The sequence below is a fragment of the Myodes glareolus genome, chromosome 13 (assembly GCF_982192425.1).
Source record: "Myodes glareolus chromosome 13, mMyoGla1.1, whole genome shotgun sequence".
NCBI classification, from domain to species: domain Eukaryota; kingdom Metazoa; phylum Chordata; class Mammalia; order Rodentia; family Cricetidae; genus Myodes; species Myodes glareolus.
This window is the reverse complement of record NC_142038.1, coordinates 26,699,306-26,770,741: the sequence shown is the minus strand read 5'-3', so window position 1 is coordinate 26,770,741 and position 71,436 is coordinate 26,699,306. Positions and strand designations below refer to the sequence as shown.

At 47.1% G+C, this 71,436-nt stretch overlaps 1 protein-coding gene and 1 pseudogene across 2 annotated transcripts; both read right to left on the bottom strand.

The window, feature by feature from the left end:
* Window positions 1-9,187: 9,187 nt before the first annotated feature.
* LOC146891718 (U6 spliceosomal RNA) lies at window positions 9,188-9,285 on the bottom strand (annotated as a pseudogene).
* Window positions 9,286-37,721: 28,436 nt separating this feature from the next.
* Window positions 37,722-66,141, bottom strand: Arhgef37 (Rho guanine nucleotide exchange factor 37). Of its 2 annotated transcripts, none has more exons than XM_048419275.3 (12): window positions 65,956-66,141; window positions 64,882-65,023; window positions 61,537-61,684; window positions 53,641-53,840; window positions 51,957-52,087; window positions 51,396-51,500; window positions 50,341-50,451; window positions 48,901-49,230; window positions 46,615-46,743; window positions 44,150-44,345; window positions 42,481-42,641; window positions 37,722-40,935 (listed from the first exon to the last, which is right to left on the bottom strand). In XM_048419275.3, the coding sequence occupies exons 1-12, from the start codon at window positions 66,139-66,141 to the stop codon at window positions 40,726-40,728; spliced, it is 2,049 nt and encodes a 682-aa protein (XP_048275232.3). In that variant the 3' UTR covers window positions 37,722-40,725. The 2 variants fall into 2 exon arrangements, with proteins under 2 accessions (XP_048275232.3, XP_048275236.3); XM_048419279.3 differs by having other exon boundaries at window positions 64,882-65,005.
* Window positions 66,142-71,436: the final 5,295 nt, after the last annotated feature.

Genomic DNA, 71,436 nt, shown 5'->3' with positions numbered 1-71,436 from the left:
CGTGGAGGGCAACAAGCAAAGCAAAGTCTGGCGACCCTGGAATCACACAGCCCCCGGAATCCCTGTCCCAGGCCTGAAAAACAGGGAAAGGACTGAATTGCCTTTGAGCTTGTAGCAGTCTTTGGAAGGCACAGAGCTTCTGCAGCAGGCAGGGCACAGTCCGGCCAATTCTCAATCTTCAAGGACGCAGGACGTCCGCTGACGCTCAAGGCACAGGGAACCTGCGCTGCACCCCTATCTTCTTGACTTATTGACTCTGTGTTCCTGACTACACTGCAGGTTCTCTGAGGCCAGTGAGGTCTTCTCACTGTTACCAATGACAGTGGGCTCACTGCTGAGGACTTTCCCTAACACCCTCACTCCACCCCGCCCCCACCCTTGCTGGAACTCACTCTGTAGATCAGGCCAGCCTCAAATTCACTGAGATCTGCCTGCCTCTGTCTCACATGTGCTGGGATTGGACGTGTGCCCACCACTGCCTGGCCTACAGGCCAACCTTATGGAAAAATTTTCTTGATTAAGATTCCCTCTTCCTAACCAGGCGGTGGTAGCATACGCCTTTAATCCCAGCACTCAGGAGGCAGAGGCAGGTGGATCTCTGTGAGTTTGAGGTCAGCCTGGACTATAGAGCAAGCTCCAGGATAGTCAGGGCTACACAGAGAAAAAAAAAACAAAACAAACAGTAACAAAAAAACTAACTCCAATTCCTTCCCAAAAAGCCCCTAGCAACCTCCCTGTCTTAACAATCTTGACTACTCTTAAGTACCTCATGAAGGTGAAATTACATGGTTTTGTCTTTTTGGGGATTTGTTTACTTTACTTATATAATGTCCTCTAGGGTGAGAGCCAGCTTCCTTTTCAAGGCTGACTATTATTTCATCCCAAGTGATAAACCATGCTTTGCTTATCCTTTTGCCCAGTTAGTTAGCGTCTCCCTTTGAGCTACTAAGCCTGGTGCTGCGGGGAGCCGAGCGCCGTGTACAACCATCTCTTAGGCTGCTGTGTAGTCTTTGCAGTAACTGTCCAGAAGGGGGAGTGCTGGAGTCGATGGTAATTCTATTTGTAATTTTTGCAGGAAGTGCCCTCAATTTTCCACAGGGGCTAAGCTTTTTCATATTTCTACCGGTTTCTCCACACCCTCACTGACACCTGGGTTTTGTTTTTTTACTTTTTTGGTTTCAATAGCTACCCTGGTGTGTGAGGTAGCATTTCGTTGTCGGTTGTTTTTTAAGGTGGGAGAGTGATGTTGGGAGAGGGGCTCGCTATGGAACTCAGGCCTGGAACTGAGCTCTTACCTCTGCCTTGGGTTCTAAGGCTACAGGCTGTGCCACCACGGCTAGCTTTGTAGTTTTGCTTTTCTTTCTTTTTTTTTTTCCTTTCTTTTTCTTTTGGTTTTTCAAGACTGAGTTTCTCTGTGTAACAACCCTAGCTGTCCTGGAACTCTCTCTGTAGACCAGGCTGGCCTCAAACTCACAGAGATCCACCTGTCTCTACCACCTGAGTGCTGGGACTAAAGGTGTGTGCCACTACCACCCTGCTTGTAGTTTTGTTTTTCATTTCTCTAATAAGTGATGGAGGTGAACATCTCTTGATGTATTTATTGCTCATTTGAATATATTATTTGGCAAACTATCAAACACTGTGTTCGTTTTAATATTAGGTTGCCTTGTTGTTTTTGATACTCTATATATCTTGGTTAGTATCTTATCAGATACATGATTCGTAACTATTTTCTCTCATTCTGTGGGATTGTATATATATATATATATATATATATATATATACACACATATATACATATGTGTGTATGTATAGAAATGTATATATGTATGTATACAGATATGTGTGTGTGTATATAAATATACATATTGAGATGGGGTTCCTCTGTGAAACAGCCTTGGCTGTCTTAGAACTCGTCCTGTAGACCAGGCTGGCCTCGAACTCACAGAGATCCACCTGTCTCTGCCTCCTGAGTGTTTAAAGGCATGCACTGCCACCGCCCGGCGGGATTGTAGTTTTATTCTTTTTTCCATCTGGATGGTTGATTTTTTTTTAAAACAGGGTTTCTCTGTGTAACCAGCCCAGTCAGGCTGTAGTTTTATTCTTATCTTCCTTTTTTTCTTTCCAGTTGAGTCTCAGCAAACAGCTGTGGCCTGGAGCTTACTATGCAGCTGGACTAAACTGACCTCAGACTTGCCCCAGTCCTCCACCTCTACTTCCTAGATGTTGGAACTACAGATGTAAGCCACAGTGCCGGGCTTGTTACTTTATCAATAGTGTCTTTGTTTTGTTTTGTGTTTTGAGCAGTTTGGGTTTGATTTTTGAGGCAAAGTTAAAGTTTATTTGCAAAAGATGTTAATATCGATTTAATTGCATCTGTTGAGAAGAGTCTTTTGGTGCACAAAATTTTTAAATTTCCTTAAGTTCAACCTGTTGTGTTTTTTGTTTGTTTGGTTTTTATTTTAGTTTATTTTATTTTTTTTGTTGCCTGTGCCTGTAGTATCATAGCCAAGATACTAAGCTTGATTTACAAATAACAAACTGATTTTGGTCAGCTGAGAGAAGGATGTACCTTCATGGTTCAGATGCACCCCCTCCTCCCAGCACTCAGACACAGCCACATATGGAGCCACAGCTACACAGAGATCTACTGGCACACACAGAGACACATGCAGAGACTCGAACACAGACACTCAGAGACATTCAGGAGATACAAACACACACATAGCACGTGGACACATCCCACAGGAGTGCAAATGATCAACCCAAGCCTCCAAGCGCCCACCCTGAGTGCTAGCCAAGTTCACTAGCCATGTGCCCTTTCGGGACAACCTTGGGCCAAAGCCCTTGACTAGCCTGACTCAGCTTCTGCTTCCCTCCTCACCTTCCAATCAACAGCTCAAGGGGCCACAGAGTAATCTTTATGGCTGTCATATTGGCTGAATTGCAGTACAAATAAGACCGTTCCTAAATAATTCCCAAACCGCTCAGATATGAAGGCTATCATGGGCCAAGACTGGCATCGACTGGGGAGCCCAGCGAGGAAAGATTGCCAGAGGCCTTTGCTACTGCCTCTGTGGCTCTGCTGGTCTGGAACCAGCTCCAAGTCAAATACATGTGCAAAGAGGGCACCCAGTATTCCCTCAGTGGACCAGCCCAGCAGCCTTGCTGCCTCCACCAGGCAGATAAGGAAGAAAGGCAAAGAGAAGCTAGGAGCCTCGTGGGAACACCAACTAGAGTCAAGGATTAACCCCGCCAGGCCAATCCCTAACTCCTGACTTCTTACAGGCTCCAAAGTACTGAACCTCTGCCAAAGAGGGTTTTTATGAGATTCTAGAGGAAAACTATTCTGTAGGGTACACTTCCATTCTAACCAGAGTGTGGGGTTCTGGGGGAAGGTCAGCTGTCCATCACCCTCCTGCCTTAGGTTCATTTGCTTTTCAAAAAAATTTAAATTGAGCTAGACAGTGCTGACACAGGCCTTTAATCCAAGCATTTAGGAGGCAGAGGTGACAGATGGATCTCTGTGAGTTTGGGGCCAGCCTGATCTACAGAGTGAGTTCTAGGACAATCAGGACTGTTACACAGAGAAACCCTATCTCGAAATGCAAATTGAATCAAAAAAAATTGATGTGTGTGTGTGTGTGTGTGTGTGTGTGTGTGTGTATGTGTGTATAAGTCAACTTGTACTTTCAGAGTTGTTGCTCTCCTTTCACTCTGGGGTACCACAGATCTAACCCAGGTCATCACGCTTGCTACCCTTACCCGCTGAGCTATTTCGCCAGTCCCAACATTGTCTTTCTGCCATTGTTGTGTGTTATTTGCTTTGTACCTTGGAAGTCTCAGGAAATAACATGAAACGTTAACTCTGAACTGGGGTTGTAGTTCAGTGGCAGAGTGTCTAGTATGGGTTCAAGTCCCAGAAACACACACACACACACACACACACACACACATACACACAGAAGTTGGCTCTTTATAAAATATGGTTCCTTGAACATTTAGTTAACTTGTGTTGTGATGGGATAAGAGAAGTCTAAGTTTGTGTTTGTTCTTAAGTCAAAAGAGAAATATGGCTCAGATGCTATAAGTGACAGAGTCCATCCAATTCCTACACAGCAGGAAGAAAAAGCAATTCATAAAATTGTTTCAAGTAAGTAAAAAATAGTGTTAACAAACCCCACCTTTTTGGTGTGAAAAAGCATTTATATTGTAAGCCCCTGAGGATGTAAGTCTGGGTGGGGGTAGAGTTTTACGGTGAAGCAATTACCTGAGCACACACACGCGAAATGCAGGCCCTCCTGCTGGAAATGATCAGAAGCCCCTACAAAGTCTCACCCCATCCCATCCACCTGCCAATCTTTTGCTTTTACCCCTTACCGTCTTGCCCAATTGGGATGGACAGCAGTGTGCCATCTAGTGGTCATAAAAATCACTATAGGTAACTGCACCTACACCTGCTCCAGGCTTTTAGGTTTTCATACCTTTCTTTTTTCTCTTTCCTTCTTTTTCTGAGACAGGGTCTCACTATGTAGACAATGCTGGCCTACACACATTCACACACACACACACAAACGCACACGCACACACACACTTGCACACACACACTCCAAATAAATAAATAAATGTAATTTTTATAAGAGCTTTGATTTTCTTTTTTTCTTTATTTTATTTTATTAGTTTTTTGAGACAGAGTTTTTCTGTGTAACAGCACTAGCTGTCCTGGAACTAGCTCTTGCAGACCAGGTTGGCCTCGAACACACAGATATCTGCCTGCCTCTACCTCCCGAGGGCTGGGATTAAAGGCATGTGCCACCACTGCCCGAGTAGTTTTCATTTTTAATGCTGTGAGAGCCATTCCTTCTCAAAAGAAAAATGGATACTTTAGTTTTCCTAGGGAAACCATGACCTATCTTGTTAGTATTCAGGCATCTGTACTGGCCTGCCCTTGGGGTTCTGATAGCATATGATGTCTAGCTGGGGAACTGTCCCCCCATTATGTGGTGACTTCATTTAAGTTTCTTTTTATATATACATATTTAAGAAAGCGTCTGCATTAGTAGGTTTCTATTTGGCTTTTTGAAAGGCCTTTAGTGTTATTTGTGCCTCCCCATTGTTCTTCCTTTACCCTACCTTGCTGTTCCCCCTCCATTTAATCCTCCTTTTCTACTTTCCTCTTTATTGCTTTATACACTTTATACACTGTATACACTTTATACACTGTATACACTGTATACACTTTATACACTGTATACACTTTATACACTATATACACTGTATACACTATATACACTTCCTAGGAGAAGTCCCTCCTCCTCCCTGGTCCCTCGCTGTCTAATGTCTTTGAGTAGTCTAGATCATACATGTATATCTAAAGCTTAAAAGTTAATGTCCATCTATACATGAAAGCATGTGGGGCTGTAGACATGGCCCAAAGAGTAAGTGCATTGCTGTTCTTGCAGAGGACCCAGGTTCAATTCCCCGCACTCCCATGATGGTTTACAATCATCCATACCTCCGTTTCCCAGAGACCCTATTCTTCATCTGATTCCCGTAAACATGAAGCATGTATGCTGTGTATATACTTGCATGCAGGCAAAATACACACAGAGAAAATAAGATGCAAAAATAATAAATTTTTTTAAAAAGAGGAAACATGCAATGTTTATTTCCAGGTCTAGGTTTCCTCACTCAAGATGATTGTTTCTAGCTCTATCCATTTTCCTGCTAATTTCATTTCATTCTTAACAGCTGAATAATATCCCATTGTGTAAGTGTACCCAATTTTCACTGCTCATTCGCAGTTGATGGACATCCAGGTGCCTTTCCAGTTTCTGATTGTTCTGAATAGAGCAGCAGTGAACACGGTTGGGCAAAGTGTCTCTGTTGTAGGATGCAGGGTTCACTGGGTATGTGCCCAAGAGTGATATTGGGGGAATTCTGTGGTAAATTGATTTTCAGCTTTTTGAGGAAGTCCACACAATGAGGCCAGGAGCCTGAGACGAGAGAGATCATGAGCCCTGGGGAAAATCTGCTACTGCTGTTCTGCGAAATGAATGCAGCAACCAAATGACTCCTAGTGACATACTGCTACACCATAGATTGGCCCCTCATGCAGCCCTCAACAGAGAAGCTTTCTTTTACAGTGAACGGCAATTAACAGGGAGACCCACAATTGGACAATGTCCAAAGAGTGAAGGATTTTGGAGCACTCAGCCCTAAACGAGGTGTTCTTATCAAAGCCCTCCCCTCAGGGTTCAGGGATGTATGTGGAAGAGAAAGCGGAAAGATTCTAAGAGTCAGACAAGGTAGATGCACACAGGAGCTCACCGAGACTGTGTCGTGGGCACAAGGCCTGCGAGGGCTCACGTCAGAAAATCCCACACAAAGAAGGGGAAATGGGCACGGAGCCCCATCCCAAGCCAGGAAGCTGTTTGATATTTGTGCCTGCTGGGAGACGGAAAGCCGGTTCTCTTCAGTGAAGGTGTATCAACCACTCCCGGGCAGACCCCAAGCCCAGGAGTAGCTGAACAACAAACACAAAACAAATCCCACGTTGTGTGTGTGTGTATGTGTGTGTGTGTGTGTGTGTATGTGTGTGTGTGTGTGTTTAAAAGAATAAAAGAACATGGAATTGGTTAGGTAGGAGAATCTGGGATGAGTTAGGGGAGAGGAGAGTGTATAATCAAAATATATTGTACAAAATTATTTTAAAAATTTTTTAAAAATTGCTAGGTAGTGGTGGTGTGCACCTTTAATCCCAGCACTCAGGAGGCAGAAGCAGGCAGATCTCTGAGTGTGAGGCCAGCCTGGTCTACAGAGTGAGTTCCAGGATAGCTAAGGCTACACAAAGAAACCCTGTCTTGAAAAAAAAAAAGCGAAAACAAAAAATGAAAGAGAGAGAGAAAAAATGAAGCAATCTTACAGAATCTGAATCTCTCTCAGACCCTGGCTTACAGACCTTACCTCTTAGAGTTCACAAGCCACCCCTGAAGAGTGGAACAAAGTTTTTAAACCTGTTTTCCCCTCATGCCGGAGCTGCTCGTTCATGTCTTATGTTGCAGCCATTCTTCAGCCAGGGCAGAACTCCAGCTCTATCAAGAAGACATCTGGATGAACCAAAGTCTTTCTTAGGGCCAATGTCCTTGATGAAGAGACACTGGCTCCTGTCTGGGTGAGGTCCTGGGGGCTCCTGCCTCAGTGTCCTTTGAGGCATTCATTTAACCAAGAGGCTTCTCAGACCTACTAAGGCCATGTTTGGCAAGGGAAGGTTCTGGGTTGGGCCCCTGTGCTCAAGTGATCCAGGAACCTATTCAGGCCAGAAGCACGGTTTCAGGGGTTGGAGCAAGTCTCTGGGGTCAGTGCCCTCTCATGGTCCTCTTTGTTCTGGTGTGACTTGGCTGTTTGATGTCAACCTTCCTAAGCTATTGCTTCCCATTGCTTCAAGATGAGAATAATAATCATAAAACCTGCAGAAGGGGTTATTGAGACCAAAGGAGATTATCCGTGAGTGTGTTTGGCACAGTCTGTTATACAGGAAATGTTCAATAAAGGCTAAAGGCCAAAATTGGCACCCAACTGTATTTCAATCACGAAGGGTGACGAGTGTGTGTGTGTGTGTGTGTATATATATTATATGTGTGTGTGTGAGAGAGAGAGATGGCAGGCCTAAAGAATCAAGGGTTAGAATTCAGAGGAATGGGTTGTTCAGTTGGTCAGACATCTCACCTAGGGGGGGAAATGAGCAGGCGAGAGAAGCCTCCAGACAGGTAACAGCCCAGGAAGAGCCGCAGAGGACCTAAGTGCAAAGTCCAGAGGGTAGGAAGCAAGATTCATGTAGTCAGAGTTGAGAGCCAAGCGGCAGCCATTACTTTTACTAATGCTAACCAGACTAAGCAAAGAGAGCATCTGGTGTTCCTTCCACTGAGGGGCTAGAGCTCAGTCAGGACTTCAAGCACAGCAGAACCGGTTTAAACAGGACCATCAGGATCTGGTCTCTCACTCCCAGAGCCTCTTGCTATATTCCAAGGCTAGATTGCTCTGCACAGGAGCAAAACCTCCTACAATCATCCCAGGCCCCTCTTGTGAGAACACTAGCAAAAGTCCTGGGGCTGCCATTCGTGGACACACGTGCCTGCCTCTGAACCGGTCACAGTGGACCAGGGGGATGGAATAATCTGGTTGGCCTAATTTTGTATCCAGGATTGGCTCAGTTTCATCCATGCTGCTTGAACTGGGGAAGAATTCAGAGAGGTGGTGGCACCCACCTTTAGTCCCGGCACTCGGGAGGCAGAGGTAGGTGGATCTCTGAGTTCCAGGCCAGCCTGAACTACAAAGTGAATTCCAGGACAGTCAGGGTTTCTCTGTCTCGAAAAAAACCAAATAATAATAATAATAATAATAATAATAATAATAATAATAATAATTCAGGGCACCCAACTGCATTTCAGTCACAAAGGGCAATGAGTGTGATTATGTGTATGTGTGCATGGGGCGGGGCAGGTCTGAATAATTTCGGGGTAAGAGGGATGAGAGCAAACAAAAGAGATATCCTCAATCATCCATGTGTGACACTGGCTGTCTCTAAAGCCAGGCTGTCCCTGGCATGTAATTCTGCTACAGCCACCACGGCTTGGTCCGTAGGTAGGGGATTCTGGATTCCCAGTGGGAAGCCTTCCCTCAGCTGCAGAGACTAAGGACCCCACAGGTGGTGCTTACTGACAGGCCATCCGACAGCAGTTAGAGTCGGCATCCAACTGGACTCCTCTGCTGTCCTTCAGGAAGCTGTGAAGGACAAACCAAAGAGGGAATTTATGGGGGATGGGCTCTGGAGGAGGCTGAAAAGCTAGGACTGCTTAGACAAGGCTCTGCAGAACAGCAACTTCAGCCATGGGCTGAGGCAGCGCTGTGGGTAATGATGCTGCTCTACCATTCTGGGCCTAATTTCTTCCAGGTTGGTCTAGCACACCAGACACACTCTTCCCTAAGTGTGTGTTCCTCCGACGCATGTCTTCTTCTTAACACACATTCTTTGTTCCTCCCCACTCACTGTTACTGTGGCAGGCCGCAGTGGGCCATGCTTTGTACTAGGGGCTATCTTGGGCCTAGCAGAGTCTACAACCTGACTGAGCAAAGGCCTCTAAAAGTGCCATAGTCACTGGACGAATGCTGCCTCCTCCTCCTTCTTTAAGATACAGAGCGCTTCACAAATTTGTGCCATCCTTGTTCAGGAACCTTGCTAACCTTTGCATTGCTCCAATTTTGTTACATGTGCTACCAAAGCAAGAAATATTCTTGTTGGTTTTAACGAACGCATTTTTGTTGTGGTGGTATAAGTGGGCTTTTTTTTCTCCTTCTTCCCCTTCTTCTTCTTGTTTTGTCTTGCTTGTTTATTTGTTTGTTTGTTTTCGAGACAGGGTTTCTCTGTGTAACAATCCTAGCTGTTCTGGAACTCATTTTGAATACTAGGCTGGCCTCAAACTCTCAGAGATCCGCCTGCTTCTGCCTCCGAAGTGCTGGGATTAATCGCATGCATCTGTCACCCCCTGGCTTGTGTTTTAAGGCAGTCCAGCTGATTTGGAATTTTTTTTGTCACCACTTCCCCAGTGCTTGGATGACAGGCATGTGTCTCCATACCAGGCGTTGATACATCTTTATTTACTTATTTATTTAGTAGATTTTTGAGATGCAGTTTCTCTGTATAACAACCTTGGCTATCCTAAAACTCACTTTGTAGATCAGGCTGGCCTTGAACTCACAGAGATCCATCTGCCTCTGGCTCCCGAAAGCTGGGATTAAAGGTGTGCGCCACCACCGCCCAGCCGTCCATCTTTATTTCTAGTCACACACACTACGCGTAAGTGATTCTCCTTATAAAACACCAACAATGGATGGGACTCTCAAATGGCGGAGCCAGCAGAGGAACCTGCCACTAAGCCTGATGATCCAAGTTCAACCCCGAGAACCCACATGGTGGAAGGAGGAGAGAACTGATTCCTGCTGTCCACAAACAAACACAAATAAATGTTAAATTTCAAAGACGATTTCAGCAACACATACATATACACATAGATAATTGAAACCACTTGGTGTCCTCCTTCTCAGCTAGTGATACATATATGTCACTGGACTTGATGACTTTAATCCCAGCCCTTGGATGACAGGCAGGTCTCAGTGAGTTTAAGATCATCCTGGTCAATACAGTGAGTTCCAAGCCAGCCAGAGTTACATAATAAGACCCTGTCTCAAAACAAACAAAAACATACATGCTAGTATGTATACATATTATATATATATATATATATATATATATATATATATATATTCCAAATATGGAAGCATACAGGGAGATATGTCAGAGAAAATGTCAGCTGCGTTGACATTTTCTATTGTTGCTGGGTTTTAAGGCTGACATCCTGCCACCCAAACTGTCTTTAAATGCACCATCTATCAAGCCTAACCTTGAACTGCTGATCATTCTGCTTTCTGCTTCGAAATGCTGGGAGTACTTTATTACGCCCACGTTCATCATGTGTTGACTTCTTTTAATTGGTCCCAAAGGGTGCAGAGCAAGCTAGCTCTCCTCAGCCTCTGCCTCTAGGAACTCAAACCCCTGCCAGCCCCGTTCACTGGACAAAAACACTTCAGTGTTTCTTTTCATAGTTACTGGTCCAGGACTCAACAAGCCTTGTCTATAGTGGGCCTAGTTGTGAGTCTTTTAGGCTTTGCAGACTCATAGTCTCTAGCTACTAATCAAGTCTATCAGTAAGAGAACACATAAAAATAAGTATAGCTATATGTCAATGAAACTTTACTCGTAGACACGAATCTAATTTTGAGTACCATGACTCTTCACAGTGCCTGTTAGGTAAGAGCCCTACTACCAAGATGTATCTTCCATCTGAATGCTTTTGATTGTTTATCAACTACTGAAAACTCTAAATCTCATCCTTATTGATGGCTGGACCATGACAAGCAACAAGCTGCACTTGACATGGGAGCAGTTAATGTCTAGTCTTTGTTAGTGTCTAGTCTACGCATTAAACACAAACGAGCTAATAGGGTGCGCAGACACTTGCACGGCTCAGTGTTTTCCTGTGCGTGACACGAGGAAGCCATTGTACCCTTGCTTTTCCTGCAGTGTGATATGTTGTGGAGACCGTGTGTTACCCGTTCCCACAGACCCCCTCCCTTCAGTCTCTGGAAGTCGGTTTCACCATAATTTCCTTAGATCAACACTGATGGACGAGCACTAAGACCATCGTCTTTTGCTACTGTAGAATATGTCGTTGTAAAACTCTGCATCTATTTGGGTCTTTTCGGAGACATAGACAGCACATCATATCACTTACCTACTTTAGGCATAAAACTCAGGGTAAGTGTGTTTACAGATCTGGTCCCTTATCTGCCAAATTCCATACCCCTTAGGTATTGGCCACCCCCATCCTTCCAGCTCTAGTCCACCATGGCTCTGCTTTCTGTGTCTGTTGTTCGGGGCACTCATATAGAGGGAAGCATGCCAAGGATTTTGTTAGTGGCTTCCTTCCCTTAGGAGGGTTGTCAAGATTTCCGTGTTCCACGTGTCAACTTTTCATTTCTTTTTAAGCTGTATGAATGAACAAGATTCCACTTGGTGGCTATGCAGTTATTTTATCTATCCGCTCAACCATTTGTGGACATTTAGGTTGTTTCCTACTTTGGATTATTATAGCAATGTTGCTATGATTATTCATGTATGAATTTGTGTTCTTATTTGTGCTTGTTATAGCTCTCGGAGTGGAATTAGTAGGTTGTATGGTGATTATTTTTATAATTTTGTTTTGTTTAAAATAAGGTCTCATATAGCCTTTATGCTGGCTTCCAGCTCAGTAGATGGCCTTGAACTCCTGACTTTTCTGCCTCCACCTCCTCAGTGTTGGGATTTCACCAATTACACGCCACATACGTAGCAATTCTGTGCTTAGCTGTTTGAAGGACTTCCGGGCTGCTTTCCTAAGTGGCTTCACTATTCCACCTTCTCATTTAAAATACATAAGCTTCTGGTTTCTATCTACCACCCATCAACACTGTCCTCATCCTCATCTATCTTTTCTTTCTCTAGAACCATCATGGTAGATACAAAGTTTCTCACTGTGTGTGGGGGGAGGGAGGGATAACCAAATATATTCTGAGGTCTGCTTTTTTCACTTGTAGCCCTTGGAAAGTTTTCTGAATCATTACACACATCTCCTGGTGACTGGCTGCTGGCTGTCCCCAACCTGTACAAACGCCACCAGCACACCAATGAGTAGTCTTGTTTTGCCTCTTGTACACAGAGAAAGCATTTTGATTTCTTTTAAATTTTTGATTATATTTATTCACTTATGCATTTATTTACTTGCATACATGTGTGCAGATCAGAGGACAGTATTCTGGAGTCAGCTCTCCTTCCACTCTGTAGGTTCCAGAGATCAAACTCCAGTCTTCAGACTTAGCAGCAAGCACCTTTTCCCACTAAGCCCTCTGGTTTGATCCAGGGGAAGCATTTTTTGAAGATAGTTTTTGGAGTTGCTTGATTAAGAGGTACATTTGTACATTTGTTGGGACTGAAGAGATGTCTCAGTGGTTGAGAGCATTGGCTGCTCTTCCAAAGAACCTGGGTTTGATTCCCAGCACCCCACGGCAACCACAATCGTCTGTAACTCCAGTTCCAGGGGTTCTGACACCCTCTTCTGGCCTCTGTGAGCACCAGGCACACACACTGTGCCTGGATATACATGTAGGCAAAATACCCATACACACAAAATAATAAAGTAAATTTTAAAAGAAGTACATTTGTCAATTAATTTTGAAGATACTAAAATTTGCTCTGAGACAGCTGTACAGACCCATAGTCCTGCAGCAGGGGGTGAGTATGCCAACCCAGGACAGCAACCCTTTCACTGGTGCCCCAAGCTTCTCATGTCACCTACCATGTGAGGCATGAACAAGGTTGTCCTCCCGTGTGTGGCTCTCCTCCTTAAGGCTAGGGGGGCCACCCCGTCACCTGTGTCTTCCTTGCTCACTAGCACCAAGCCCTGCTGGAGGGAACAGATCAAAAGTTGGTGAAATCAACACAGTTGGCTTTTGCAACCTCCATGGGGGAGATGCAGAATTCTAGATTCTTCTCAGTCCTCTGAGATTAATGTGAATGTTACACCTTCTGTAGAAGTTGTATTGTTTCCTAAGGCTTGAAAACAACTCAGGGATCCCGAGCACTTATTCTTCAGCAACCAGCATGACCGGAATAGGTGCAGGGGTTGGAGCACAGGATATAGGGTGTAGCGAGCAGGCCTTAGGGTCCCAAAAAGCAAGTTATTCCGCTAGGACCTCCCCCACGCCATCATTGTGCAGCTGAAAAAGAAGTTGGGAGACTGTTAGCGTGATTCCATTATATGGAATGAGAGACTGAGGACCTAGCACTCAGGTAACTTACTGCAAGTCCCAAGACTAAGTGGTGACCTGGTTCTGATTTAGGTCGGTGCTCCTTCCCCAAACCCGAGACATCAGAGGGTTTGCCTGCAAACTTCTCCCCAAGGTCTCCTACCCCTGCTAGAAATGAGACCTTTCACAGAAGGTCACATGAGAAAGGAATAAAAGCCTCAATGTATGTGTGTGTGTGTATGTATATATGTATGAATGTGCACACACACATGCACTTTTTTTATGTGTATAAATGTGTTTCACTTGCATGTATACATTGTACCTCATGCACGTAAAAATCTAATTTTTAACCCAGATAGCACTGAATTGAAATCCCTGCTCAGCCACCCAGGTTTACTTTACCATTCGACCTCCAGTGTTTTCCTCTTTGAATTTTCTCTTACTTCCTTCCTGGTTCTGTTTCTACTTAATCATCCCCGAGTTACACGCCTGTTTACATGACTTACCTACCCAGTTATAGTCTTTTTTAATATTACCAACCTCACACTTTGTATATTTCCTAAAAATTACTTAAATCATATTTATGTCAGTTTATTACACATTTCACAGAGTTGTGTCTGATTTAAATGAAATAAATACAAAACCAACTTTGGAACCATGTCTCCCCCCCCGCCCCCCCGCCAAGGTTTCCCTGTCTTGGGTGAACCAACACCTAGGGTGTACAGATTAATTTGTTGCAAGAAAGAAGTCCCAGGTTCAAAATCCACAGTCACAGACTTGCCACTACCCCCAGCTTCACACTTCATTTGACTTGGTGTGAGTGGCATCTCCCAAGTCACTCTTCCCGGGCCACTCTTGGCAGAAGGCCTGCCCATATTCTTCTTCATCAGCGTGTTAGGGATTGAGGAGGACAAGATTTGCTTTCAGTGGGGCTTCTCGGGGGATCATCTGGGAGAAATTCAGGGGGTTTTTGTTTGTTTTTCAAGACAGGGTTTTTCTGTAGCTTTGGGACCTGTCCTGGAACTAGCTCTTGTAGACCAGGCTGGCCTCAAACTCACAGAGATCCGCCTGCCTCTGTCTCCCAAGTGCTGGGATTAAAGGTGTGCGCCACCACCGCCTGGCTGAAATTCAGATTATTTAAATAAATGTATTAAGTGTGTGTGTGTGTGTGTGTGTGTGTGAGAGAGAGAGAGAGAGAGAGAGAGAGAGAGAGAGAGAGAGAGAGAGAATGTGTGGTTGGTTCAGGTAGGCCAGAACAGAACAAGACAATTGAATCCCCAATGCTTGAATCACAGGCAGCTGTGAGTTACCCAACACGGGTGGCAAGAATCAAAATGGGATCCTCCAGAAGAGCAACAAGGTTCTTAACAACTGAGCAATTGCTTCTGGGACTGAAATCATTTTTCTAAATGGATCTCCTTCCTGCTTACCCTGAAAGAATCGATTGGAAGTTTTGTATGACAGTGTACACCTGTAATGCTGGTACTCAGGAGGTTGAGGTAGAAGAATCTCAAGTTCAAGGCCAGTCTGGGCTATGTAGCAAGCTCTTGTCTAAACACTCGTCTTGTTTGGGGGCAGGGTCCTGGCATCATGAGTACTCCCCAGCGAGGGACCGCAGTCTAGATAACAGCCCTGTTTCTGCAGAGAGTTTAGGCTTCAGTGGGAATTTGAACTCTCACTGGGCTGGGCCTATGTGTTTGCACTGCTCGAGAACATACTTGGGGGACTTCTTCTGAGCCTGAAGGGACTTCTGTGCCCCCCCATCATGGTCTCCACCTCTGGCAACAATTCTAGCCATCACCTTTGAAATTCCCTGTATGCCGACTCCAGGGGCAAAAGAGGGCTTGCCACCAGAATCCACTGTTAGGTACCCTGTGTATTCTCTGAGTGCATGAGGTTCGCTGACTGCCATGGGGGGAACATGACCAAGGGAGATCTGAGTCCCGGCAAGAAGAGATCTGAGTCCTCCCGGCTCCCTTTATTCCTGGCACCCAGCCACTTGGAAGGCAAAACTTCTCAGCGTCCTGAGCCAATACCCACCCCCACTTTTGTCCAAGCTCATTTTGGGTGGGTATGTGTCATGCGTAGTCAACAGATAGATCCCAGCTGACCGTGTAGGATCTAATGTGCCTCCTGGGCCTCAGACTGTGACTCCAGCTCATTCCCTGGATGTTTCTTTCATCAGGCCCAAGGTTGAACAGTCGATCCCTGGAGGTCACTTTGTCCCATCCCCTCCCCATGTGAGTAGGACATTGGGGGCCCTAGGACCAAGGACTTGCCCTGAGTCACACATACAAAGTCAACTAAGGTATCAGGCCCTTGGTTGTGTCAATAACTACACCCAAACCAGGGGGTGATAATAGGCAGCAGGCAGTGCCATAGGGCCAGCCAAGGTTCCTCAAGGACACGGAGCAAGCCACTTGGCAGACCTCGTTGCCTTTCTCTCACCGTCTCAGATTCTCTGGCTGTATCGGCAACTGGAATGGAACCTGGGGCAATGATGAGCAACATGCGAACCATGACGTCCCCCAGGAACCTACCAACCCAGTGGTCACTGCCAACATTTAGGAAGCGCATTACATTAGCCCTGCTTTTGCTTTGTTTTGACTGTGAAATTTTATGTAGGGCAAGGTACATGTTTCATCTTGGGTGCCTAAACTGTTTTCCTGGGGAAAGACAGAAGCAAGTACTGGAAGGAAGAGAAGGCTAGGATTTCTCCCCTGGGAGACTGCCAGACACAGTCTCGATACAAGCTCCAGAAACTAAGGAATAGTAGAAGACCAGGGGAATTTTCCAACATTGGTGAGAGACTGGGAGATAAGGCTTGGTCAGCAATCTTAAGGACGTAGGGAAGCAGGAGAAACAGACGTGACCTGCAGCCGTAAGTCAGGATGATTTATACAGCTCTCCAGAAGGGCTGGCACCACAAAGTCACCGGCTGGAAACCATTCCCTTCTCACTGCCAGACTCAAAGTTATGGGAAAGAGCATTTGAGATTACATTGTTATCAACTGACTACCAAGAGGTGGAAGAGAAGGGTCAGACCCCTGTGATTACAACTGAAGGAAGCTAGTAATGTAGTACAGGAGCTAGAATGACCCATTCTGGCGCAGCGGGGAGCGATCATTTCCCTCCGTGGAATGGGTATCCTTGGGAGGAGGAAGGCAAGTGTACGACTCAAATCAAAAGCTCTGACCCTGCAGCCCAGGAAAGGTCAGAGCTGGGGAACCTGCTGCTTGCAGGTACAGCCTGCTCCTGACCCTGGAGTTTGTCCTGACCTTGCTTCCTCTGCATGCTGCTGGGAGGTCTGGGGAGGCACAGACTTGATTTTGAGTGTGTATGTGTCAGTAAAGAGCTGAAACATTCAGTGTCAATGTTCAGCTCTGTGTGGCCACGAAGTGAGCATAGCTATATGGGAAAGCTTTATTTTTTTTTTCACAAAATATGCTGAGAAACAAATGCAAGATAGCCAAGTACACTATGTTGACCAATAAAGCACTAGGCTCCATCCCCAGTCTCTCTCTCTCTCTCTCTCTCTCTCTCTCTCTCACACACACACACACACACACACACTATCCTTAGGGTATAGGGACTTCATCTAGGCTGGACCCTCACGTGGACTGGACTATTTCCAGGCTCCTGCCACCAAACAACCAAGCTATGTCTTTTCAGCAGGGCCCTCATGTGGCAGAACCCAGAACTGCAGCCCCAAAGATCAGTTTATTTTCCTCTGGATATGGAAATTGAACTGCACAATCACCCCAGAGTTGCCCTGGGTGGGGGGGGATCCCAAGTTGGGGAAAGAATTCTCAGGAGTGGTGGGAGAGAGCTTAAGTCATGCAACTTAAGCCTTAAAGATTTGTGTGACATAGCATCCTTGGTGTAAAAGACCCGTCAGCATCCATCCCTTGGGTACCAATCTCTTGTCTCCAGTCTATCCAGCTGCCCTGGAGTCGATCTCATAGCTTTCTGCTGTGCTTGACTACTAGAACAAGAACTGTATAGTCCATGTTCTGCTCTCTTCCATATAAGATGCCCCTGTCAATTCCTGGTCAAGAACACTTCAGGAACACATTTATTGAAGGGACGAGAGGAAATGGACACCCGCATGGTGTCCTTCAGGGGAAGAATGGAAGCTGTGCAACCCCCAGGCAAGAGCTTCTCACTCATGTGAAGCTTGTTGACCCTCAGCACAGATGTAAGCGTGGAAACTACTGGGGTTCAAGTTACGATCTGCCACTGAGTGACTTTGGGAAGATCATTTAATATATACGAGCCTTTGTCACTGCGGTGTCCCTGGGCACGTCCTGCTCTGGGATTCAGGAGTCTTTGGGAGTTTTGTTTTGTTTTAAAATTTACATTTATTTATTTATCCATTTATTTGTGTGTGTGTGTGTGAGAGTGTGTGTGTGTGTGTGTGTGTGTGTGTATGTATGTGTGTGTGAAGGATCGGTGGTATGCATGGGCCAAAAGACAACTTTCTGGACTTGGGAGTCAGTTCTCTTTTTGGTCCAGGTGGGTTTCAGGAATTGGCCTCCCGATGTCGGCCTTGGCAACAAGCACCTTTACCTGCTGAACCACCACACCAGCCCCACCCCTTTTGTCATGGTGATCGGGTTTTGATCTTTTGCTGGTAGAAACCAGGGTCCCACGAGTGCTAGGCTACTCCGGGCTATTGCCCTAGCCCCCAGAATAGGGTGTTACAATCCTTGCTCCCACTTGGTCATTAACTTGACGCTACCGGATCAAGATTCTGGAACCCTCTGAGCCCCCTCGTCCCTTCTCAGGTAAGTGATCTCTGAATTGCTCACCTGAGGACCTTGATCATTGGTTTGAATGACATTAAGGTTGTAGGAGTCTATAAAAGAAAAATAGCAATAAATCAAGCAGGAAGGTTTCTGGCTGCAGTAATGGCTTGTTTTTGCTTTTGCAGAGTTAGGGATCAAAGTCATCGGGTTCTGGTTCCGAAGAACAATTCATCTCTAAGATAGCATCTTCCTGCGCAGTTCAGGCTGGTGTCGACCTGTGACCATCCTGTCAGTTTCCTGACTTCCGGGATTATTGGCATAAGCCACCATGCCTGGTTGAGAAACAGCTCTCAAACGACCTCTACGTGAGTGTGTCTGAGTATGTGTGCCTGAGTGTGTGTACATAGGTGTACACAAGACTGCAACTCTCAACCTTTTAGTGCCTCTGGGTCTGTCTCTTCTTCTTTTTTTTTTTTCTTTTGATTTTTCGAGACAGGGTTTCTCTGTAGTTTTTGGTGCCTGTCCTGGAACTAGCTCTTGTAGACCAGGTTGGCCTCGAACTCACAGGGATTCGCCTGCCTCTGCCTCCCGAGTGCTGGGATTAAAGGCGTGCACCACCACCACCCGGCTTTGGGTCTGTCTCTTCTTTTGCCCTCTGCTTGCTCTTATTCCCTCCCTACTGTCCTTCCCCAACCAGGCCAGAGCTGAAATACTTTCACAGACATCTGGGGCCCGTTGAGTCTTCCCTCACTTAGTGGCTCTAGGTGACAAGGTTGGACCAAGGCAAAGCAACCTCTGGACTCTGCTGGGGCTCTGGCTCTAGACTCGGAACACTGAGCATTTATGTTGCTTACAAGTCCCAGGGCTCTGATCTACTTTGCTTTCTATTGCTGTGCTAAACACCACGATCAAAATCAGCTTGGTTTACAGGTTCCAGTCCATCATCAAGTGAAACCATGGCAGGAGCCTGAAGGCCAGAACTGAAGCAGAGGCCAGGGAGGAGTGCTGCTTACTGGCTTGCTCCTCCCGGCTTGATCAGTTTGCTTTCTTACACACTCCAGGACCACCTTTCCACAGGTGGCACCACCCACAGTGAGCTGGGCCCTCCACATTTATCAGTAATTAAGGAAATGCCCTGCAGGCTTACCTATAGGTCAATCTAATGGAGGCATTTTATCAATTAAGAGGCCTTCTTACCAGCTAACTCTGACTTGTGTCAAAGAAAAACAAAACCAACAAACAACAACATCCCTCATACACACACACACACACACACACACACACACACACACACGCACACACACACAACAGAACAAGTCCCTAGGCTATTGCCCTCAGTTCCTGGAGTAGGCAAGGAAGTTCTGCCAGCTCTTGGTGGACAGATATAGTCAAGGAAGACCAGGCAGTGCTGAGTCCAGCCTCCTGCCTGCCTGCCTGCCTAGCTAGCCCTCTTGACTCTGCAGGCCAAGGGCTAGACCCCGCCTCTCCCCGTGTACCTTACACAAGTCCTTAACTTCCTCAACTCATTGCTGGGAAATGGAGGCGATAAAGGAAAGTGTCAGAATCTGGGACAGCACGGGGCAGGGCTGTCCACACACCACACACGCACAGCATGTGAGTGGAGAATGCCTTTTAGTCTGTAATTCCAGGAACTCAGAAGGCTGAAGCAAAGGGATTGCACAGGTGAGGCTGGTCTAAGTGACACAGCAAGACCGCGCGAGACACAAACAAATGGACCGAAAAGCAGCCACATTTGGTTCATGTTTGTAAACAGCTGGAAGGGAGTCAGGAGAAGATCTTCTCGTACTGTGCAACCCGAAGGCCGCAACCAGACCTGCGGTAGCACACGACACACGAGCGCACAAACGTGTTGCCATGACAGCAATGGGAGCAGCCATGGAAGACTGTGTCTAGCCACTCTCAGTGTTTAAAATCCTACCTGTCCCTTTACAGAAAATGGGTGCCAGCCCTTGTTTACAGGTTTATGGGTACAGACGACTCCGTTTCAGAGTCCTGAACTGTCACCAATTTTGTGATGTTGGGAAGGTCACTTAATCTGTATACACTTCAGTCCCATCTATCAATAGCATTGGAGAACTGGCTCAGCAGTTAAGAGCACTTCCTTGTTGCTCTTGCGGCAGACCCAGGTTCGATTCCTGGCACCTACACAGTGGCTCACAACAGTCTATAATTCTAGTCCTAAGAGATAAAGGGTCCTCTCCTGACCTGCATGGATACTAATCACACATGGTACACATACATATATGCAAGCAAAACACCCGTAAAATACATGAATATAAAAAAACAGTAGAAGTGGCAAGTTGAAGGGCTCCATGAGATGTTTCAGGGCTGACTATGTCCGGGGATGGAAATCACTGACGAGCTCTGTCCATCATGCTATATTCGTAAACAAACAAGATTAGGAAGAATTAACTATTTCCTTTGTGTTTTAACGTTAGCTGGAAAGAAGGAGTGACCCTGTACCTGTCCTGAGCAAACTTTAATTGTCAAACACGCAAGTGAAGACCCCAGAGAAAGACAGACAAAGCCACGAGGGTGTGCAAATGAAGAGAGCAATTGTTTGTGGGTGAAATGTTGTCCCCAGGGGGCCTTGGTGGGGCCATGGCACTGCTGTCCAGGTAACAGAGTAGAGGGGCGATCCTGAGAGGGCCCTGTGTGACCTGGCCTGTGGCTTGTTTGGATGCCATTCAGTAACAGTAATAGTCAAAATGATGAAAGAAATGCTGTGTTCTTGTCTCCTCTTTGGCCACCACACAGCTTCCCAAGAAAGGAGTTTTGACTCCTGGCATCCTAAAGGAAGACAAATGTGGGGACGGTTCTCCCCAGAAAGATGAAAACACCTGAAATGACCATGGAGATTTAATAGCAACATGTTTGATGTTTGTTTAAATGCAAAGCAGTCGGTGGTTTGGGCTGTGTTAATGGAAATGGGTCTGTGCATGGGTTGCAGGACGGCCGAGCAGGTAAAAGCTCTTATCACTCAAGCCTGATACCCTGAGTTCGGGCTGCAGAACCCAGTTCACTCTCACATGCACAGGCTGGTAAATTAGAGTGAAATTAATAAGAAGGGGGTGTGAAGAGGTGGAGGAGATCTGTCCCATCATGGTGGCCAGCCTGCGTCCTGTTCTAGGCCATCTGAGAGGAACATGGATCTACTGAACGGCACCTCCATTGCAAGACACATTAGTTTTTTCCCAAACCCGTATCATCCCAGTTAATAAATACAAACTGCTCCCAGTCTTCCAGGAGCTATGCAGAATATCCTCAGACATACACAATATCCTCAGATATGCAGCGTATCCTCAGCCCTGCAGAAATATCCTCACCTACTCTCCTCTGGCCTAAGTGTCCCTGGAGGATGGGTCCTGCTGCAGGCCAAGAATCCAACCTTATCAGCAGCTCTGGAAACGTGAATGGATTCCTCTGGGCAGTTAAGAGCCTGTTTAGCAAGTCCCAGGCACACCCGGCCTCAGGAAAGACTACATTCTCAATGATCTCAAAGATCAGGTGGCCCATTAAGGGCTGCCCTGCCTCACTTTCCAACCTTCTCACTCATTACACCCCTCACACATCCATGCCTCTGCCACAAAAAAAGCATCATCAAAGTCACCTACTGTCTCTGTTGCATTTTTTGTTACAAGGACAGCGCACCAAAGGAGATTGATAGTCAAAGAGACTTGTGACTCATGTGACTGAAATGTTCTGTGTTTTCTGGCATCAGGCTCAGCCGGACCCAGTAGCACTGTAGGCTGGTTTTTCTTTGCTTTATGTCAACAAGCCACTTAGGAGTGAGTACATATTGTATTTGTCTTTGTGGGTCTGGGTTACCTCACTCAATATGATGTTTTCTAGATCCATCCATTTGCCTGCAAATTTCAGGATGTCATTTTTTTCTTCTGTGTAGTACTCCATTGTGCAAATGTACCAAATCTTTGGTCAAGGGGCATTTAGGCTGTTTCCACGGATGCCAGCCCCGACTACTATACCCAGCACTCCCACCAGCAATGGAGGAGTGTACCCTTTACCCCACATCCTCTCCAGCATGAGTTGTCATCAGTGTTTTTGATCTTGGCTCTTCTTATAGGTGTAGGATGGATTCTCAGGGGTTTTTTGATTTGTATTTCTCTGATGGCTAAGGATGTTGAGCATGTCCTTAAGTGTCTTTCAGCCATTTTAGATTCATCTGTTGAGAGTTCTCTGTTTAGGTCTGTACTCCATTTTTTATTGGATTATTTGTTTATTTGATGTCAAGTTTCTTGAGTTCTTTGTATATTTTGGAGATGAATCCTCTGTCTGATGTAGGGTTAGTGAAGATCTTTTCCCATTCTGTAGGCTGCCATTTTGTCTTGTTGATCATGTTCTTTGCTTAACAGAAGCTTCTCAGTTTCAGGGGATCCCATTTATTAATTGTTTCTCTCAGTGTCTGTGCTACTGGGGTTATATTTAGGAAGTGGTCTCCTGTGCCAATGTATTCAAATGTACCTCCCACTTTCTCTTCTATGAGGTTCAGTGTGGTTGGTTTTATGATGAAATCTTTGATCCATAGGACTTGAGTTTCATGCATGGCAATAGATATGGATCTATTTTCATTCTTTTACATGCTGATGTCCAGTTATGCCAGCACCATTTGTTGACTATGCTTTATTTTTTCCGTTTTATATTTTTTGCTTCTTTGTAAAAAATCAGGTGTTCATAGGTGTGTGGATTGATATTCAGGTCTTTGATTGGTTTCATTGTTTCCACTGAGAAGTCAAATATAATTTTGATAGGTCTGCCTTTATATGTTACTTGGCTGTTTCCCTTTGAAGCTCTTAATATTCTGTATGTTTAGTGTTTTGATTATTATATGGAGAAGGGGACTTTTTTTGTAAGCTTCTTGTATCTTCATATGCATATCTTTCTTTAGGTTGGGAAAGTTTTCTTCTATGATTTTGTGGAATATATTTTCTGTGCTTTTGAGTTGGACTTCTTCTATCCTTATTATTCTTAGATTTGGTCTTTTCATGGTGTCCCATATTTCCTGGATATTTTGTGTTAAGCTTTCATTAGATTTAATGTTTTCTTTGACCAATGAGTCTATTTCCTCTATTGTATCTTCAGCGCTTAAGATTCTCTCTTCCATCTCTTGTATTCTGCTGTTTATTTGTGATTCCTGATCATTTTCTCCTATTTTCCATTTCTAGAATTCCCTCAGTTTGTGTTTCTTTTATTGTCTTAATTTTGGTTTTCAAGTCTTGAATCATTTCTTTCATCTGTTTGGTTGCTTTTTCTTGGTTTTCTTTAAGGGATTTCTTAATTTCTTCCAATTTTTTGTTTGTCTTTTCCTCCATTTCTTTGAGGGAATTTTTCGTTTCCTCTTTATGGGCCCCAAACATTCTCCTAAATTTATTTTTAGGTCATTTATTCTGCCTCATCTATATTGGAGTGATCAAGTCTTGCTGTTATAGAGCTACTAGTTTTTGTTGGTGTCGTGTTGCTCTTTGTGGTGTTGAGTGTGTTCTTATCTTGGTCTACCCATCTTTTTCCTCTGATTGGTGTAGTTGGGGCTGTGTCTCTGGTGATCAACCTTCCAGGTACCAGTGGATCCAAGGTTCAGATGGTTGTTCCTCGTGGTGTAGTCAGGGCCATGGTTCCAGTCATCCCAGAGGTCACTTAACATTCCTAGAGGTTGCTTGGCACTCCTGGGTCACTCTGTAATCCTGTGGTCATTCAGGCCTGTTCCTGCTGAGGTAGCTGACTCTGGTGGCTGCCTACTCTGGCAGAGGTTGCTGGCTCAGGTCTGTTCTTGTGGAGGTCCCTGGCTTGGGAACAGTCCTGCAGAGGTCTCTGACTCAGGCCTGCTCTGGCAGAGGTCTCTGGCTCAGTTCTTGAGAAACCCTGTCTTGAAAAACAAACAAACAAACAAAACCCAAGTTGTTGTAACAATTTGCTTAGAGAAGGTCTATATGGGCTCGTGGTTTTAGAGGTATCAGTCTATGCTCAATTGGCCTCCTTGCTTTGTGTCTGTGATGACATGCCATGATAGGAGCATGTGACACAGCAAACAACTCACCCTGGGAAGTAAAAGAGACAAGAGGAAGGGACTGGGGTCACACAGTCTCCTTGAAGGCCATTCCCTGATGACTTCAAGATGTCTCAGTGGTTTCCACTTCCTAAAACTTTCTTCGTCTCCCAGGTAGTACTTTCAAAACATTGGCTACAGCATCCTTTGCTCTTCCTAGGAAATCTTCTACAAGAGCCACTAAACCGAATAAACACCTCTAGAACCACAAGGCAAAGACCCAGAAGATGGAGCAGAGCCTTAGGAATGACAGACACTCCCAGCAATGCTGGTCCCCTTCCTTCTTGAAGATCCCTGCTTTATTTAAGTATTTGTTTTGTCTTGTTTTAAACTTTCTATTATTGTGTTTATTTATTTGTGTGGGTGGATGAGTAAGTGTGCCCACAGGGGTGGATGAGTAAATGGGCGAGTACCACAGCTTATATGTGGAAGTCAGAGGAACTCTTGTGGAAATCAGCTCTCTCCCTCCACCACGTGGGATGGAGGGATCAAATTCAAGTCCTCAAACTTGATGGCAAGCCCCTTCACCTACTGAGCCTTCTCACTGGCCCATGTTCGGGGCATTTAATCAGTCCCAGCCTGGAGCAAAACTTTTCAGGATTTCCTGCAAAATTTGCTTGAGAAATACAAGACTCTCGACTTCATCTAAAGAACTTGAAATTCATTAGGACTGAGGTGACAACCAAAGGATCTGAAGGGAAAACAACAACAACAACACAAACAACAAAAAAAAAACCAGAATTTACTGTCAAGATTAAAGTAAGGCTGGATCCAGCCAGCTTGTAGCATGCAGCCTGTCTCTCTGTATCTGTCAACAGCCCCTCCCTCTTGTCCTGATTCACTCTGTGTTGGCTCCCTTCTCAGCAGGCTGTTCCAAGCTGATAGGCATCAGTTTAGGACTTCTGATGAAAGAGGGCATTTCTCTCTCTCTCTCTCTCTCTCTCTCTCTCTCTCTCTCTCTCTCTCTCTCTTCTGTTATTAGAACTTCTACTGCTACAGATTGGCTCTGGCCCTGGACTGTCACCTTCCTTTTGATTGGTCATGTCAAGGACACACTTATCCCCTCAAATTTCAGGGAACCAGTCAGGGTCTCGCCTGAAACCATGTGAATTTAGGGGTTTAGGAATGCCTCCCAAAGGAAACACAGAAGTTCTCCTCAGAGAAGAAGCAATGGGTGCTAAGCAGGCGAAAAGTGCTCCAAGTCTCACAATATCTAGTTGATAGCTATCCTTGCCAGTTAATTCTGATCCATAGGCAAGATAGGGAATTAAGACATAGTGCAGCCATGGAATCTCTTTTCCCTAGCAAATTTTCAACGGGAGCAGATAAAGCAAACAGTGGTCTCTAATGTGCTAGAACAGCACACCCATCACCTCCCAAGGCACTTGGGTCTCCCTTAATCTCCTCTCGAGAGCCTCTGGGGTTGGTCCCCTTTTGTTCCCATCCTGCCTAAGAAGCCTATAGCAGAGGAGTAAACCAGGACAGAAGGAGCTGAGGACTGACTCAGAGGCACCGCAGACACTCCCGTCGGTTGGTTGCTTCTGGCTTTGAAAGCCTCATCTGGCCTCTGGCCAAATAACATTGCGGGCTTTGCAGAGCACTGGGCCCTGGGGCTGCGTGGGCATTGATGACGCTCTAGTCTGCCAGTGACGGAGGAGATGTCAGGAGCGCTGCATCTGCTGGAGCCCAAGGAGATGCTACAGGGACGGGCTGGCTGGGGAGACTTGGTGGAGGATGAAGTCAATTTCACACTTTATTAGTCAGCTCAGGGCCGATTGAGGCCGTTCTGAAATGAGGCTGAGGCCCCGACTCTCTCACTCTCTCCTCCCTTGCTAGCCAGAAAGGCCTCTGCGGCCTGACAGTCTTCTTGGTGAAGGAGAGGTAGTATTTCCACTCAAGACCCCCAACAGTCAGCCATGAACTCGAGATCCTTCTTACTCTGCAAGAGGTGCCGAAGCAGGAAGAGGCCCAAGAGCCAAGAGAAGACAAATGAGGCCGGGTGGGGGCTTGGGCCGTAGTACTCGGTCACTCAGTAGCTCATTCCAACCTTAGTGCAATGGATGTGTTTGGGAGCCTTAGGCTCTGATGGTGCATGGTGGTAAATGCTGACAGTGGGGCCTTTGTTCGTTTACTCAGCAGCGTTTCACCAAGTACCCGCCATGTACCAGATAAGATGCCAGGCACCAGGGCTGCAGCCTGAGCAGACAGACGACAAACACCCTTGTCCTTGTGGAGCTAGCTCAGTAGGAGAGATCCTAAAGGAAAATTTCACCACGAAAGGAGAAGAGCCCCATAGACAGGCACATCAGAAGAACGGCAAGGAGAGCTTTCTGGAGGAAGTGATGACTGCTGAGATTTGAAAGGAGCTCAAAGTGGGAAAGCGGGGATACAGATGTTTTCCTCAGATGCAAGAGCAGGTAGTGAAGAGGCCAGAGACATCAGTGGTGTGGGAGAATTATCTGTATTCTGTCAATCATGTATTTTAATAAAATGCTGATTGGCCAGGCAGGAAGTATAGGTGGGTCAACCAGACAGGAAGTAGAAGCGGGGCCATGAGAAGAGGAGAAGGCTAGGAAGGAGGAAGCCCATTCCTCCATTCCTGCCCAGACCACAGAGAAGCAAGATGTAACCTGCCCTGCTGAAAAAGGTACTGAGCCACATGGCTAACACAGACAAGAATTATGGGTTACCGTAAGATGTAAGAATTAGTTAATAAGTAGACTGAGCTAATGGGCCAATCGGTTTATAATCTTATGGAATCCTGTGTGTGATTTTTTGGGGGGCTTGCCAGCTGTGGGGTACCGGGCGGGACAGAAACCCCAACAAGCCAGCCTTTGTTACACATCAGTGTAGACAATTCTGCTCAGTCACAGAACACAGGTCGAGGAAGGAATGAAAACAGGAGCCAGAGCATACGGCCACGGTCAAGAGTCCTGAAAACTATTTATGAACAGTAAATCTGCATATCCGGGGCAGCCCTAGCGGTGGTCCTCTGAAGACTAGAAGGTAGGCAGATGGACTGGAAGTGGGAAATACATGCAGGCCATGTGGGAGCTAACGTGAGTCCTCACGAAACCCAACCTTAGCGAGCAGGGAGGGAAAAGGTCGGTACTTTGGCGTGCTATCAGAGGGATGTCATGCTCTGGGGAGTCTCTCTAAGGGTACAGTGGACAGACTGGAGTCAGATGAAGGTGTGCTCAAATCCTGCACCATTCTTAACTACTAGATGGCCTTCAACACGGCTCTGGCCTCTAGGACTCCTTCACGGTTTGGAACTCTTCATACTCATCACGTGAGACAACAGTGCATTGAAAACTGTGGCAACCCATACGTAAGGGATGTGAGGATGCCAGGAAAGACACTGGTCAAAGGTCAAAGTTCCGCCCACAGGAAAGGCTTCCCATGCAACCATCTACTTTCTAGCCTCATCACAGCCAACACAACCACAGAGCAGAGTCGAGATCCTGGTTCTGGGCCCCTTTCCATGACTTTCTGGTCACTTGGTTGCCTCAATTTTTCAAATGTTTTCTCTTCTTTTTTTTTTTTAGATTCTATTTATTTATTATGTATGCAACATTCTGCCTCCATGTACACCTGCATGCCAGAGGAGGGTGCCAGATCCCATTACAGATGGTTGTGAGACACCATATGGTTGCTGGGAATTGAACTCAGGACCTCTGGAAGAGCAGCCAGTAATCTTAACCTCTGAACCATCTCTCCAGCCCCTGTTTCCTCTTCTTTAAAAGGGAGCTAGCGATCCTTACATGACACTGATGTCAAGGAGACTGGGTTGTGTATGAAGTGCTCAGTACAACGCTTGTATATGGCAGGTGTGAAATCCACACTAACAATCCTAGTTAACACGCTCCCACACCGTCTTCACACACCAAAGTCTGCTGGGTGCAAGAGATGAACCAAAAATCATAGTGTCTGTTAATATTTTAAGGGAGAAAGAGAGAATCATCACATTCCAAGTCTAGCTACTTTAAAGAACTCATTCTGAAATCATGTAGTGGGTTAGGGGAACTTAGATTTGACCTATGATCTGGCTCCAAGCCCACATGCCATCCTGCCTTTTGAGGCTCTTGGTCCTGAACCGACTAGGGATCTGGTCCTTCTGCTGAGGTGACTTCATCCGACTGCCATGAAGACTTCCTTGGTTACTCACTCTGTAGACCAGGCTGGCCTTGAACTCAGAGATCCACCTGCCTCTGCCTCCCAGTGTGCTGGGATTCGAGGCATGCACGACAACGGCCTGGATCTCCTTAGTTCAAGCAACAGCGAGTTCATGGAGAAGCCAAGAGCCCTGGCAACGACAATCTGACTCCCAAGGCTCAGTTCTAGCTCTGCTACTTAGCGTCTCTGGCACCATGGCACGCTGTTTAAAGTCCCCAGCCGTCAGCTCTTCCTCTAGAGGGAATATGGCGGTAGCGTCCTGAGCATCACTGTGAGGTAACAGCATAAATGAGCTGTGTATCCAAAGCACTTGGCTCAGCTCCTGGAATGCACAGATGCTCAAGAAATGCAGGAGATGGTTTTTAATCAGCAAGACAATGTATTGATACCTGGAAAACAAACCATAGGAAAGCCAGGGGTATAGCTGACTTAGAGGACGTCAGAGTCCGACGGGAACTCTGCTTTCCCTCTCATTCTCTCGCCTTTCTTGTCTCATGCCAACTTCTTTCCCTTGGGAGCACGATCTCAAGACATGGCCCCATGGGCCTTGAGGGGGTTGTCATTTGAAATACAAGGCACCTAGTTAGGTTTGAATGTCAGATAATTGATGGATAATTTTTCAGTACAAGCCTATATGCCAGATTATTTGAATTTGGAATTGAATAAAAGATAATGCACCTACTTCCAGGGAAATTGTCTTTTTTAATTTTTCAGATTTATATGTTTATTATATATTTATGCCTGCACATCAGAAGAGGGCACCAGATCTCATTATAGATGATTGTAAGCACCATGTGGTTGCTGGGAATTGATCTCAGGATCTCTGGAAGAATAGCCAATGCTCTTAACTTCTGAACCTCTCCAACCCTGGGGATCTGTCTTCTAACAGAGGAACCACAAACAAACAAGTGACAACTACTAGCAAATTTTTTTAAAAGTCTTTTTCTGTATTAATAGTTTGTGGGTGGAGAGGGGAGACATTTGGACTGAGTGATCAGCCTGACCACCAGACATCTGTTACTTTTCCTATCCCTAGAAAAAGTGCTCCAGGGTCACAGCATTCTCCAGGTCACTGCTCCTCCACCCAACTCAGGATCATTCTATGTAGGAGGAGTGTGTGAGGGAACGGGACAGCTAATGCAAAGGTCCTGAGTCAGAGCTGGGCTTGGAGGGATCAAGGCCACATAAGGGTGAGCAAGAAGACAATGGTACACGAGGGATGACACTGTGGGCTGATCCTGTCACCCTCCCACGACAGAGAAAAGAGTCTGGATTGTGTTCCGCTTAAGCAGAGAGGCATCCTCTAATTCTCCTTTTTGAAGAAATCAACCTGGCCGCTCTCTGAGAAGTGGGTCGTAGGCGAAGGACATGACTAGGCAAAGGCCATCAGGGACCACTCCACAGGTCCAAGGAGAAGATGTTGGGGAAAGGACCAGAGAGGGTGCAGGTGGAAGGGATGCGGAGTGATCTCTGGAGCTCTTGAAGGTAGAGCCGAAAGCACTCACGGAGGAATTGAGTATAGAGAACGGGATGGAGAGAAACCAGGAGCACGGCCCCTGTTAGTGGCACCGACAGCTTCCTGAGGAGAAGACTGTGCGACCTGAGGAGAAGACTGTGCGACCTGAGGAGAAGACTGTGCGACCTGAGGAGAAGACTGTGCGACCTGAGGAGAAGACTGTGCGACTTGGGGGCCCTGGTGCAGTGAGGAGCCGCGGGCTGCGTTCCCGCCCGGATCCCAGCTAGCTTACCCCTGAAATAATTACATGGAAACTGTATTCATTTTAACACTGCGTGGCCCATTAGTTCTAGCTTCTTATTGACTAACTCTCACATCTTGACTAACCCATATCTAATAATCGTTATGTCACCACGAGGTCATAGTTTACCAGCATGAGTCTAGACAGCATCCGTCTTGGGAAGGGAATCATGGCATCTGCCTCATTGCCTTCTTCCCAGCATCCTGTTCTATCTACTCCACCCACCTAAGGGCTGGCCTATCAAAAAGGCCAAGGCAGTCTCTTTATTAACCAATGAAAGTAACACATAGACAGATGACCCTCCTACATCACCCTTGTATGGGAAAAGCATCTCCAAATGTTCTAACTTTCAGAGGGCTAAAGAAGTATGACGCCCTCTGAGTGGAGCAAGTGAAAGAATTATAATTCAGTATTCAACCTTAGTGAATAAGTATTAGAGGCATATTTCAGTAAGTTATGAAAAATATCTTCACAATATGAACTATAGAAATACATCCAGACATGGTGATTTTGACTGTGGCTCTCATGAGGATGGGGCGGGGCAGGGGGACACGTGGCCACAAAGGGATGTGCTACACTTTGGGTTCTCTAGCCTGGAAAACGAGGCAAGGAGTATGTAAGGGGCAAAGGACAGATGTATAGATGTTGAGAGTTTTCCAAGCATGTGCGTGCATGTGAATGTATGTGTGCATGTGTGTGTTTATCTCAGTTACTGTTGTAGATTTTTAAAAAGACATTTTAAAAAGTAAAATAAAAACGTCAAGAAATTTGAAAAAAGATCAGAGCCCAAAAAAAGTAGAGGAAAGGAAGCGCTCTCCCTGACATCTTCCACAACAGCAAAATCGTACAGCTGCACCATCAGCAGCTTGAGAAGGCCTTTCAAAGGCAGAAACAATCCAAGATGGCTGACGTGAGTCCCAGAGCATCTGAGGACAGGACACACTTACTTCCCAAGGGAGTAACCCTTGACCTCTGGAGACTTCTACTTGCTTTCCATTTTGAAAGTGGTCATGCAGCATTTCAGCCTTGCAGAGTAAGTGGTCAGGAACAGGGGTATCATGGGAAAGGTTGAAGGTGCCAAGGTTAGTTCGAAGCACAATGAGGGGTTCTGAGCCTGTGAAGCTTGAAGGGGAAGCTGGAGAGGGCTTGGTGGCCAGGGATCAACTCTGCGTTAAGCTCTATGCAGAGAAGACACGCTTCCCAGAGCTGCCATGCTTTATTGCTTTCACCATCTCAGCCACCCTGTGACTTATCTGTAAAGGGGGAAATGAGGTTTATAAGAGATTAAGTAACTTGTTTCAAAGAGGTTACCCAGTTCACAACTGTGGGTCAGGGTTTGAACACAAGCAGTTTGAAAAGAAAAAAAAAATCAGGGCTCCTGGTGGCTCCATTTCTTTATTCCCATACCATTTCCCCTAGTCAGCTCCCTTGGCTCTGAAAACCAACCTCTCCCCAGATGCAAGGCTTTGGGGGCAGCTCCAGGCTGGTCTCCAAGGCCCAGTACAAAGTCCCTTGTTGTATCCCTTTCTCAATACCATCTCCCAGCATTACGGTGGTGTCACTAAGATGCCTCCGCCCCCTGTAGGTTTTTATTTGAACTCTGGCCCAAAGCCTGGAACCCTGCTGCCCATGCTGTAACCTGGTTTTGACCTCTGTCTTGTTTGGACACCGTGAGATGCCTGTCCCCAAGTGTCCCATTGCGGCTGTGTCTGCCGGACACCTGCTGCTCCCCATCCCTGGGGAGAGTGCCCAGGGGTCACAGTGTCCTCCAGCTCTCGCTGCTCTTTCTCCTGACCTGACCTTTCTGGCTCTGACAACTAGATCTGCAGCCTGGGGCTCGGCCCTGCCTCGGGGGAAAGGCTGGGGCTCAATCCCAATGCCTGTCTCTTGGGGTACCTGCAGGAAGAACTCCACAGGGGCTGGCTGCTATGGCTGCTGTTGAGGTTTGTTAGATTGTTTGTTTGTTTGTTTGTTTTATTTTTTTTAAGAGTGCTGCTCTTCAGAGCTTTCTGTGTGACAGGACCTGGGTTAATCATGTAACATGGATTCCCTCATGCAACCTCCCCACAGTCCTGTGAGCAACGAGGAAAAGCTAATTAAGGCCACTAACGTGCTGGTTTGTTTCTCCGACTCTCTATCGATGGACCCAGGAACCAGAGACCCTGAATCAAGACAAACAGTCTCTTCTCTAGGGCCGTTTCTCCTAGACCTTGGGTTCAAGGCCCCTCCAGAGACACCATGGCTTCAGACTTTTGTTCCTCCTGTCCCTTTCCTTCAGAGCTTGGCCTCATCCACAGTTGTACCCTGGCACCATGGCCCATGGGTCTTCTCACGACTGTCTACTTGGGGCCCTGCCGTGATAGGCTCAGCTGGCTCAGATGGGACCAGTTCAGCAGATTCCTGTAGCCATTACTCAGCTGTCTGTGGCTGAAGACACTTCAGTAGCTCCAGGTGAGGAGGGAAGATGCTCCCTTGGCCCCAGACAGTGCAGGCCAAGTTGGTGAAGGTCCCCAGTGGCTCTCGTAGGATGGGGGTCTCTGAGAAGCCCAAGTAGTTGAAGACTCAGCTCTCCTTGAACCTGGCTTCTGTGATTTATCAGTCTGGGCAGAAACCGGAACTCATTCTATTACATCTTGCAGTTAGGAGGAATTTAACACAGGCGGTGGATTTTACAGGGGAAAGATACAGTCCAGCAATTAACAAGAACGTGGCATTTGAACACCTGGACTGAGGAACCCACTGGTGTGCAAGATTTGGATCCAGCCAACAGACACTGGCCGCATAGTCAGGCCTGTGCCGCGTGGCTAGGGGCCGGGAGATGGAACCACAGGAAAGACCACCCTCTAGCTGATAAGCAGAGGCGGGCAGGGGTTACCTTGGCTCCTCCCACCGGCCAGGGCCTCTCGTGGATACAACCTACCAGCTGAGCGGAGGGCAAAAGAGCCTTGGAAATGTTTCCTGCCGCTCACATCTGCCAGGGCAGGAAACCCAGAAGATGGGAGCAAGCCCTCAGCAAGCATGGCTGCAGTTTCTGCCCTCCCTCTGCCTGAGTCACTTCGGGAAATCAGAGATGGCCTCTGTTTGCAGCCACTGGGAAGAGCTCAGATGCCACTCAGGCTCCAAAGAGACCCCGATTCCTGAGGACTCGTGACAAGCACATAGACAGGGCCCTCTACACAGGGGTGTGGCCATCCCTCCTTACCGTGCCTCGTGCAGGGAGGCAAACACCCCATCAACCTTTATAAATTTCCTCCATCTCTTCTCAAGCTCCCCCCAACAGTGACAACTCTGTTGGTTGAGCATAGATGAGCCAAGCACTGGGCAAGGGGATTTATCATTGCGCCATTCACTTTCTCAGGGAACTTTGGTGACTAGCTCTCTGTGGCTCTCACTGGTAGGTGCAAGGAGCTGACAGAAAGCTGACATCAGTAGTAACCATAAGAAGAATGACACCCAGGGGAACCACACGTCCCAAAGATCTAAGGGAGAGAAATTCACGTGCAGTGAAGTCAAGACACAAACCCGTTTCTTCCGGAGAGATCCTCCACCCAGGACAGTCAACCGACATTCAGTCATAGGTACAAAGGTGGGCCTGTTGTAGACCACATAAAGATTTCCATATGAAGAGGAGGGCAAGGCTGGGCATGGCAGCACACGCCCAGAATCCCAGTGCTTCAGAGGCTAAGGAAGGAAAATTGCTGCAAGCGAGGGGCAAGCCTGGCTTAGGACAAAATGAAACAAGCAAAAGTAATAAAAGCCAAACAAAACCTCCGCCCTCTGGCTTAGTTTGAGAAGTCAGCCAGTCTGAAGCCACCAGTGGCACGCAGATGCAGCTAGCAGCAGTTGACTCGGAGCCAGGAAGCTGCAACGCTTTAGATGTGGTAGGCAGCTCCAATCCAATGCAGTCCCCACTCTTCCCTAATGTCCTGCCCCCAGCCTTTCTCTGCCTCCCTGGCCCAGCTACCTGCATTGGCATTTCAGTTTCAGCCCAAGGGTGCCTCCCCAAAACCTCCATGGATGAATGGAAGGGCCCTGCTGCCCCCTGGTGGTCACAATTCACTTATTTTCTCCATTAGCATCAACATTCAACCATTCAAACCCTTTTTGTCTCATTTAATTCTTTTTTAAAAATTCTTTTTTAGGACTAGTTAGTGGAGGCACACACCTCTAATCCCAGCACTCGGGAGACAGAGGCAGGTGAATCTCTGTGAGTTCGAGGCCAGCCTGGTCTACAAAAGCTAGTTCCAGAACAACTAAGACTGTTACACAGGGAAACCCGGTCTCAAAAAAAAAAGGAAAAGAAAAGAAAAGGAAAGGAAAGGAAAGGAAAGGAAAGGAAAGGAAAGGAAAGGAAAGGAAAGGAAAGGAAAGGAAAGGAAAGGAAAGGAAAAAAGATTCTTTTTTAAAAGATTATCTCATTTAATTTTTAAAAAAAATTTAGACTTATCTATTTTATTTTATGTGAGTGTTTTGTCTGCATATATATATGGGTACCACTTGTGTGCCCTCAGAGATCAGGAGAGTGTCAAATTCCCCGCAAGTAAAGTTACAGACAGTTGTGAGCCGCCATGTGGATGCTGGCAACCAAACTCAGGTCCTATGCAAAGAACAAGAGTCCTTAACTGATGACCCATCCCACAGACTCTTGTTTATTCTTTTGGTTTTTTGTTTTGTTTTGTTTTTTGAGACAGGGTTTCTCTGTGTAGCGCCGGCTGTCCTGGAACTTGCTCTTGATCTCTCCATCTCAGGCCAGCCTGGTCTACAGAGTGAGTTCCAGGGCAGCCAGAGATATGTAATGGAGAGACCCTGACTCAAAAGACCTAAAGAAGGAGGAACAGGAAGAGGAAGTGGAGGAGGAGGAGAAGAAACAAGTCTAGGGCCTAAACAGACAGTCAACAGATGCATTTGCCATAGTCTCCATAGAATTTTATTGAGGGCCTCCAACTTGCCCAGCCTCCCCACTAGGCCCCCAAAGTAATGACTTGGAGTTAGCAACTCCTCTCTAGGGACCCCCAGCTCTCACCACTGAGACCTGGTTGCTAGTATGGAAGAGCTGTTTTAAGGATTCTTCTGGCAAAGCAGCTCCAAACACTTCGGACAAGGAGTAACGCAAGAACTTGGGTCCACAGCTACAGCATCTTGGGTGACTAGGATCCTGGACAATCTATTCCCTAAATTTTCTTTTGTTTTTTTTAAACAGTGCTGGAGATTGAACCCTGGGCCTCATGCATGCTAGGCAAGCACTCTACCACCCAGCTTTATCTGTAGCTCACTCATCTGTTTCCTTACCTCCCTCCCTTGCCGCCTCCTTCTTCCTTCTTCCCATCAGTGTAGCACAGGCTGGCTTCTAACTCATAACCTCCACTTCATCCCCAGCATGTGCCAATCTTGTGTGCCATTGCAACTGGCTCATCTGACCTTGTGTCATAATTCCCAAACTTAACTTTCCTATGCAGAAATTTCCTTTCTTGGTGGTGTTAGGAATTAAATGAGAGATGCCAGGCATGGTGGTGCACATGTTTAATCCCAGTACTCAGAAGGCAGAGACAGGTGGATTTCTGTGAGTTTGAGGCCAGCCTGGTCTGCAGAGTGAGTTTCAAGACAGCATGAGTATTATATAGAGAAACCCTGTTTCAAATCCCCTCCCTCAAAAAAAGAGAAGGAAAAAAAGCTGGGTGGTGGTGATGGTTCATGCCTTTGATCCCAGCACTTGGGAAGCAAAGCAGGTGGATCTCTGCGAGTTCAAAGCCAGCCTAGTGAGTTCCAGGAGAGCCAGGGCTGCACAAAGAAACCCTGTCTTGAAAAACCAAAAGAAAAAAATTAAACATAAAATAAATTAAAAACAAAAAGACAGGCACATACTTTTAACCCCAGCACTCAGGAGGAAAAGGCAGGCAGATAAATCTCAGGTTAGCCATGGCTATCTAATAAGACTTAGTCTCAATAAATAAATAAATGAAATTAGGAAAAACAAAACACCAACCTACCATAAAGACTGATTTGTGTTGATCAACCATTTCCGAGCATGGCTGATATATCCAATGTCACTTTATTGATGAAAACTGATCCCCCCACCCCCCGAAACGGATTTCTCTATGTAGTCACTCTCTAGACCAGGCTGGCGTCGAATTCAGAGATTCACCTGCCTCCGCCTCCCAAGCATGGTGGCATGTGCCACCACCCCTTGACTCTGATTTTTCCCTCTCTTGACAGCTGTCAATTTCAAGTAGCTTCTTGGTTGGGGTGGCACCCGGCTCCAGCTTGTCTAGCTCTTGTGCCTGCTGTCACAGTCTCTGTGAGTCTGTGTGAACATCTGCCCTGGTGTGTCTGTGCCGGGCTTCCCAAGAGCAGGCTTCCTCTAGCTGGAGATCTCTCTCCCATTTGGTTTCCTAATCTTACTTCTCTTCAAGGTCCCGAATCTACCCCCATCTCTTCCTGTGAGTCCTACCATGACCATCTCAGCCCCCTAGTCTCCCCCTTGTCTTCGCACCTCTAAGCCTGGTCCAAGGAAGTCCTGTGATGCCAGCAGTACCGAACCCTGCAGGGCCAGAAAGTTGTGTGACCCTAGTATGCCTCCAGTTAGGAGGGGATTTCCTAAAGACGGGGTTTCAGTGTTCCTGCACCTTCTGGGATGTTTGTCTATGCGATATGTATTAAACACCTCTAACTTGGGGCTCATGACAGAGGCTTAGAAGGTTCTGAAAGGAAGTAGCATGCTCTGTCCTTGTAAAGTATAGTCATCTATAGGCACATCAGACACCTAGTCAGAGCCAGGTGATTTCCCAAAAACTGCAGCCCTGAGCATTTCACTCCTCTCCTTTAACTGCTTCAGTGGCTCCCATAGACAATCTGAAACTCTCTGCTTTGCTGGCTTGACTAACCACCTGCCCCCTCTCTTTTTTATTATGTATACAGTGTTCTGTCTGCACGTTTGCCTGCACGCCAGAAGAGGGCGCCAAATTTCATTCTAGATGGTTGTGCACCACAATGTGGTTGCTGGAAATTGAACTCAGGACCTCTAGAAGAGCACTCAGTGCTCTTAACCTCTGAGGCCATCTCTCCAGGCCCCAACTAACACGTCTCTTACTGCCTCTGCCACATCCCTCCACCCCTGCATTCTGGCTCCATAGTCTTTCAGTTTTGCCGTCTGCTGCCACCTCTAGTTTTTGCGTACGCCTTCCTGATCACCTAAGCTCAGGTGTTCATTGGGCCTGAAGTCATATATCACTTCCTTTAGGAAGCTTTCCTTGGTCACCAAGTCCAGGCCAGAGCTCAGCACCTCCCTTGGGCTCCAGCTTCTGCCCTATCCCTATCCTGACACTTATACTCAGAACCGGGGGCTGACTTGTCTACCTCCCTACCCAGACTCCGGGTAGAGTTCAGAAATGACACAGTTCATCTATCTGATGTCTTCCTGTATACCTAGCATTGATGCCCAAATCTTGGAGGCACCAAGGGTGTGCAGCCAACACTCGAATAAAAACATGAATGAACAAGGCGCCATTTCCATATCTAGCAGGACCGGTGAATGAACAGTACACTAGGCAGCGGCAGGAGTCACGGAAAGCCCTTTATTGCCAGCAGTTCACATCATGCTCATCACACTAACCAAGGATTCATTCGTCTCTCCTTGGATAACACAATCTCCTTGTGTCCTAAACTAAGGTGGATCTCAACGGGTTAATGGATTCTGTCTTCACTTTGAGGAACAAGGATACCATGTAAACTCCTGGGAGTTCTGTTCCATTCTTAGGCAAGTGTCTTTGTGAGTGTGCACGTGACAGCCCAAGAGTGAAATAAATAAGACACAGTGCGATGGCTCTAGGCATTGGGGGCAAAAGGCACATTACACAGAGTCCCCTGGAGACAATCCAGGCCACGCTCCATCTTCTCAGCATGCCTTCTCTCACTCTCCAGTGACTTTTAATCTCACTGCTGGTCTGAGAAACCATAACCCACATGTACTGAATACATTTTTATTTCCCCTTCACGAGATAGCCTTGGTTCTAAGTGTATTTCATTTTTCTCCCTTATGCCTACAAGAACATCCAATTTTGTTCAGGTCCCTTTTAATGGCACTTAATAAATACATATTCTGGGACCTGACAGAACAGGCTGTCCTATTTCAAACTGCCTCTAAAGCTTCCTGCTTAGACAGCTAGCGTAAAGCTCAGCTGGGGCACAACCTAACCTTTCCTGCCTCTGTCCCCAGGTCTAGCTGGTTACCTCTGCATGTCTAGGGCAGAGGTCCTGAAGGCAGCTGCCTGTGAGATTCACCTGGTTACCTTGCTGAAGCCCAAGGCCACGGCCATGCCCAACCTGAAAACATCAGCTGTCTCTGGGTGGGCTCCTGGTTTGCTGCGGCGTAGAGCTACCCAGGTCATTGCAGCGAGCAGCCATGCTAAGAACCCCAGCTAGAGTCTCAACATACAATGAGCTGTCAACCAAAATGAGTGGAAGCTACAGGTACAGGTCCTGCTTTGCCATCTGTCTGTCCATGCTTCCTCTTTGTACCAGGAGGCTGAGAAGGAAACAGAAAGGAAAAGGGAGCTGAGAACATCTTTGAGTGAGCCTGAGATTGGGAAACGGACTGGGGAGTCTTGCTCTTGCGTCAGACAGGCTTCGTGCTTTAACAAGCCCGGGGGAGGCGCATTGCAGATGACCTGACACAGACAAGGATGTCTTTCTCAAGAGCCCAACCAGTGCCAGAGCTAACAGACACCTGAGCTGTAAAACAGATGTCGTCCTGAAAACGCTGAAATAGCTACCTGTTTTACACTCTGGCTCAAGAGGGTTGATCCCTAATCTGTCAATTGTACAAAGGTCACAGTGGGTCACCTTTTTCAATCTTGGGATCTTCCAATGACTCTTGACCTAAAGAAACAGCCGAGGGACATTGTGCAGTAGTAACTACACCCAGCGCTGCCCCAGTCGGTCTGTCATCCCAGAACAGGATCTACTTTTAAGGGGCTTCTGTTTCCAGATTTGAGAAATGCCTTGCTCACCAAGTACTAGGCACTGGGACTTTGGCCAGTTAGACCGTACTCCAGTCAGATGTCATGCAACCACCAGCTACAGACAATTACCGTGCATTTATCATGGTCCCAGGAGATTATATCATCTAGTTAACTAACCTTGTTAGTTTGCACACTCCATTAGGTTTATAGAAAACAAAATCCCCTAACAGGGCATGTCTCAAAATGTTAGGCCATGTAGACGGGACCTCGAAGCAGAGCATGGGTTTAAGGAAGGAAAGGGCACTGTTGGCACAGACTTGAGAGGTGGTAACAGGACTGCTTCACTCTGCTAACCCAGGCCAGCCAAGGACTGGGCCAGCCTGATGCCACTGACCATATTTGCATGGGTGTCACCCTTCCTGGTTGACAAGGGGCCTCTGCATCCTCAATCTCTTGTCGTCCTTACTGTACCCTATGACTTAGTTTCTTCTTGGTGGAAAACTGCAGTTGTATCCTGTGCCTAAGACCCCACATTCACCTCACAACGGTTCTCTGCTGCCTCCAGACCTTGAGGCAAACCTAGTCCACCTGGTTCTTCAATCCAGCACTGGGAAAGCAAGCTGTTCCTCTCCTACCGAACCCACCAAGCCAGCAGTCACCTATCTCACAGAGCTTCCCCTGCGATTGACTGCCAAGTCCCTTTGTCGCCTAGTCCAAAGAAAACAGCAACGGGAAACACCGTTGCCATCAGCCCCACGCATCCTGCTAATCCACCCTCAAATCTCCATCTTCCCTGGAACCACCTCTGAGTTTGTATGCACATTCCAGAACTGTGCTTAGGTCATGCCCATTCCCAGAGCCAGTGGAGAACCGCCTGGGCCCAAGGAGAACCCTTGAGCAGGGTTCTCCACAGTTCACTGTCCGCAGTAGCTCGACTCGAGGCAACAAGAAAGGAAAGGTGACTGGTGAGCAATGGTGGCTCCTGGCAGGGCTGTGGGAAGTGGACTACTGAGCCAGGCAGCTCTTCCTCAGTGATGCCCCCACCTGCGGCTACCTGGTACACAGGCAACATTCATCCCAGGCATGAAAGAGGCAAGAGGCACAGGTGGGACCAGCTTCAAGCTGTGGCAAGTCCTAGCTAAGTCCTAGCGTGGAGGTGGCTTCTTCGTGCAGATGAGTGACAATGCTGGAAACCGCCCACTGTGGCCACCCACACCAGGCTTCTGTAAGGACCGCCCACTGTGGCCACCCACACCGGGTATTCTGTAAGGACCGCCCACTGTGGCCACTCACACCAGGCTTCTGTAAGGACCGCCCACTGTGGCCACCCACACCAGGCTTCTGTAAGGACCGCCCACTGTGGCCACTCACACCAGGCTTCTGTAAGGACCGCCCACTGTGGCCACTCACACCAGGCTTCTGTAAGGACCGCCCACTGTGGCCACCCACACCAGGCTTCTGTAAGGCCTCGGCACCACTTCCTCCTGCCTTCTGAGTGCCCTCCGCTCCTCTCCCACCCCATGTGCTTTGCATCAAGCCTGCTAGGTCACACAGCCTTGAAGCCTCTCCCTTTCCCTAGAAATGGGGGCTCCAAAAAGGGCGTGCTAAGAGGTCAGGCTCCAGCCCCAGGGAGCTGGGCTCGGGGTCCTGGCCAGAAAGTTGGAAGGCACGTATCCCCTCTGTCCATTCACTTCCACCAGGCTCCATTCTGGGTTCCCCTTCTTGTCCTGGGCTTCTAGGATGGTTACCGGCTGGCCTGCCTGGAGACTCAGTTCGTGGGTGCTCCTGGCCACAAAAGGGTACACTGCCACCACCTGAAACACACGGGAATGACATGGAAATGGTCAGGATGCCAGACAGCTGAACTCAGTCCATCAAGGGTGTCGTCCTCACACACACACTAGTCTCTACTGCTGGCCGTGCATCACTTCCCAAGCGTTCTTAGCCCTGAAGACGCTATGCCCACTAGCACTGTGGCTAGTAATTACTGTGTGGTCATCATTGTTCTAACAGTTTTCTAGGCTTTGGTTTTTAACAATGCCACCCCATTTTTTTTTCCCCAGAAATTGAGACTTAGGAAAGTCAGGAACTCACAATTATGACAATCACATAGCTAAACAGTCAAGTCTGCCTGATTTCAGAACAAGGGTTTTTTTGTGATAGGGTTTCTATGTTTAGCTGTCCTGGAACTCACTTTGTAAACTAGGCTGGCCTTGAACTCTCAGAGATCTGCTGGCTTCTACCTCTCGAGTGCTCAGACTAAAAGTATGTTCCACCATCTGGTAGAACAGGTGTACTTGAACCCCCTACAGCCACGTCTGTGGGTAGCCTCAGCAGCCTCTCCCTTCCCTGATCTAGGGAGCTGGCTTATCTGTCCAGCCCAGTGTTAAACCTGGAATAGTGAGATTTGGGAAACATGGCTCCTTGTTAGGGGAAAAATTGAACCTGAGAAAACAATAAGAAGGGAGGTTGATGGTAGAGCACACCTTTAATCCCAACACTCAGGGAGGCAGAGGAAGGTGGATCTTTGTGAGTTCAAGGCCATCCTGGTCTACAGAGTGAGTTCCAGGTCAACCAAAGAAACACTGTCTCGAAGGAAAAAGGGTGGGGAGCATTAATCAAACTACTGTCTAACTTCCCTATGCCTCATTGTGATCATCTACAAGTGTCAATAACAACATCCTACCCTTTAGGATGTGGGATTCCCCTCTGTATGCTGTGAATACCATTGGTTAATAAAGAAGTTGTTTTGAGCTCGTGATAGGGTAGAGCAGAGCTAGGTGGGGGAGGGGGAAAACTAAACTGAATGCTGGGAGAAAGAAGGCGGAGTCAAGAGAAGTCATGTAGCCCCGCCAGAGATGGATGCCAAAACTTTACTGGGTAAGCCACAGCCTCGTGGAGATATACACAGATAATGGAGATGGGTTAATTTAAGATAGGAGTTAGTGTATGTTTGGCCAACTCTCTATTCCTGGAACTCTGGACCTGGGCACAGCAGGGAACTTTGCATCTACTCACACACTCACACCGATAATCCAATCACCATTTCCCCCAGGGTGTAAGCTGGAAAGGACCAGGACCCTGTCTGTCACCTTCACTCTCATTTAGTACCACACCTGGCAAATGCTGAGTGAATGGAGGCCTCCTGTTTGCCCTGCTGGTGGGGGTGATGGATTGACTCCCTGATGTTCACATGGGAAGTCCCTCTCTCTGAGTCCCAACCCCTGGCCAGGATAAAAACTCCTCACTGGTTACAGCCTGACCTTGCAAGGAGCAGGCCCTTAATCGTAGAGGAAAGATCCAAGCCCTAGTGTAAGCAGATGACGGGTGGCAAGCCCTCGGCCCTCTCTCAGACTCACCTGGGTCACAGTTGGGACAGTGGGGACAGAGGGCTGGGTGGGCTCTGGAGCTGGAAGCCAGTAGTCTTCGTGAGTGCCTGTCTGGCCCCCGAGCTCCTTCTCACTGGGGATGATATGGTGGTACAGCTGGAGCTTTCCAGCTGGCACATATCCCCGGTGTCCTAGGAAACATACAGAAGGGTCAGTGGCTGCCAGTCAGCTTCCTAGCCTTTTAGTGGTGGGGAAAGCCAGTAAATGTGCGTGCCTGGCTTCCTGGCATTAAAGGGACGGTACAAGATCATTCGGGAACCCCGAGAGCTCCCTCCACCGCCCCACCTGTATTCACTGTTCCTAGCTGCTGCTGGCTCACCCCTCCAGGACAGAGGTTCTCCCTTGGGATAGCCCACGGGATCTGAAACATCTGGCAGATGAAGTTCATCCTTGAGCTGGCATGACAACTGTTTCCCATGGGTGGCACTACGGCTCGTGTCCCTCTGGTGGCCACCCAGAGCAAGGCTGCTTCCCCAGCTCTCCTCAGGACCAGGACAGCCTTCTACTGGTGATGCTGTCCTGGGCTCCTTCTGGCCAGCATCTACCCTTGCGCTGCCCAGCTGCTGTCATCATGAACATCCATCACTTCCTGCTTCCCAGGTAAAGTTACAGTCTCCACACCAATCTGAGGTCAGTCTGTGTCACTGTCACTACCTCTGTCCCTGCTTATGCAACTGAGCTCAGCCTCCCTGAGATCACCCAGGCAGGAAAAGCCCAGAACCTTCCTCTAATGCTCCATATTATTTCCCCACAGATGTGTTTTTCATCCGTACCACTTTCTATTTTATTTATTTCTCAAATTTATTATTATTATTTTAAGACAAGGTCTCACTGTATGGTCCCTAGATCTCTCTAGACAGTCAGGCTGGCCTTGAACTTGTGGTCATCCTCCTGCTTCTGCCTCCCAAATGCTGGGATAATAGGTGTGCACCCACCATACACTGCTCCACTCGATTTGTAAAACCTGGCTCGCTTTCTAAAGCTTGGCCTTATGCCATGTAGTAATATCAATACAATCATGAGCTTGTGGCCTAGCTGCATTTTTTATAATACACATAAAAGTGCTTAAGTAGCTATTATATCACTGTGGAACAGTGGAACAACTGCCTGCGGGTCTCCAACAAGAATCCTGTGCAGCCCTCACGTTTCCAAGACACTGCTGGGCTATTTTGTTAGCCTGGGCTCACACTAGAGCTTCCCTTCACCCCAGTGACACGTGAAACCCAGATCTTAGCAGCACATCCCAAGGCCATGACCAGTAGAGATCTTACTGTCCCAGGCCTAAACCAGATTCTGAGAGTGCGGCTGGAATCCGATCAGCCCTTCTCATCACCCATCTGTATTTTTCAAGGTACTATTCAAGTTACTTCCACACATCGTGTCACCCAATAGCTTGTAAGTTCTCAAAGGCTAGTCTTACTTGCACAGCACCCAGGAACTGGATGGGGAAGTTAGCCTGAATCTTATCAACATTTCAAGTACCACTGAGTAAGCGGATTGAGCCACTGCATCTGTCTCTGGCCTCCTGTCTCCTGAATTTGCACAGCCAGATTGGCACACACGAGCATCCATACCTCCCTATCAGCTCTTGGCAGCTGGCTCTCCCAAAAGGGGATGAAGAGCTTAAAGGTCCACATACCCCCTGTGTCCACCAGCCAGCGACTGCTGTTGCCTTTGGTATCCTTGTTTTGTAGAAGGGCCACAATTTGACCCCGTGGCAGTGTCAAGTCCAGAGGCCCAGTCCCATTGATGTCGCTCGTCACCTGGTATAGCTTCCCGGGGCCGTATCGGGTCAGGAGAGACTGAAGCTGGTGTTCAGAGCCTGGGAGGAGTGGCTGAGGGAGCAGAGCACAGACACAGGAGCTTGTGTTAAGTGTTGGCTGGTGCCAACGTGAGCTGAGACTCTTGTCCGTTCCTACCTGTCACTGAAGGGTCTATTCTGATGGGAACAACCATTCCCTCTACGACATGGCTGGCCCTCAGCTTCCAATGGCATTTTAGAAGAAACTTTCAGTTAATTCAAGTGTGGCTATCTGTCAGTTATAGAACTGATAGCACTGGGCCCCAAATTCTGTGCATAACCCCCAGCTAGTCATTCCACAGGAAATGCCTTATCCAGGTCTTTGAACCATACAAGGTTGTGGGCTTCATGGTACATTAGGCCTTAGTCATCTGGCTTCTTCAGAGGCCAATACAGGACCACACTAGCCCCTAGCACACCATGGATGAAGGACAGCTAGCTGTGACTCAGAGTGTTTCCACTCCACAAGTATTGGGCGCCTACTGTGTGGAAGGCATCAGAGCACGTTTTGTACAGGACACGATGCACTGGTGCAGCAAGAACATACAGCAGGGGGCTGGAGAGATGGCTCAGTGGTTAAGAGCACTGCTTGCTCTTCCAGAGGTCCTGAGTTCAATTCCCAGCAACCACATGGTGGCTCACAAACATCTACAGTGATATCTGGTGCCCTCTTCTGGCCTGCTAGCATAATGCAGGCAGAGCGCTGTATAAATAAATGAATAAAATAAAAACCTTAAATAAAAATAAATAAAAACCTTTTTAAAAACATACAGTAGAGTTTCACTCAGAAATTATCATTTTGCTGGAGAGAGAGATTTAGGATCTCAGTTCCTTTCCAAACTGCCTGGCATTTCCGTTGTTTTTCCATTCACTATTTTCAGCAAAAGTTTTACCAAGATGGGGTTCAAATATGATTATATTCCCTTTTGTAAAACCAAGGGGAAGCCAAATGTGCAAATATATTACCATAGTCTCTGCTTACACTGTGTGTATGCCTGTGTGTACTCTTGGCACTGAATGTGGTTATTTTGGACTGGGGAGGTGTTGGGTAAAGGGCAGGTAGACATCCATGTCCATCAGGGACATTTGGGCATAGACCCCGGCCCTGGCATTGATGCAGAGTCAGCATTGAGAACCAGAATGTACACCTTTGATCCCAGCACCTGGGTAGCAGAGGAAGGCGGCTCTGAGTTCAGGGCCAGCCTCGGCTACACAGTGAGTTCTTGTCTCAAAAGTCAGCAAAAAACAAAACAAAACAAAACAAAAAAAACCCTGTCACTACAATTCACAAAACCAGGGATGCAAGACCCTGTGTCTTCTTTCTTAAATCCATCCAGTCTCAACCAGTTCAGAGGAGGACAGCACCTGGGAGTCCCCAGAGAAGGTACACAAAGACCGCCAGGACTGCCCCTGTCTAGAGCCACCCTACTTCTGCGGCTTTCATGTCTGCAGCCAGAACAGGGAAGAACTCCGAGGTCTGTGCTGCAGGGAGGGAGGCTGAGAGGGGTGTCCCTCATACAAACTGCAGCGCAGAGGATCACCTGTTTCTTCTTTTTGCTTCGTTTTCACGTGACTTACAACTGTTTTCTGTGGTAAGAATAATAGACTGCTTCTCCAACAAGAAAGATTTTAAGGATAAACAGAAAGGAGGTTCCCAGTGTGCATTTTCTGTCCCCTCCCATTCCCCCTAGTTGCATGGCCTCCTTGTGAGAACTTGCTGAAGCTTGAGGGTGGAACAGAGGACCGCAGGAGGTAGCCTCCCCTAAGTGGCTGCCCTCTGCCCTCTGCCCTCTGCCAGTCATGGAGACTGCCTTTACCTGCCCCACTTGCTTCTCTGCATCCCGGAACCTCTGGTCCCTTCAGGGACGTCACGTGCTGGCTTGAGATTTCACCTCTCATGTGTGACTCAAGCACTTTCAGTTTTCTCAAATCCAGATGTCACCAGATTCCTGGAGCCCTCTCTCTTCACAGCTGCCTCAGACTAAGCCCTAGCTTTGTAGCAAGTTCAAGGCCAGCTTGAGGTATATGAAAATCTATCTGAACAAACAAATAAAATCAACAGAAAGTAAAATAAAATGCAATAACACAAGCTGCCTAGGTGTGCTGTTCAAGTGGATTAGGAGATAGCCTCTGTGTGTGTGTGTGTGTGTGTGTGTGTGTGGATATGGGTTTGGTTTATTTTTTTTTTCCACAGAAAGAGACAAGAAGAAGAAATGTTTCCATGAGTAACAGGAAAGTAGTAAGAGAAAGGAGTGAACGAAGCTCACCCCACTGCAGAACAGCTGACTTCAGGAGACACTTACCTGAGTGGTAGGGGGTGGCAGGACCTTCTCAAAGCTCTCTTTAACGAAGCGGAGCTGGCTGCTGTTCTGGCCTAGTGTGTCCTCCAGCAGCTTCCGGAAGTCCGGCTCCGAAACGTGGTAGTGAGGCAGCTGGGTGGGAAGATGCTGTCAGCAGAGCCTCTGCAGGAGAAGGGGCCCAGGGGTGCCTGGGCACCCACCCTCTAGTCCCAGATATCTGGTTGCTCTTTTTGTCTGCCCACTGTCCTGTCCCCTATGCTGCCGTGATTCGATCAAGGGAGAACAAGGGACTTAGGCCAGGCCCTTCTGTCAGATGTGATGTGCAAAGGCTTAGAACATGGCTGTTCCCCTTCCCTTGGATTCTGAGGAGTAAAGGTACAGGCTTGAGCCTTCTCTGCCTACCACCACACAGAAACAAAGCCTGCCTGAAAACCAGCCCAGCCAGGAAGGCAAACAGGCAGGAGATGGAGAGAAAGGCAGCATCCAAACAGTGCAAGTCTATAAGTGGCTGTGCTCAAGCCCTGGCCCCTCCTGGGGTCAGGTCACTCTGTTCTCTGTGCCCCACCTACTTTAGCATAGCTTATATTGTTTATAACCTAGAGAGTTCTGAGCTCTCCCGTGAGGTGCCAATCCTGTTAAGGCTAAGGCTCTCCCACATTCTCATCAGACAGCTCAAGAGTGAGTGAGATCCCACAGCCAACAGATGTGTCCCACCCTCTGGGTTATTGCCAGACTCCTCGCTTTTACTTGTGATGGACATGGCTTTTCTCTTGGGGTGCAGAAAGAAGACAGTTTTTGCCATGCACTGCAGGAGTGAGACCAGGTGACTGACCCACTGGATACATTCAAGGGCGGATTGGCAGCAATCCTAGGCAAGCCCTGGCCATCTATAGCACAAATCAATCAGAAGACACCCCCACTGCTTCTCCCCTTCCCCACCCCTGCCATACATACACTTCCTATGGCTATAAACCTCCCTAACGCTGCCATTCCTAGCCCCGCCCACCCAAACTGCCGACTGGTAGAAATGGGAGGAATAGTCAAAGAATTAGCCAGTCAAATTCATTCTTTTCGCACTGGGCCTGAGGCAGAGCCCTATACAAAATACTGATGAGGGCCAGAAGAGGGACCACTCATATCCTTGCCGCCCAGTCCCCAACTGAGGGAAACGTGGATCCCCATTGCTCCAGCAGAAGGCAGGCTCTGGTAAGGACTGAGCAGCAACATGTCTGAAGTTCTGTTGGTAAGGGTAAGGACGGGAAAGCGCCCACTCCTCCAGAGCAGCAAGAAGTCTGGGGGCTTCCTGAAAAGAGGGGTTCATCTGTCACTGAATGGCAGACACAGAGAGGCCTGGGGGACAGCTGAGGAGGTATTTCCAATTGAAAAGCTTGTAGAAAGAGACACGGTGGCACTCAGGCAGTGTATTGGAGGGAGGGGCATGGGGCCCTGGATTGAAGAGTTGGCTGACTGGAGTGGGGAGGTGGGGAGGTCAGGAGATAGGAAGCGGAAGAAGAGGGAGAGTCGGGGATGGGGAATCAGCTGACAGGGAAACACAGAAGGCAAGGCATGGAAATGGCTCCCAAGGCTTGCTTCATGAGCCATTCAGCTCTGACACAGACATTCCAGAGTAAGATGTGGAACTGCCGCCAATCCCTCCTGGACCAGCTCGTGGTGGTGGCTTGTGTAGCGCTCTTTAAAGTCTATTCATGCCTTCAGCTGATAGATCCTTCTGAAAGACTCTTGAGCCCCGTGTTCAGAGTTCTATCACTGCACAGTCAGGGATCAAAAATCTACTGTTCGCTGTGCATCTGCGCACGAGCCGCTTTCCCTCTCTGGGCCTTGGCTTCTCTAATATGAAAGGACCACATAATGTACAGGATTGGCCTGAGGGCTGAGGGAGACACTGCCTGGAAAGGGGGCCAAACAGGCAGACCACAAGTGCTCGCCAAGAAATGACTGCTAGCAGTACCAGGAGGAGACCCAGCTGGACACATCTACTCCTGACGAGAAGTAGACTCCTATCTCTGCCACCATCTCGTCCTCTCCTTCAGGGATGGGTCTGAGCAACTTCCCTTGCTCCCGAGTCCCAGGATGACCTAGGGTGGCCTAGAGTTCAGCCTGGCCTCTGTCTCCACTAACTGAAGGAAGGAGAAAAGGCATGAGAAACATCTCGAGAATCTCTGCTAGGTCCTAGGTCCCAGTGGCCTATTTATCTCCATTTCTGCCCTGACAACAGCTAGGGGCTTGCCTGACTATGCTCTACCGCAGCCTTAGTCCCAGCAGCCTTACCAGGGCCATGCTGCTCTCTGCCCTTCGCAGGACCTGATCAGCAAGGTCCTTCTGCAGGAACACGAATGTGCACAGGATCTGGCCCAGCCATTGTGTGACTAGTTGGTTAAACTGCGGGAGCTCGGCCACTAGCATGGAGTTGAGTGCCTGGTACGTGTGCCGGGCTGCCTCCTCCTCATAGGTCACACTGCCCACATCCAACAGTTTCTCTTCCACTCGCTCGAAGTCCAAGAGTTTGTCCAGACGCTTCTTGATCAAGTTCTGAGGGCCAACCAGGGCTCTGGCCAGGCTACACAGTGGGTCCCATACTAGGCCTTTCAGTCGCTGCTTCTGCAGGGAGAGGAGAAGTTGAGAGGTGGGATAGGAGGTAGCAAAGGGCAGGGGCTTGGAGGATGCTGGGGGCAGGGAGCTGGAGTTCCAGGCCCCCTCCATTGACAACCTATAACTTGTAACATATCCTAATCTCCACCTGCCTAAACTGTGGATCACAATCCATGCAGGGTTGAGAATGAACATGGGTGTTGGAAAAGATTTGGCAACAGTAAAGGTTTTCTGAACGTATGATAACCCAAAATTCTGAAATGTGTTTTTATGTGAAGTGATGGTCCCAGCATTGATGATTATAAAATCAAAATATTCATCAACTCTGAGACTCTTTGAAGATGTTCTGTGTCTTGAGATCTTATATCCGTATCAAGTATTAGGCCAAGATATAACCCCTTATTTAAAAAGAAGCAGCACATCATCCCATTAGTGCACAGATTTTCTACTTTTAATAGTCAAATTATATGCAAACCAAAGAATTATTTTAAAATAAACTTATGATTTATTATCAGGAAATTTGTACACCCACTATATATACCTATATATCCAGGTCACATAAAAGTTCCTCAGGTAATGAGGTTGCTGTGGAAATGCTTCAGAAGCCTTGCTCTAACCTCGCCGAGTCTTGGCTTATGGTTTGATCATGCGGATGGTATGCAGTGTACACAGAGCGCAGCCCAGGGAAGGGTCTCAAATTCCTGGCACATAATAACCAGTGTTGTTATTATGTAAAGTGCTAGAAACAGATTTTGCATAGAATGCTGCTTTGTAACTCAGACCTCATCTGTGTAAATGACCCAGAAGATGGCGCTCTCTGGGCCTCGAACCCCCATTAGCAGAATGGGGCTATTAATAGTGTCTCTCCCCAAAGCACATGTCGAGGGGTAAATGAGGTCAAGAATGGAAAAGGTGGGCACGGCGCCTGGTACAGGGTGCGGCTGGCTGCACATCGGTTGGGCTATTTTTATCAGTAAGTGCAGGAATAGCACTCCCTTCCCTACTGGATATGACAATTGTATAAGTGCCTGACTTCTAAATATTACTCTTGTCGGAGCCACCACCTGCTTATCAAAGGAGAGGGGAAGGGGCGGGGGGAGGAGTAGAAATCCCACTCACAAACTGCAGGAAGGCCTCGAGCTGAAGGTCCCTTGCTAGACTGCAGTACTGTTCGGCAGGACCCCCGGCAATGTCCAGACTCGATTCGTGTGGCCGGAAGCAGAGGAAAGCCTGGGACCAATGAAGACAGGTGCTTAGGTCCCACCATGGCCGTCTTACTCCTAACCCACCAATTCAGCAGACCTCCCAGGCAATTTTCCAGGCCCTCTACATAACAACCAAGCACATACACCGCTCTGTTCTTGCCCACCCTAGAGGATTAGAAGGGCCTCGCCAAGCTGGAGCCTGCATCTCCCTCCTTTGGGGCCCGTGAACATCACACCTATCTGTGTGCCCCCTGGGTGATTCTTTGCCAGGGCCATGTTCTACAGGTTCTATTAGTGTTTTTCTATAAGATAATGACCTGCTCCTATTCAAATCAAGGCATTAAAAAAGAAAAGGCCGGGGTTGGAGAGATGGCTCAGTGGTTAAGAGCACTGGCTGTTCTTCCAGAGGTCCTGAGTTCAAGTCCCAGCAACCAAATGGTGGCTCACAACCATCTGTAATGCGATCTCACGCCCTCTTCTGGCCTGCAGGTGTACATGCAGACAGAACACTGGATGCATAATAACTAATTAAATCTTTTTAAAAGAGAGGGAGGGAGAAAGAAAGAAAGAAGAAAGAGAGAGATAGAGAAGAAGGAAGGAAGGAAGGAAGGAAGGAAGGAAGGAAGGGAGAGAGAGAGAAAGAAAGAAAGAAAGAAAGATGGATGAATGCCAGTGGTTGGAAAGACGGTTCAGCGGTTAAGAGCACCTGCTGCTCTTGCAGAGGACCTGGGTTTGCTTCTCAGCACCCACGTGGCAGCTCACAACCATCTGTAATTCCAGGTGCAGGGGATCTTTGACCCTTACCCATGAGAACTCCAGTGGGGTGAGAAGCTGTCTTTAGCCCCAGTTTTGTGACCATGGATCACGTGTACTCGCCAGCCGTCCTGGCTGACACCTCACACCAGAGTCCCTGCAGTTGGTACCTCTACAGCTTGTGGGTCTGGCTTTCGAACTCTGCGGGGTTCTCACCTCCAGATTATCCATGTAAGCAGCCACATTGCTCTTCAGCTCCGTCACACACAGAGACACCCATTGGAATCTCTCCTCCAAGTCATCGAATTCCTTGTCCTCTGTCTGTAAGTAAAACCATCCACGTGAGGGTCAGAAGATCCACACGGGGGCAGTGAGCAGCTGTTTTCCCGGCCTCAGGAACTCACAAGGGACAACCTCTGCACAGAGATCACTTGCTTCCTAGCTGTGTGACTGTGGACAGACGTTGCATCCTCTGGGACCTCTGCTTCTTTGTGTGAAAACGAGACAAGGATGCCTACTTAGCCCTGCGGCTCCAACGCTACCGCCGTGGAAGAAGTACGCACTCAGCCTGAGCAGCTACGAGGAACCGTTCAGACTGGCGCTCTGCCCAAGCCCAGAGCCTAGCTCTCCTATAAGCAAAGAGACCCCCAATGCTGTTGAATCAAGTGGTGTGCCTCTGTGTGGTCCCTCTCTCTCAGCTTCAGCCACCTTGCTGTCCAAAGGTACCTCACCCTGCTTTCATCCCTGTATCTTCTTCTCCCACCAGCACGCACTCACCCTGGGTACCAGCCCCGCCTCCTGCTTCAGCAGCTGGCTCAGTCTGGTGGTCTTCTTGGAAAGAGTATGTGTGTTGATGCGGGCCAGCCGCTCCCGAAGGCTCAGTTGCTCCACCTTGGTATACTTTAAAGCTGTGGTGAGACCAAAGAAAAGGGCATTGCAGGTGACTGAGGCTGACCCAGGAAGCGAACAGCACCACATCCTCCCGACTTGGAACTCTGCTCCACCAAGTTACATCCAGCAGAACGGTAAGTGCTGGGAAACCCAGGACTCTGGTCCTCTTTGTCCCAGGAATGATCCTGAATGAAGAGTGTTCTGCCTGCTGTACTTTAACAGGTCACCTCTCCTTGGGGCCCCAGTTTCCTTTCCTGTAAAATGAGGACTCCCATCTTGCAGGGTTGCTGGGAGGATCACCTAAGACAGCAGGTGTAAAGGGACACTTTTCTGGGGTTCCCCAGACAGTTTTATTAAGGTCAACCAAACCCTCTCCTCACTGGGCACCTCTGCCCTCTCCAGCATGGGAGGAAACCTGAAGACCCCAGATCTTTTTGAAACCTGTTTCCTACAGTCCAGTGGTGAGAAGCAAACTGCACACACCGTTTACCCCGCAAGTGAAACTAACTGGACTGACCTCAGTTTATATGTATGTATGTATGTATGTATGTATGTATGTTTTTATGTATGTATGCATGTGTGTATGTACACACACACACACACACACACACAGCCGGGTGGTGGCAGCACACATCTTTAATCCCAACACTCAGGAGGCAGAGACAAGCGGATCTCTCGAGACCAGCCTGGTCCACAGAGCAAATTCCAGGACAGGCTTCAAAGCTACAGAGAAGCCCTGTCCCAAAAATACAAAACACAAACAAACAAAACATATTCTTAACTTGGTGGTGGTGGCACATGCCTTTAATCCCAGCACTTGGAAGGCAAAGGCAGGCAGACCTCTGTGTTTGAGATCAGCCTGGTCTACAGGGTGGGTTCTAGGACAGCCAGGGTTAAACAGAGAAACATGTCAAAAAAAATAAACAAAAAACAAAAACCCAAACCAATCAAACAAACAAACAAATAAAATCTATACTGACCACCATTCTCTCTGATCATTGCACATTGTAATGTGCACGGAAGTATCACACTCTGCACCACAGATATTTGTGAATTTGTGGTAATTATTTTAAAAGTAAACTTGAGGGTTGGAGACGAGAAAGGAGCACTGGCTGTTGTTCCAGAGCACCTCAGTCTGGTGCCAGCACATGCGCGGTGCCTCACAACCACCTGACCTGTAACTCTACCTCCAGAGGACCCTGCAGCTGCCTCAGGCCTCCAAGGCAAGTCTGGTGCACAGATACACATGTAGACAAAACGCCCACACTCACACAAAATAAAAATTAATACTTCTTAAAAAGTAAACATAGCTAAATTTCCAGTACTGTGCTCTCAGTGGGCAGCTGAGTTTCTGGATGCATGGATGCTGCTTCATTTTGCAAACCTATCTACTGTAGCAGCGGGAGCGGCAGATGCACCCCACACACTTACACACACCTCTTTACCTCCCAGTGGTGATGGGACTTAAACCCAGCGCCTTACACTTACTAGACAAGCATGAAGCATTCTCAGGATGAGTTTTGGAACTAAAAATGCTGCCCTTGATGTACCCCAAAACACAAGTCCTTACCCACTTCCTTGCGCATCTTGTACTCATTGATATTGCTGTTCACATCCTGGAGGGCAGAGGCAGCTCTCTGAAGGACAGGGTGGGCACGGGCATCCGTGGGTGTATTCTCCAGGATTTTCTGCAGCAGGAGGGGGTACTTGGTAATCCTCTGCAGAGGAATTACAAGTAAGAAACTGAGACCCGAAGGTCCAGCTTGAGGCCTGAGGGAGAAGGTTGCTATTAGGCAGGTAAAGACCATCCTTTAGGGGACTAGGAGGCTTGGGGTAGTGGCCCAGCTCTGTCACTTAGCTCAATGTGATAACAGGCAGCCCACTCTCTCCCTGTGGTCCTTTCTGTGTCTCATGGTGTCTAGATATCAGGCAGGCAGAGACCTTCCTGGGCTTTGATTCCCAATCTGTACAAAACCCAGCGCTCTTTCAGCTCCGTGCACCCTCTCAGCAGCAAACAAGCTGACCTCATCCTCTTCCTCAGCAGGTGTTACTCAGCAGGACCCAGAGACCCTGCGCCCAGTGTCTTCTCATTCCATGGGCTAACTCTTTCTGCCAGATGTTCGAGCATTCTGGAGACCCCTTTCCTCCATATGCTCCCTTGGTGACCTCTGATAGCTTTTAATGTACCCCAAGCCTCCATTTTCCATCTCTCTCTTCTCCCCAGGGCTCCAAACTCACATGTTCAACTGCCCTCAACTGTGACTTCATATCTCTATTCAGATAATGTCCCAAGATCAACCTCTCAGAGGTCATCCACTTCATATTTTACTTAGAAAAATAGGTCATTGCTTTTAAGACACTGGAGAGCCAGTGGGATGGCTCAGCAGGTACAGGAATTTACCACCAAGCCAGAGGACCTGGGTAAACCTCCAAAACTCACATGATGGAAGAGAGAATCGATTCCCACAAGTTGTCTTCTGACCTCCACATACACACACACACACACACACACACACACACACACAGAGAGAGAGAGAGAGAGAGAGAGAGAGAGAGAGAGAGAGAGAGAGAGGAGAGAGAGAGAGGGAGAGAAGAGGAGAGAGATGCTCTCACACTAAACATAAATAAATAGTGTGAAATTTTTAATCTAGAAAATGTTTTTGAAAAACCATGGGAACACAATTTTTAGACTATATGGGGAAAACTCACAACTTCCTTTAAATAGTTCAACATAAAGCTAGATGGGATATTTATATGTTAACTCTTTCTCATTTAAGGTGGTAGGTGTGAGAATATCTATCATGTCATCTTCATTTTCTGCAGTTTGGAATTTTTATTTTTTTTAAAAAAAAAACGGTTTTTAAAAAGCACTGTGAGGAATGGCTTTGATGCTCAAGTGACTATCAGACTCCTACTGCTGGGTGTCTGGGGTTTCATCAGGATTGCCTAGATCAAGGGCAACTTGGGAGTGGCTCCAGCAGGTGTAAAAGAATTCCAGCCCCTAGCCGCGAGGTGGTGGTGCACGTCTTTAATCCCAGCACTCAGGAGGCAGAGGCAGGCAGATCTCTGTGAGTTCAAGGCCAACCTGGCTTACAAGAGCTAGTTCCAGGACAGGCTCCAAAAGATACAGAGAAACCCTGTCTCAGAAAAAAAAAAAGAATTCCAGCCCCTAATTGTCTCAGTGTGCCCCCTACAAGACTCACAAATGCCAGGGGCCAGCCATCAGCACCCTATAATGGAGCCCTCAACTCCTTCCTAAGGGAAAACCTCCAGACCAAATGTTCTGCAAAGAAACTGCTCAGAGGCTAAGAATAGACATGGCAGGTGGGAGCCCAGGATGGCAGCGGGTGGACTATGCTTGCCCTGTCCATCTGCTCTCTCCAGGGGTGTCCTGAGCTCAGATAATTGTGGGCAGGCATTCTGGAAACTCCATTATAGGTTGACATTCCACGGGAAAGAGCCAGCTGCCTCCCAGGGACAGCTGTCACCACAGTACAAACCAGAGGCCAAGGGGTTCTTAAAGAGATAACTGCACCCTTTTTTTTAAAAGTCTTTAAGGAGCCAGGGCAAAATGATGAAAGTTGCTGACATCAGTAGCCCCCCCCCCCCCCACACACACACTGGTTTTGTTTTTCGAAACAAGGTTTCTCTGTGTATCTCTGGCTGTCCTGGAACTCACTCTGTGTACCAGGTTGGCCTCAAACTCACAGAGACCCATCTGCCTCTGCCTCCCTGATTCCTGGGTTTAAAGGCGTGGGCCACCCCCATCCGACTCTGTATCCTTCTTAAAGTGACTTGGGGGAAAACACACAGCTTCTCATATAGACAGTAAGAGCAGAGCGATAGCCTAGAAGCCTTGGGGAGGGCGACAGGGGAGGGCTTCTTACACTCTCATAGGAGTGTCCCTGGCTGAGATCTTGAGCAGTTAGACAGTTTTGAAACACACAAATCCTCTGCTCCACCAACCCCAGCCTAGACAATGTCTACCTATAGAAATCTTGGCTCAGGCAAACAAGGATAGAGGTAAGTTGTTCAGTAACTCCGTGGTTGAGAAGAAAAATCCATCAATAAAAGAATGGGTGAGTATAGTATGAGACAATATTTACAGCTACAATTAAAGTTCTAGAATAGCATAGGCGTCTCTTTAAGAACGACACCCCCTACCTGCTTCTCTATCCATCTGTCTGTAACTATACAGAAAACTGAACAGAGGATTGTAATCCCTCAGCCAATGAAGAATGGACCTCAAATATTTGGGTATGATTTAAATATTACTTTTATATTCAAAATAAATACAACTAGCGATACAGGAAGCCAGAGGTTGTTTTCCTTCTGCAAACACTGCTATGCCAGGCAGCCTTTTAAAACTTTGACTTCCAGGGCTGCTCCACCTCTGCTCAGCCTCCTTTCCCACACCACCCTGCGAAAGATCTTCCTCAGTAGAGCTCCCTGCCTGGTCTGTGTTTCTGTCTTAAAGGGCAGGCTACCCCGACTGCTAGCCCACACGAAGGTGAAATCGTCAGAACACATTCAGGAATCACAGGGAATCTCAAGGCACTGTCTTACTTTTCTACTACTGTGATTAAACACCGCAACCAAGGCAACTTATTGAACAACAAATTAATTGAGGGCTCACAAGTACAGCGTGTTCAAACCCATGATAGTGGAACAATGGCACAGCAGCAGGAACAGCCCGAGAGCTCACGTCTTGATCCACAAGTTGGAAGCAAAGAAAGAACTAATTGGGGAGAGCAAAGCCCTAAACATAGACATGTGCTACGGAGAATAGTTGGGGTCTCGCACGTCCCTCTGGACACTCAGAGCCTTAAAGGGGTCTCAAAATGTACTGTGTGTTCAAGAACCGAAATGCTTGTGTGACTCTCAGACTCTGTTCAGTCACATGACACAATACTAGATTTTTTTTTATACACTATCTTTTAGAGATAAGACGCAGGCTATTTGCAAGGATATTACCTGTTCTCATTTTCCTACCTCCCAGGCCATAAGCTACTATATTCTCTTTAGTGCCACACACACGAGGAAGTCAGGACTGCCAGCCCTGTGGGTTGCTGCCCTTGGGTATGCACACCCTCTGCTCCCTCGCTTTCTTGTACTTCAGAAGCAGAACAGCCTCAGGACTTTCTTTTCTGACCTCCAAACTAACTTACTAACCAGAGAGGCGAGCTAATTTTAGAGTGCTTCCTCATAGCTTCTAGGACTGTTGTGCCTGAGTGCACACTGGAACCCACATTACTAGAAAATGCCTTCCTTTTCTTCCTCCTTCATATTGTTGGTATATTAACTTTTCCCAGTTCATATCTAGAGGTAGGGTCTATTTCCAGGATTTATTGCAGGATGGTAAATATATTTAATATTTGTTATAAAAGGAGGCCTTGGGACTGACAAGACTAAAAACTGCAGCGTGACACAGTTCCCGCCTGGCTGACTAGACTAGCTGGGACATATTTAGTGTCCCTTGTGCCATGTGTCTATGCTCCACCAAGTGCCGTTAGGACTCCCGTCGGAGCCATAAGGAAATTGGGTTTGAGATGTGAAATCGCTCTCACAAGAAGGGGCTGAGCCAGACCTGCCACCGTGCAAGCTTGGCTCCAGACCTGCAGACACAGGACACACAGCAGCCTCATTGTCAACTAGGTTTTTGCTTCTAGCATGGCTGGAGAGAACGCGACACATGGGAGGTGTCCCACCGAATTTCTGCTGCTTTGGAAAAATGAGCAGCTCTGGTTAGAGGAGACTCCCGTTTTTATATGCAACATATGCAGACAGTTTGCGCAGGAAAATGGCTTCTGTTGCATTTCTTGTGACTTTGAAAGCCTCTTCAACCGATGCCGTCCATCTCCCTAGTCCTTTCTGGACTGGCTCTAAAAGTGATCCAAATGGCCAGAATTCCAATAGTTTGCCCTTCTCCTTGCACTAGGGCCCGATCAAGTGAACAACACAGCTGCAAGAAGCACACGTGACCAGACCTGAGCTCTCTCTGTGTCTCCGGTACTTGAAGGAGTCCAGCCAGATCAGCGAAGCTGACCTGCAGTTGACAGGGTGGACACAGGAAAATGCTCAGCCGGGAGCAGAAGGCTCATTTGCTGAGCCCATCTCAACTGATAATATGCTGATAATATGCAGACATGTACGCTAAGTAAAAGTCTTATATTTAGTATTTTGCACTTGTTTGTGAGTGTATATATTTGGGCACAGGTGAGCCACGGCGCATGTGTGTGGTCAGGGGACAACTGGTGGGACTCCATAGCCTCCTCCTACTATATTCCGGAAAGTGAACTCAGGCAGTCAGGTCTGGCGGCAGGGGAGTGCCTTATCTTAGTTAGGATTTCTGTTGCTGTGGAGAGACACTCTGACCACAGCAACTCTTATAATAAGTGAAAAACATTCAATTGGGTGGCTTGCTTACAGTTTATTGCCTCCTTCTACTATATTCCAGCAAGTGAACGCAGGCAGGCAGAATTGGCGGCAGGTGAGTGCCTTGTCTTAGTTAGGATTTCTATTGCTGTGGAGAGACGCCCTGACCACGGAACTCTTATAAAGGAAAAACATTCAATTGGGGTGGCTTGCTTACAGTTTCAGAGGTTCAGTCCGTTATCATCATGGTGGAGAGTATAGTGCATGCATGCAGACTGGTGCTGGAGTAGTAGCCGAGAGTCCTACATCTTGCAGGCAACTGGAAATGGTTGTCTGAGACACTGGGCGGTATCTTGAGCATATATGAGACCTCAAAGCCCGTCTCTACAGTGCCACACTTCCTGCAATAAGACCACACCTACCTAATAAGGGTCATTTTCTTTCAAACCACAGCCTGCCTTTACTCGCTGGGGCACCTTAACAGCCTGGTAAATGTTGTTGTAAGGTATCATTTGGGGTGGTTGTCTAACACCTACTGACAGCGACAATCTCCTAAGGCCATGCCATGCTTGATACAGGGTCTGTCACTTCCCTTTTCCCACAGTCTCCACTTCTCCCTTTCGTCCCTCACTGGGTTCCAGCTTCCCTGACTTCTGTAATCTGCCTCTGTCCTATAGAAACACATCTAATGGCCCTGCAAAAGCCTACATTTTCCAGACCTATGAGAAGAAAATATTTTTTCCCTTTTTTGGATCTAGGACCTAGGACCTGGTGCTTGAAAAAGACTTTGAAGGAGGGGGGTTGAAAAGTGAGAGAAAGACAAGGCAGGTCAGACAGGCTGGCAGGCTTCGCAGGAAATGACGTCACTGCACACACCTCTTCAGCACTCTTTCTCTTGAGCATAAGGAGCACCTGAGTGAGGTAAAGATGACTCCTCTGTTCTCCTACCAGTCTAGTTTCTAAAAACTGTCAATTTTCACTGGGCAAACTTTTTAAATTTTGTTTGGGGGTTTGTGGTTGTTTCTGGGGTTTCATTGTTGCTGCCTTTTTAGTATTTTGTTTTGTTTATAAAAAGGGTCTTGGGGCTAGAGAGATGGCTCAGCAGTTAAGAGCACTGGTTGCTTCTCCAGAGGTCCTAAGTTCAATTCCTAGCAATCACATGGTGGCTCACAGCCATCTATAACGAGATCTTGCGCCATCTTCTGGCCTGCAGACAGACATACAAGCAGAACACTGTATACATTATAAATAAATCTTTAAATAAATAATTTTTTTAAAAGGGTCTTACTCACATAACCATGGCTGGCCTGAAACTCTATGTAGACCAGGCTGGTCTCAAACTCACAGAGATCCTCCTGACTCTGCATCTTAAATTCTGGGATTAAAGTATGCACCAACATACCCAGCCAAGTTTTGGATTTATGAGATATAGTCTTGCTATGTAGCCCAGGGGGCCACCCTGAACTTGTAGCAACCCTTCTGCCTTGGCTTCTTTAACCAAAAAAAAAAAAAAAAGCATTGATCGAGAGGAGCTAGAGTTAACCAATGGCTTCCAAGAGAGGGAAAATCAAACTTATCCAGGTATGGGCTGCCTGATAGGTTATCCAATCCCAAGAGGTCAGCTTTTGTTTATACATATGATTCCAGCTCATATACATATGAGCAACACTAAATATATTCAGTAGGATATACATATGTGCATATATGTTATTGTTACATATATGTAACGTATATGTAATATGTGTGTGCATATATGTGTGTGTAACAATAATAATTAAAGAAGAGGTCATGAGTTTGAGAGGGAGTTGAATGAGACCCAGCAGGAGCTGAAGGCAGGTTAAGATGGGGTAAAATGATACAAATACAGCATTCATGCATGAAATTCTCAAAAAAATGTAAATTTTTTAAAAAAGGACTAGTAAATTTGTGATAAAAGGAAAAAAGATGAGAACCAATAATAAATCAAATAAGCAGTTAGAAATCTGTTTTGTTTTAGTTTTTGTTGTTATTAAGACAAAGTAGCTCCGGGTAGCCCTGCCTGTCTTGGAACTCACCCTGTAGACCATGTTGGCCTCCAGCTCGGAGATTTACCTGCCTCTACCTCCCGAGACCTGGGATTAAAGGCGTGAGAAATCCATTTTTCACACACATACAAATTCTTAATATAGAAAAGGGAACAGAATCACAAGAAAATATCCATGAAGGACTCTTAAATGTCCAAAGAAATGGCCAACTTACCATAAGATAAAAGGAAAAGAAAAGCCAAAGACCTCATCCTGACCTAACCCAACACAAGCATCCTAAGGTTTGGGGGCATGCTGCTCTGGCAAGGCTGTGGGAGACAGGCATCTGCTGCTGACAGAAATCTAAATGGACCTGCCTTTACAGGGGTGGTTTTAACTATCGAAATTCTCCATACATATCTCCTCTGTCTATCCATTTTGCTTCTGAAAAGTGTACCTTGTGGCACAGTAAGATGACTGCGGATCCTGAAAAGAATTCTATTGCCCCACTTATAATATTGTCTACCCTCAAACATGGGTCAAACACATTGGCACGACCACCTGGGGGAAGAGCATGCTGAGGGTCAATCTCCAGGAGATAGATGTGTTGGCTTCTGTTTAGAAGTTTAACCGGTCATGGTGATGTGCATCTTTGATCCCAGCACTCGGGAGGCAGAGACAGGAGAATCTCTGAGTTCGGGGCCAACCTGGTCTATGGAGCAAGTTCCAGCACAGTCAGAGCTACACTGAGAAAGAAATTCTCAATAAATAAATAAATAAATCAAATAAGCAGTTAGAAATCTGTTTTGTTTTGTTTTTTGTTGTTATTAAGACAAAGTAGCTCTGGGTAGCCCTTGCCCCTCCCCAAAAAAAGGAGAAGAAAGGACAGAGAATAAGATCATATATTGATAACTACTTGTACATTTAAAACAGCACTATCCAAACTGACAGGAAACACACAGGGACACGGGAGACATGGAACCATGTTTGAGACTGTGTGAGCACTGATAAAGGCCTGGCTGCTGGCACAGGCGCAAAGCAGCCCAAGCAGAATCAAGATTTGAACTGTCTCTGGGCATGTTACTCACACTGCTGCTTCAATGATGCCCTGGATCGCCTTCTGCAGCTCTGGCTCCTTCCGGTACGCCTTGACCAGCAGCAGGGCTTGGTCATAGTTGGCACAGTAGACTTTATAGACATGTTCAAACTCCTCTTGGAATTCTAGGAATAAGTTACCTGATGGCAAACAAGCAGCAAGAGTTACCAGGAGCAAGTGTGCAAGTCCCTGACTTGGAGTGGGGAGGCAGGGCCTGCTGGGTGGAGAGGCTACCAGCATGTCACTAGTACAAGCCAGCTAGCCTTCCTGTTGCTATTTTTCATGTTTCATAAAGTTGCTAAGTGGATGAGTAAAAGTCCAGGTTCTTCTTTTGTTTTTGTTTTTAGAGACAGGGAACAGCTCTGACTATCCAGGAACTCACTCTGTAGACCAGGCCGGCCTCAAACTCAGAGATCCCTCTACCTCTGCTTTAGTGCTGGGATTACAGGTGTAGGCCACTACCATCTCCAGTCTGAGTCCAGGTTCTTAAACAGTAGGTCATGATCCCAGATGGGGCTTCCTGCAGACCTGAAAGTGAGGTCTGGAAATGTTTGGGAAGAGTGAAAAGTTACCAAACATAGGGCAAACTGAGATTAAATTCTAAAGCAAAACCGTAATGAATCTGAGGTGTTTCCGGACACACCCACCTGTGTTGCATCATGAAAAGTCACTGCAGCCTTGGTTTTGAACACACAAGATTCCTACTTGGCCCTGCTGAAATAGCCGTGCCACACGACTCCAGTGAACACTGCCTGCCCTCAGATTAGAGACAAATGCGCCACGGGCGCTGCGGTGTCCTCACCGTATGAATAAAGCCTTCTGCTCTTAGAGACAGAATTTAGTTCTGGAAAACAAAAACTTGGGCTATTTTTCCACTGTCCCTCCCTGTGTATCAAATTCCTGTGTCTTTGGATTGCTTTGGGTTAGAATACCTGACTTTTCTGCTTGAGAGGGCTAGAGAAATGGCCTAGTGATTTATAGCACTTGTCATTCCTCAGAGGGCCTGAGCTTGGTTCTCAGCACCCATACTGAATGACTCACAACCACCTGCAACCCCAGCTCCAGAGACTCCAGTGCCCTCTCCTGGCCTCTGGGGGTACCTGAGCGCATGTGACATACACACACACACACACACACACACACACATACACACACACACAGAGACAAACACACACATAGATTAAAAACAAAATAAGTGACTAGAATTTGCTGCTTGACTTGAGTTTCATTTTTAAAAACTGGGTTTCATTTAAAATCTTGGCTTTGAATTAGGACAGAACTTCCAAAATTTTTTAAATGACCCTGAATACTTCTGCCAACCTTAGACCCGTTTGCCTCAGCCTCCTGAATGTTGAGGCATCTTAACAATCGCTTTGGCCTGTTGCAGCTTCAATATTCATTTCCTGATGATTGGCAGGTTGAACAGACTCACATATTAATGGAATATTTCCCATGCCCTTTCCAGTTAAAAAGCTATCTTCATCATTTAAAAAAAAATTTAAAAAAAAATTCTCCTGTCCTACAGGTAAATTGCATCAAACATTTCTTTAAAGGAAAAGAGTATCTGTATTGAACACGTGAGGACCTTTTTTCTTGACGTCATCATTCCCTGAACAATACAGTATAACAACCTTCTGTATGTCACCTACACGGTGCTAAATGTCGTGACTGGTCTAGAGACGATTTCAAGTATAAAGAACTTCAGAAGGTTTACGTTAACACTATGTCATTCGTACAAGGGACTTACTTGAGGGGGCGGGGTGTCATGGAAAACCATCGCTTACAGAAACCACAGGATGATTACATATTCCAGGGGTCAAAGTAAAAGCGAATAAACATCAAAGACCGGGTGGTGGCAGTGGTGGAGGAGGGTGTCTCCCTGAGGAAGGCTTGCACAGATAATGTGACCATCTGCCAGAGATCAGAAGTAGCCAGCCCCAGAAACCAGTGGAGGGGCAACTCCCAAGCTTATGGATAGCAATGACAAGGGTGACCCTGGCCCGAGGACAGCCATGGACCCTGGTATGTCTGGAGCAGAGCAGGCCAGGCACAAAAGGGAGGAAACAGACGAGACACTGAAGCCAAGCCGCATGGGGCATCAGAGTAAGTGGGGTGGCAGGCGCTCGGTTTTGTATTCCAGTGGTGACAGGAAGTCATGGGAGTGGTTAGAAATGGGGTCTCACCTAAGTTTCATTCAATAGCGGCTACAGTAAAGCCGGACTGGCAGAGAGAAGACGAAACAGACCCAGGGTGATAGCCTGAAGTGTTTCGTGTCTTTCAATATGAAACCAGTTACATATAGGGAACAGGTGGAACTGGTGGGAAGAATAAAGGAAGAGGAGTGGTACCCTAGGGGTAAGAGACAGAGAAGATGACTTTATCAAAATTAAGATTAGAGGAGGGCTGGAGAGTTGGCTCAGTGGTTAGGAACGATGGTTGCTTTTCCAGAGGACCCAAGTTCAATTCCTAGTACCCACATGGCAGCTCACACCTGTTTCTAACTCCAGTTTCAGGGACCCAACACCTTCACAAAGACATACAGGCAGGAAAAACACAAATGTACATGAAATAAAAATAAATAAATTATAAGAAAGTAATAATGTTTGAGATAATTCTGATTCCTGGACCGTGGTTGTCTTTTCTATAAGCCTAACAGTGCTCTAAAAAATAAAACCTATTAATTAAGAAAAACCAGGGGTTGGAGAGATGGTTCAGCAATCAAGAGCACTTACTACTCTTCCAGAGAACTGGGTTAAATTCTCGGCACCCACGTGGGGGTTCACAACCCTCTGTAAACCAGTTCCAGGAGGTTCGATGCCTTGTGGCTCCCTTCAGGCACCGGGCACACAAGTGGCGCACAGATATGCACGCAGGCAAAATATTCATACATATAAAAATTAAGTCGGGTGATGGGTGGCACACTCCTTTAATCCCAGTACTCAGGAGGCAGAGGCAGGTGGATCTCTGTGAGTTCAAAGCCAGCCTGGTGTTCTACAAACCAAGTTCCAGGACTGTTTCACAGTGAAGCCCTATCTCGAAAAACCAAAATTAAATAAATAGATAAATAAATAAATAAATCAGTACCATGTTGAGACTAAACTGGGAAGCACTGTGGTTTCAACACATCTTCCCAAATTCGTGTGCTAAAAGCTTAACCTTGAGGAAGAGGTAAATGGACCTCGAGGATCAGACACTCTACAGGACCCTGCTGCCTGACTTGCCCTGACTCCCCCTTCGCTGCTTTTCCCTGAGGCTCTGGAGCCAGTTCTGGCGGAAGCACAAGCTGAGGACAGAGCCCAGGGAAAGCAAGGCAGTGAACACCAGGTCTTCTGCTTACCAATCAGGTTCGCCTGTTCCTCTTCCCTGCAGGCTGTCTCCTGCAGCCCATGAAGGAATCTGCTGCTCACTTGGATGATGTCATCAATGTTCGAGAACAGGACTTCCAGATCTCCAGGTGGCAGCTGGAAGCAACGAAATTGCTGTGGGCAAAGACTGGGTGGGGAACAGTCCTGAGCACTTGAGGTCACCTGAGGTCCTACTGCTCTTGGGAAGACTGACTGCCCAGTGCAAGGTTTGGAAAGATTTGGGACTCTTGTAAGTTAGGCCTCCTCGTTAGTCTACAATAAAAGGAGACATCACGTCCAGCTCAGAAGGAAAGCTGAGGGTGCCAGTAATGGAGTGGGCGAGGGGGGTGCAGGTAGGCAGAGGTCAGTGTTGTGATTTGAATATGGAATGTTCCGGGCTGATGAGTTTAAACACTTCTTCCCCAGCTGGAGGCATTATTTGAAAAGGCTATATTACCTTTAGGAGGTTTACCTTACTGGAAGAAAGGTTATTGGAGGTGGACTTGAAGGTTTTATGGCCTGGTTTCTGCTCCTTTTTGCCTATCCAATAGCTCATTTAATTCTGCACTGTCTGTTCTTGAAGAGGATGCAGGTTCCTAGCACCCACATGGTGGCTTCCAACTGTCTGTAACTCTGGCTTCTGGGGATCCCACATCCTTTCTGGCTTCCTCAGGTACCAGGCACACACAGGGAATACATGAACATAGCAAACACTCATACACATAAAAATAAATCCTAAAAAAAAAAATCCTACAAAATTGAATTACAAAAGAATACAATGATATTTTTATACCGTTTTAAGTAATTTTACTATTTTATGTTGGGCTAGGTTCACAGCTATCCTTGGCCTCAAATGGCAAATAGGCTACAAGTTGGACACATCTGAGTCATTCAAGGTCTTGCTGAAGGTTGTGTGGCCAATAAAGCCCTGAGACTTGTATCTGGGCTTGTTAGTCTCCCGCCCACCAAGGGTCCTTTCCAACAAGCCAGCCCAGGAGTAAGGAGCGATCTTAGAGGCAGCCCGCCCCTGCTCCTAGAAAGATAAGTGGTCGGGTCTGCATCAGTACCTGGTGCAGACGGCTCCTGATGTCAGAGGCACAGAGTCGGAGCGTGTGCAAGTAGGAGACCTCTGTGTCAATGAGCTCTCTGATGGCCAGCCTCTGATGGAGCAGTGATCGGTCCTCCGAGCTCCTGCCCTCCAGCTCAGGACTCTCTGACCTGGAGGAGAGCTCATCTGCTCCAGCGTCAGCCATGCCCACAGGTTCTGGGAAAAACAAAGCAAAACATCCATTTGTAAGGTAGGTGTCCTCATTACGTCGCCTGGGAAATGCTCAGGGAAATGCTCCCTAGCTTGAAGACTGCTCATCAAGTCACCTGGAACATCATTAGCAGCAAACAGAGCCAACTGTTTACTAAACAGTCAATGAACTGGTGGCATTTGTGGTCAGTGTCTCTAAATACGAGAGGACAAACCGCCCGGGTCATCACTGACATTTGAAATTCATTTCCCAGGCCTCATGAAATTTCCTTTATTCCCCCACCCAGTTTGACCTAGAATAATTTACTCATTCATTCATTTTGAAACTATATTATGGGTGGGGCAGTGGGGGTGCACCCTTAATGCCAGCACTCGGGAGGCACATACTACATGTATTATGCTGGGTTCATAAGACCAAGCCCATGTAGATCGACACATGCATTCTGATCACACTTCCTCCTCATTCAACCCTTCCCTTTCACGACCTCCCCTTTGTACCTATATGGAACTGAAGACCCGTGAGTGAGCGGGTGCCTGTGATACCTGTCTTTCTGAGACCCACAGAACGTGATAGCCCCAGGTGCATCCATTTTCTTACAGGTGACACAATTCCATTCTTCTTTAGGGCTAAAAAGAAAGCCTCCTATATCTAAGCCATGCCATCCTTTGGTTGGTGACCACGTAGCTTGTTTCCAACTTAGCTACCATGAAAAGCGCTGGAGTCAACACTGATGTGCGTGTATCTCTGGGCAGTTTGGATTAGGAGTATTATTGGTGAATGCCCAGGAGTGGCGTAGCTGTTGATCTAGATTCTTTTTGGATCAGCTAAGTCCTCTCCCCATTTCGCCTCATAGTTCCTGGCTTCCATCTTGGTTATAACACAGAGCTCATGGCCAGGTGATTTTCTTTCTTTTTCTGGTTTTTCTTTTCTTTTCTTTTTTTTTTTTAAGATTTATTTATTTATTGTGTACATTCAGTCTCCTTGTATGCCTGCAGGCCAGAAGAGGGCACCAGATCTCACTACAGATGGCCATGAACCACCATGTGGCTGCTGGGAATTGAACTCAGGACCTCTGGAAGATCAGCCAGTGCTCTTAATCACTGAGCCATCTCTCCAGCCCCTTCTGGTTTTTCAAGACAGGGTCTCTCTGTATAGTTCTGGTTGTCCTAGAACACACTATGAAGATCAGGACAGCCTCAAACTCAAGAGATTTGCCTGCCTCTGCCTCCCGAGTGCTAAGATGAAAAGCATGTGCCACCATGCTCAGCTTTGCCAGGTGATTTCCAAAAGTTCTAGGACCATCTTTCTGAACCAAGACCTCTCTCCAGTGCTGCCACCTGTTCACATTTGTCCAGGATGTGCTTCTGGGTTAGAGTCCCTGAAGGAAGCTGTGATCCTGGTTCATTCCCTGATGCCCACAGCATTCATAGCTCCCTCCTGCTCAACCTCATCCTCCCGGCTCCAGCCAAAAAGAAGGGAGAGGTGTCTCTACACCCCTGTGCTTCTGCACCTGCTGTGCCCCTCCCAGCCTCCAGTCACCAGGATTCCTCCTTTCTAAGCACATTCCTGATCCTCCCCGTTGAGTCTCTGAAACCCCTAGATTTTAAAACTATATAGATAGGGCAGTCATATGAACAAGATGACCTGAAAAATCTTTCTACTACCAAACACTTAGAGATGCCAAAACGGATGTAACTTTAACTGCAGGGCTGGGCTTGCAAAAGCATGAGCAAAATCTCCAGGGAACGAAATCAGAGCAGGGGTGAGAGGGAACTGGTGCCATGTGGCCCACAGTGGAGGGGGACAAGGAAATGATCAGAAGCCAATCTCAACCAGTTGGGAACGTACCAGAAAACAAGGTCCTCTGTGAAATGATGAGTCGGGGGAAACATTCACCCACCAAAGAAATAAGTCAAGAATGAGAAAGATAAAGAATACTGATAGACAGGCTGGAGAGGACTCGGAGGAACCCTCAGGGAAGGGGAGGAAGTACTAGAATTGACAGCTGGCTCTACACAAATGGAAGACAGTCAGGGCTAGAGAAAGTTCGAAAATATCTTGAGAACAGAGTTATTAAATTATTATAGAACATGGTCTTTAATTGGGGGGCATTTACACAGACAATCCATTGAAAACTAAGAAACCAATAAAACAAAAAAAAATTTATAGCAATTTTTGTGCAGAAAAGACAAAAGAATCTTGTCCCATCTCTGGAGGAAGAAATATTGTGTACAAAGTGCCAGTCCCCAAACAGGCCTACAGGCCTCCTGGGGTCTCCCTTCAGTGTGTTCTCACTGCCTCACGTCTCGTTCTTTCCGGTCATATCTCGACATGCGGATCAAAGTCAGATAGCTTCCCAGTCTGGAGCCTCCATGTCAGACTAAAACTATGACCAAATATACCTGTGGTGATCGTCTCCTATTGATCTATTGGCAGTTTATTTCAGAAGACTCAAATAGCAAACCTTCTAAGAGAAAGCGTGGAAGTTGTAAGGTCTGGGGACAAATGCCTTTTACCCACTGAGCCAACTTGTCAGCCCAAGTTACAAGTTTTTTATAAGCTTGCTGCAAACTGAAAGTTAACTGGAATAAATGAGTTTTTTTCAATTTTTCTGTAAATTATTAATAATAAACAACTTATGAGCTGGATATGTAGCTCAAATTCATACATAGCAATAAGAAACAGAGGCCAGTGAGGTGGCTCAGTGGTAAAGGCTCTCGTTGCCAAGTCTAAAGATGAAAGTTCTAGTCCCAGGACACACATCATGAAAGAAGGGAACCAACTCTTACAAGATAACCTCTGACCTCCACATGCACATAATAAATAAATGTAATTTTTAAATTATAAAAAGAAACAAAGAGAAGTTACATGGGCCCTTTATGCAGTGTCTCACGTGATCAGTTGCAAAACTACATACAATACAACTACTGGTCTGCTGACATTGATAGAGCCAAGATCTAGAACATTCCACGACAATTACCCTTCATCTGCCTTTTCCTCATGGCTCCAACTCCTCCTGGGTACAATACCCTGAAAAATAACTTCTCCGTTTCTTTTAAGATGAGACAGCAAACCGTGTGGTGGTGGTGCACACCTTTAATCCCAGCACTCAGGAGGCAGAGGCAGGTAGATCTCTGTGAGTTCAAGGTCAGCCTATGTAATGCCCTGTCTTCCCTGTTCCTCGAGGCCAAGCACAGGATGCAAAAACTGTTTACACTAACCAGCCTAGCTTCCTCTGCCCTATTCTGCCAGCCGGATGGGATTAGTTCAAAACCTTGTTTCCATCTTGATTTGGTAATTTCACCTGCTAAGGAGGGTTCCCACAGGCGCCCTGAATCTCCTCCTATCTGTCAGGGTTCCCAGCTCGGTACCCCCTGCCTGGAAGCTCCTGCCACTTGGTGCCAGGCACTCAACACCTTGATCTCACTCCTATCTGGGAGGGGGCTCTCCACTTCTGGGGCAAAAATATTTAACCCTGGATTAAGTTAAATAAACGGGCATTCTCCTCCTCTTGAGAATGACTCGAACTCTGTATGTGTGTGTGCATCTTGTGTTTTAACCCCTAGGACATTATAGAGCTCGTGGAAGGTATGAAGTCGCGGTCCATACAGGTTGCGTGGTCATGCAGACCCCATGGCGTGGAACGATCGCCACAAGCCTGGACTACAGAGTAAATTCCAGGACAGCCAAGGCTGTCACACAGAGAAACACTGTCTTGAAAAACCAAAAACCAAAACCAAAACAAAACAAAAAGACATTGATTTATCACTACCGTGAAATACTTTCGTACACCGTGAATATATATGAGAGACTGGGAAGAAAGGGGGCGGAGTCACCAGGAGACAAGGGAGCTGCCAGCCAGATGCAGAGGGAGCAGGACTTACAGAAAATAAGGTAACAAGGCTTCATATACATGTATTACGCAAATGCCCATTTCCTGACTTGAGTATTTCACAGTGTTCAAACAAGATATAGCCATTAGACAAGCAGAGGGAGGAGAGCAAGGTGGTTCAGTGGTTAAAGGTACTTGCCACCAAGCCTAATGACCCGAGTTCAGTTTCCAAGAAAAAAGAAAAAGCACGAGACCTACAGTCTGAGATTTTGGGATGGTTCATGGAAGGTTGTTCAAGGTGAAGGTCAGGAGTCACGATAGTCAAAGACCCTGCTGAGGAATAAAGGGAGAGCACACTATAGAAAGGACCCTGGGGGGACCCTGACTAAAAGGCCTGGTTGATAAGATCCCTACAGCATTCAGGAGACACAGTCCTATACACGGAGCTTCCAGCTCTCAAACTCAGAAGGGTCCGAGACTGGAAAACTTATACTAATCACCTCCTAAGCTCTGCCCCTATTATGACTACTAAGTGTATCCATGTGGGTATGTGTCTGCCTGTCTGTTTTTCTGGGTTTGTATACAGGCACACTCAGGTAGAGAGGGCAGAGGACCTGCTGTTCACCTCATATGAGACAGGGTCTGTTGTTTGATGCTAGGCCTCGTACACCAGGCTAGCTGAGCTTTGACCTTCCAGAGAGTCCCATCTCCACCTTCCTTCCATCTACCACAGAAGTGCCGGTATTTCCAATGAGTGCTGTTCCAGCTTTCTGAGTGGGTTCTGGGGATCAAACCGAGGCCACCGGGCTTGCGAAGCCAGGGCCTTTACCTGCCATCTCTCAAGTCCCACTGCTAAGTGGAGTCTTAAGACTCATGCTCTGTGCCCAGCAGTAGACGGCCAACAGAGAAACCGAAGGCATCTTTGGAGGTTCCTTGTCTCATAATGCCAAGGCTTTCTTTTTTTTAAATTTTATTTAATTTTTATTTTAGTTCTATTTTATTTTTTTTTAATATTTATTTAATTTATTTATTATGTATACAGTATTCTGCAGGCCAGAAGAGGGCACCAGACATCATTTCAGATGGTTGTGAGCCACCATGTGGTTGCTGGGAATTGAACTCAGGACCTTTGGAAGAGCAGGCAATGCTCTTAACCTCTGAGCCATCTCTCCAGCCCTTTAGTTCTATTTTATTTACAAATTATTTTCTTCTCTCTTCTTACAGGTCCTTTGTGTATCATATTATGGCTTCCAGTTTAATGTTTTTATGGGACTCCTGATTGTGTGCATGAGCTCTCTTCCTTCTGCTTTTTTGTTTTACCTATTCCAATGTATTGGTAGAGTTTTTTTCTTATTATTAGATTTTATTTTATTGCAGTATATTTTATTACTATTCCTTAGAAGCTTGTTTGTTTTCTAAAGAGACAGGAAGGGGGTGGATCCGGATGGGAGGGGAGG

Bases quoted from the DNA above. Each gene is read 5' to 3' on its own strand.
- Arhgef37 (XM_048419275.3), bottom strand. From the start codon at position 66,141: ATGGCTGACGCTGGAGCAGATGAGCTCTCCTCCAGGTCAGAGAGTCCT. The intron at 61,685-64,881 runs GTAAGCAGAAGA...GTTTGCCATCAG, and splicing joins GGAACAGGCGAACCTGATTG to GTAACTTATTCCTAGAATTC. The intron at 42,642-44,149 runs GTATGTGGACCT...TATGTTTCCTAG, and splicing joins CTGGCTGGTGGACACAGGGG to GACACCGGGGATATGTGCCA.